Source organism: Podarcis pityusensis (genome assembly GCF_964106645.2).
Source record: "Podarcis pityusensis genome assembly, chromosome: 10".
Classification (NCBI taxonomy): Eukaryota; Metazoa; Chordata; class Lepidosauria; order Squamata; family Lacertidae; genus Podarcis; species Podarcis pityusensis.
Window position 1 is genome coordinate 46,407,871 of NC_138035.1, and position 67,393 is coordinate 46,475,263.

The following is a 67,393-nucleotide window of genomic DNA, read 5'->3' on the forward strand; positions in this document are numbered from 1 at the left end:
AACGAACAACTTACACAAAGTCAATAAATAGCCCTTTAGGGGAAAAAGAAAAGCAATAAGGGACCTGTCAGGACAGTGGCAATTGTACATCAATGAATATGCAAATGACACACATTGCAAAGCAATTTACGTATACATTCTCATACAATATGCAAAACATTGTAGAGAACTTAGCTGAAAATCAATAACAGCAAGAGTCCATGTGACGATTGGGGTTGAATGGGTGTACTGAAAGAAATCTAGCTGAATATCCATTTTGAGAAGATTCCTCCAACATCCCTTAACTACACAACAAAATATGTCCCCCTCTCCTGCCCCTAACACTGACAACAACCCAATGCCACTGAGCATGCTCAGTTCTCATTGGGTTTTTTGGGGGGAGGGGTCCTCCCAGCTTTGCTTCTTCTTCTCCTTTTCAAGGTTTGCTTCTGCAAACCTTGATTCTGGTACTTCCCTTTTGGGGGTGGATAGTGGCATTTTGCCTACCTTAGCAGAGTAGAGGACCTACATTTTTTTAGGCTTGAACTGTTATGTGGGCCCCTTTGGAACCAACAATGAGGTCTGGGCACCCAGGGTTATCGGGGCTTTTTTTCAGCTGGTACTCGCCAGAACTCAGTTGTGGCATCTCTCAGGTGGGTGCCACTGCCTTGCCAAGAGAACAAGGGAAGTGTTCATGGTGAGTTCCAGAAACTCTTTTTCTAGAAAAAAAATAGCACTGATTATAGTTGTATTAAATTTTTTGGGTATTGTATAGACATTAAGCTATGTATGGATGTATACTGCTGACTATGTTCTGTGTCATAAACTGCCCTGTGGTCTTGCAGTAAAGCGGACTATATAAACTGTTTAAAACATTCCGGGCACCGTTGGCATTCTAAGAGAATGATGTGGGAATGTGGAGAACTGAATTTAAGATTGGAAAAATGTGTTAGCAGTCTAGTGCACACTCGCTACTCACTGGACTTCTTCAGAATTTATTTATTTTTTGCAGGTGTAAGGTGTACATATGGTGCTCAATCCCAGACACATTAATAGATTTCTCCATTGATTTTTATAAACAGCCTTGACTTTTTCCCCCCTGGGAACATTAAAAATAGCTCCTCCGTGTGAATCAGGAAATGAACTATCCAGACAAAGGGATTGTTTTTCTCTCAACCTTTCCCCCCATTCAATCCTTCCTCCTACCTGGTTTTTAGCCCCTGCCCCAAGCAGTCATTCAACATCCTGTAAACACAAAGCACTCTCGGTCCTAGCTGGGTTGTTTTGTGCCTGGGTTGTGGTGTTTTGGCTACATGGGCGATGGCAATTGAAATATACTCAGAGTCGCAAAGTGATTTCATGCTCTTTATTCAGCTCATAGTGGTGAGGAGGAATGAATAAATGTCCCCTCACAGTATCTGCTTTATATACATTATTTACACAATGGGCTGCACATGATTGGCTAATTCTGGAATTCTACTGTAAGCCAATCAGGTTGTGGATTCACTTCTATCTGGAGCAGGATTGGGTGGTTCCTGCCAACCAATCATACTGCTGCATTGTTCTAGGACCAATCAGACTGCTGCATTCTGAATCCTATTGTTCTAGGACCAATCAGACTGCTGCCTTTTGGATCCTATTGTTCTAGGACCAATCAGACTGCTACAGTTTGGATCCTATTCAACTCAGTACATAACACCCCTCCCCTCTAAGTTCCAGTCCTGCCCGGGAGGTCGCATTCATAGTCCTCAAGGTATGCCGGCGGCCTACGTGTGCGTTGTGGCCTGGGGTGTTCCCTGGTCCGGGCTCCGGGTTCTGGCTCGTGTTCCAAGGATGCTGGCTGTGATGCGGCTGTTTGGTCTGGTGCAACCGGCTCGCTCAGTCGTGGTTCTGGTTCCGGTGTCCTTTCGGCCTCACGGGTCCTCTCTGTATTTACTGATTCTGCCTCTCCTGCTGGCCCCTCCTGCTCTATGGGCCTCACTGCCCCGCTGTTCCCTTGGGACTCCTCTGACCTGTCCTCCTCCTGGTTTTCTCCCGGGAATCGTCGCCGTATCTGGTCGCAGTGGCGGCGCCAGCATTGCCCCCCATCCGTTAGCACCTCGTACGACACGGGGCCAGTGACCCTGGTGATTGTGGCGGGTACCCATGCTGGGCCTGCCCCAAAATTCTTTGCGTACACTGGGTCCTGGGCCTCGAAGGTCCGGGGGTTCCTGCCTTCCCCCACCACTACCTCATCCTGAGCTCTATCGGGGTGAAGGCGGTCCAATCTGATTGCAAGGCGCCGACCCATTAGTAGTTCAGCGGGGCTCCGGCCAGTCGTTGAGCTGGGGGTGCTGTGCTGTGCTAGAAGGAATGTGGCAAGGCGGTACTCCCAGTCCCCTTGCGTCATGCGGCGAAGGGTGTCCTTGGTGGTCCGCACCATGCGTTCTGCTTGGCCATTGGTGGCAGGGTGGAACGGCGCCGAACGGATGTGGCGGATGGCGTTCTGCGCTGTGAAGGTTTGGAATTCTCCTGACGTAAATGCAGTCCCGTTGTCTGAGACGAGAGTGTCAGGGAGCCCGTGGGTTGCAAACAGCCTGCGTAGTACCCGGATGGCTGCGGACGTGGAAGTGGACGGTACCAGTGCGACTTCCAGCCATTTGGTGTAGGAGTCCACCACTATGCAGAATGTTTTCCCCTGAAAGGGGCCAGCGAAATCCACATGCAGGCGTGACCATGGTGCTCGGGCGGACTCCCAGGACTGGACTGGGGCCCTTGGGGGATCTGGGCGGGATTCTTGGCAGGCCTGGCAGTGTTTGACCCAGGCCTCTATCTCTCCATCGATCCCCGGCCACCACACATAACTCCTGGCAAGGGCCTTCATTCTTACTACCCCTGGATGTGTCTCGTGTAGGGCTGTGAGGACCCTTTTGCAGAGGGGCTGGGGAACAACGACTCTGCTTCCCCATAACAGGCACCCCTTGTGGGCTGACAGTTCATGTTTGCGGGTTGTGTAGCCGGCGAATTCTGGCCCGGGGCTGCTGCTGGGCCATCCCCTCCACACCCAGTCCAGGACCCGGGAGATGACCCTATCTTTCTTGGAATGGTGTGCAACTTCTTGTGCCTGAATGGGGCGGTCGGGAAGCAGCTCCAGGCTCATAACCTCTTGTGCAGGTGCTGGGTCAGGGCCTGTTTCCGGTAGTGGTAGCCTGCTGAGGGCGTCCGCATGGCCCATCGCCTTCCCAGGTCGGTGAATCAGTGCATACTGGTAGCTGGCAAGGAAAATTGACCACCTGAGGACGCGAGGAGACAGCACTTGGGGGGTCTGCTTTTCGGGGGCAAACAAGCCAAGCAACGGCTTGTGGTCAGTCACCACGGTGAAGGGCCGCCCGTACAAGAAATCATGGAATTTTTTTACTCCCTTTACGATTGCCAGACCCTCCTTGTCGATTTGCGAGTAGTTCCGCTCGGTTGTGTTGAGTGTCTGGGAAAAGTACGCCACCGGTACCTCTCTTCCATCCGGGAGTTGGTGCCCCAGGACAGCTCCAATGCCATAGGGTGAGGCGTCGCATGCTAGCACCACCGGCAGCCTCTCGTCGAAGTGTGCCAAGACCGAGTTTGAGACAAGCAAGTCCTTGACTGCCTGGAATGCGGCCTCCTGGCGCTGGCCCCACACCCAAGGGGCCCGCTTGTCCAGGAGTCTGTGTAGGGGCTCCGCTACCGCCGCCTTGTGGGGAAGGAAGGAATGGTAAAAGTTCAATAGTCCCAAGAAGGCCTGAAGTTCAGTCTTGCTCTTGGGCGCTGGGGCATCACAAATGGCCCGTACCTTGTCCCCAGTCGGGTGGACCCCTTCTGCGTCCACCATAAATCCCAGAAAGTCCACCTGAGGCACTCCTAGTAGACATTTTTCCCGCTTCACCTTGAGACCCGCCGTCTGGAAACGGTGCAGAACGGTGCGGAGGCGGTCCTCAAACTCCTCTGGTGTGGGGCCGGCAATCAACACATCATCGAAGAAGGGGGTGACGCCAGGAATCCCTTTAAGGAGAGAGTCCATTATATTCTGGAATATGCCTGGTGCCACGCTGACACCGAATTGCAGCCGCTTTACCCTGAACGCTCCTCTGTGCGTCACAATCGTCTGTGCCTCTGCTGTGGCCTCATCTACTGGCAGCTGTTGATATGCTTGGGCCAAGTCCAGCTTGCCAAAAATTTTCGACCCAGCCAGGGTGGCAAGGACATGGCTGACCACTGGCACTGGGTATGCGTGGGCCGTGAGGGCCTTGTTTATGGTACATTTGTAGTCTGCGCAGATGCGGACCGAACCATTAGGCTTGACGGGTGTGACGATTGGGGTTTCCCAGGGAGCATTAGGCACCGGCTCCAGCACTCCTTGCTCTACGAGTCGGTCCAATTCCTCGTCTATACGGGGTTTCAAGGCGAACGGGACCCGGCGGGCCTTGAGCCTGACCGGTCGTACTGCGGGGTCAAGCTGTAGCGCAATGGGGGGGCCCGTATACTGTCCCAATTTCCCATCGAAAACCCCTGGAAATTCCTTGCATATGGCGTCCACGTCCACTTGTAAGCTAGTGTGGTTCACCCCGGTGACAGCTAGCCCCAGTGGTCCAAACCATGCCAATCCCAGTAAGCTAATGTAGGGGCCCTTGACCACAAGCAAGTCCAGTTGCCGCGTCCGCCCTCGGTATTGCACCCTGAAGGTCCCCACCCCCATTGTGGGGACCTTACGTTTCTGGAAGTCCCGGAGGGTGAATGGGGCCGGCCTGAGTTTGGGACCCCCAGTGGGACACAGTTTCCTTAAGGTCCTTGCCGAGATTATGGATAGAGTTGAACCCGTGTCAAGCTCCATGCGGCATGGGGCCCCCTCTATCTGTACCTCTACATAAATTTTCTCTACGTTGGGGTGGGGCAACTGGTATACCTGGAAGTCCGTGAGCTCCGTCGAGTTGCCTTGGTGCGTTGGGCCCCGGGACCTGGGGCTCTTGGATTGGTCATCTGATGCCTGGTGTCGGGTGGGCCGAGCCCGACACACCCGGGCGATGTGTCCCGATTTTCTGCACTGCCTGCACTCTGCGTTGCGGAAACGGCAGGTCCTCCTCTCGTGACTCTCCCCGCAGCTTGCGCAGTTCCCTCCTTCTCGTCGAGGCAGCTGTGGTCTGTGCGCTGCTTGAGTGCGCTGCTGTACTCGGTGCACCTCCTCCCTGTCGGATCCTGAGTCGTCGGTGAGGTCTTCATGGTGGACCCTCGGTTGGGATGGCAGGCTCGGCCGTGCCTCTTGGGTCGACCTCTCGGCAGCTTCTGTTGCCAGGGCCTCCTCCAGAGCGACCTGGAACGTTAGGTCCTTCTTAGCGTAGAGGCGCCGTTGCAGCTTCTCATCCTTCAGGCCACCGACGAGGCGGTCACGAAGCATGTTCTCCAGCTCTGAGAAGTTGCAGAACCGGGCGGCTTGGCGGAGAGAGGTCACAAACCCAGTTATGGTTTCCCCAGGGGCTTGCCGCTTTGCGTAGAAGGCATTTCGACGAGCCACCACTGAGGGCTGCGGCGAAAAGTGCCCCTTCAGCTGTTCCATTATTGTTTTGTATGGAACAGTAGCGACGTCTTCAGGCGCAAGGAGAGCCCGGGCGATTTCAAACGTCTCCTCTCCGCAGACGCTGAAGAATATCGCCCTCTTCTTGGCGTCTTCTTCGTCGGTGACCCCTTTGGCTTCTAGGAGGAAGGTGAAACGGGAGGCGTACGCTTCCCAGTCTCCAGATGCTGGGTTGAATGGCGAGAAGCTGCTGTTGGCTGCCATTCTGAGTTCCTTGTGCCCCGGAGCTGAAGCCTGGATACACGGTGCGAGGCAGCGGTGCGGCAGTTGGCGGTGCTGCGGTGCTGTGTGTGGCAGTCAGCTCAGCGGGATCCCATCCTCGTCGCCAGTGAAATATACTCAGAGTCGCAAAGTGATTTCATGCTCTTTATTCAGCTCATAGTGGTGAGGAGGAATGAATAAATGTCCCCTCACAGTATCTGCTTTATATACATTATTTACACAATGGGCTGCACATGATTGGCTAATTCTGGAATTCTACTGTAAGCCAATCAGGTTGTGGATTCACTTCTATCTGGAGCAGGATTGGGTGGTTCCTGCCAACCAATCATACTGCTGCATTGTTCTAGGACCAATCAGACTGCTGCATTCTGAATCCTATTGTTCTAGGACCAATCAGACTGCTGCCTTTTGGATCCTATTGTTCTAGGACCAATCAGACTGCTACAGTTTGGATCCTATTCAACTCAGTACATAACAGCAATCATCTCTGAATAACAGGAAAAGAGGGAATGATACCCTCCACCAGTGGATCTGAACTTCAAATGAGGCCTTTAGTTCCAAAAAGTGGAATCTAACTGAGAACATCGCAGGTGCCTTTTATGACTTTGAGCAATGAGTTGAGTCAAGCTACCATCTTCCTGGAAGGGGCAAGCCATATCCCTAACTACCCTGTAACTCTATCTTGGACTGTGGCACTTCCAGAAATATTTTAGCAACTGGCAAATCTAAATTGCTGGCACCGAATCCCTTTCTGATAATGTTACATTCTGGAAGCTGTAAAAAGAAAGAAAGAAAAAAAGAAGTTTTGATATTTTGAAGAGGCCACAAACAGAAAACCAAATAGCACTTAAAATATTAACTCTACAAATGTCTCTAACTTGGCTTCATTTCATCTCTTTCTTATTTAGTTTTCATCTGACTATGCTGTCTCTCCTCCACTCCCTCTCACCTTGCTTTCCATCTAATTGAATTGAGTGAAGCTATGGAATTAATGCTGCGTAGGGGAAATATCCCATGTTGTGATTTTTGCTTTGTCTACACAATCTAGGAAACATGAGACATGGTCCAGATGCTGCTGAACTTCTTCAGCTCCCATCTGCCCCAGTCAGCATGGTCAATGGTCAGGAATAACGGGAGCTGACATCCAAAACATCTGGAGGACACCAGCCTGAGAAAGGGTGGCACACTAACCTTGTGATGTGCTGAGTCCTCGTGTGATTTCCTCCCCTCATTTCCAAAACATATCATGTGCAGGTGGCATGTTAAGTATCCTGCTTTCCACCTCAGGAGGACACAGGAAATTGCTCAGTCAAAGCTTTGGTCCATCTTCTAACTCAATATTGTGTTTATTGACTAGATCTCCAGGATTTCAGAGAGAGGTCATCCCAAGCTCTCATGGAGATATCAGGGATTGAACCTGGAAATGGTCTATGACAGATGCTAAGCTATGGCTCTTCCATTAGTTATCCAACCCAAGAATGACTTGGTGTGCTCTCCTAATTGAGTGGTAAGTTCAAATTCACACTCAGCCGTAAAGCTCACTGCCTGACTTTGGGCCTATAACTTTCTCTCAGCCTAAGGTACGCTGGGAGCAATACATGTACAATTGGAGTTCCGTGTGTGTGTGTGTGTGTGTGTGTGTTGTCTCTCTGTTTTAATGGGCTTGGAGGGTGGGAGAGCATGTCACACGTGCCAGCAGTCTTGGAAACACTGCTTTGCTCAAACTTGATAGAAGGCGCATTTTCAGAGTCTCCATCTGTCTCTTCGGTTGAGCTGGAAGGACTGCAAAATAAATGGGCCTCAGTTGAACATACCTTTTAAAAGAAGATGGGTGTGGTGAAGGGGCAACCCAGGGCTGATGCTCTTTCCTGACACAGTGCAAACACAAGTACCTTGAGCATCTCTGCGATTGCTCTCACCTGCAATGCAGATTGCAAGGCAAGTGCCCACTGGACCTGCTGCAGCTGGCACAAAATGGGTTGCCTATCCAATATGCAATCGGACTTTGGGTTGGTGCACTTAATTCAGCTTTGAGTTATCCAGACAAGTGACCTGACTGGAACAGAGGGGAAGAAATGCATGCAGCAGGAAGCAAGCGATGATGCCACGCAGCAATAAAATTACAGTCTCAGCTAATAACCTTCTTGCTGCAGACTGTTTGAATTGTTCCAGCCCACTCTTTGCTAGTCATTGTTCATGACTTGGGGTCATTCTGTCTGCCTTTGCTCTCTGCTTGAATGGCAGCTGCTTCAAACAGGAAGGCTGTGCATCAAAAGCATCACGTTACCTGCACGATATCAGTGAAAAGATTTTTTATGGTTGCACATTTGTTGTTAAAAAGGCCCTAGCTCCCCTTTCCCAAAACCTTGCTATCGAGGGAAGTAATGGCCCAACTCAGCGTTTTTATTTACAGAACTGTTAGCTGCATAGAGTCTTTCACCATTCTGCCAGCTGTCATCTAATTATTTTTTATTTTAGTACAATGTCATATTCTAAAAATGGTTCACATGTTTCGTGGCTGATATCCAGCTATTCCTTATGAGGGGGACTTACCATTTTGTCAAGCAACAGGCAACAGTACAGGAATTAAAACTGTGGATCTTAAGCTAGTATTTGGTTTCCACCTTAACATTCACACAAGAGTATTCACTACAGCTAATTTTCTTTTATTGCTTTGAACTCATGCAGCAGCAGAGCAGAAAGAGAACAGGCTGTCGATTCCTGGATGTCATATGTCTGCGGAACTATTATGCATGACCTATTATTTCCAGCAGAGTGGCAGAAGAAGGCAACCATACAGAGTCTCCCAAGGCCACATGAGGGTCACTGTTTCACTGCACCCAGGCAGCTAAATAGTCAGATAAAAGCTCCATGGCCTAGTTAAGGTACAAGTGTTCCCAATCCAGCTGTATAATTTATTATGGCCAAGTGCATCTCTGTGGTGCAGTAACAGCACTCAATGTCTGAGCAAGTATGCTCACATTTATGGAGAAACTCCTACTCCAGTTCTCTCTATTTTCCAGGGACATTCACAGATTTACAGAAAGAAGTTGTCCTGGTTTCTGATTTGATCCTGATATGTCCCGCTTTTCCTCAGAACGTTGCTATTTTCATTGGATAAATTTTGGAGGATGTGGAGTTATGCAACCCCCAAGTCAAGGAGATAAGTAACTATACAACCTTTAGAAGACATCTGAAGGCAATCCTGTACAATTTTATTATGTTTTTATATACGTTGGAAGCCGCCCAGAGTGGCTGGGGCAACCCAGCCAGATGGGCGGGATATTCTTATTCTTAGTCTTATTCTTATTCTTATTCTTATTCTTATTCTTATTCTTGCCATCCCTATTTTTGTCACATTAATGTTGGAGGATAAAAAGGGACCCCTGACCATTAGGTCAGACCGTGATCGAGACTGGGGTTGCGGCACTCATCTCGCTCTATAGGCCGTGGAGCCGGCGTACAGCTTCTGGGTCATGTGGCCAGCATGACTAAGCCGCTTCTGGCGAACCAGAGCAGTGCATGGAAATGTTGTTTACCTTCCTGCCGGAGCGGTACCTATTTATCTACTTGCACTTGACATGCTTTCGAACTGCTAGGTTGGCAGGAGCAGGGACCGAGCAACGGGAGTTCACCCCATCACAGGGATTCGAACCACCGACCTTCTGATCGGCAAGCCCTAGGCTCTGTGGTTTAGACCACAGCACCACCCATGTCCCTAATGTTGAAGGATATGCTATTGCAAAAAGTCAGTTTTATTTTTTAAAGAAAATGATTCAAACTAGTTTTCTGCACAGCCATGATTAAGAAACAGAACAATACATTGAAATGCGTAAATGCCTAATTATACCTTGATGGCATATGTTCTCTTTTTTTAAATGCAGCGATAGCTAGTATTCAGTTTTGTGGTGAGATGTAATAATTCCTACTCTTTCTGCCCCCTTAAAAGTTGGAGCCATATATACACTTATCTGGGGATTAACTCCAAAGAACTCAGTAGGACCTGTTTCTGAATCATGCAAGGTACATAGGAAGCTGCCTCACACCACTGGTCCATTTGGCTCAGTCTTGTCTATGCTAATTGGTTGCAACTCCCCAGGGTTTCAGACAGGGGTATCTCTCAGCCCTCCCTGGAAATGCCAGGGATTAATGATGGGACCACCTGCATGTGTTCTCCATTGAGCTATGGACCTTTCCTAAGTATTGGGTGGGCCACGCATGTGTCAAAACCTCTAGCCATTGAGATGTGTGTGTGTGTGTGTGTGTGTGTGTGTGTGTGTGTGTCTGTTCTGTCTGCAGAAATATGTAGAATCAGGCATGCAATGCTTGCAACTTGACCTCTGAGCAAACTCCTTGGCAAAGTGCCTGGAAGCTTTATATAGTTACCAAAGATTGCTTGTTAAAATGTGATATTTTGGGACTCATCCTTTCCTGAAGGCAAGGCTGAAATTAACCACTTCCCCACATAGTCACTTTCAGCTTCCATGCCTTTGGCCGTGTTGCCCTTTTGCCTTCTCGCTGCTTGCAACAGCAAACTTGTCTCTGAGCACTGCTTTCTCAGGAATACACACGCAAACACAGATATATACAGACTAGTTAGCTGACTCAAAATGACAGGAGATTAAATTAAAATCCTGTTGATGATGAAACATTACTTACAGTCCAAGCTCCATTTTATTATATATTCGTTATGCCCTGCCAATTTGCAACAAATGCAAACTTGAAGTCATTTTGACATATTATTTGTTTATTCCTGACATTTCTAACCTGCTCCATCAGTCACACAGCTCCCGCTGCGGCTTATGAGAGATAAAATAATATAAAACAGGAAAAACCCCAGAATGAAACAACATCGGGGGGGGGGGGGAAGGTAGGCTGGAGACTGTACTGATATTAGCAACTCCCAACACCAGCAACTCTTTGATAAAACAAAAATGCTTTTAATTACACTGGGCAACAATTTTTTACTTTTTGAATGTTGTCTAGATTTCTACAACCGATTTAGGGTATTTTTGCACTGCTGAATCAGGAAATGGCACCCGTTTTTCTCCATCAGTTCAGGTTTATTGTAAACTGAATGGTGGGCATTGATAAAGGTAAGTACACGTAAATTGCATGTTGCTTCACCATTTTTCAAACTTCAGGGCTTGAACTTCTGTTTCTTGGAACTCCTGGAATGCTTAGCGGCAGGGAGGTCTCTCTTCAGAGTCCAACAGTAGTCAGCCATCATGGCTGCATCCCAGCGACCCTGATACCTGGTCTCCATCTCTTTCATGTCCTGATGGAATCTCTCCCCCTGCTCGTCACTCATTGAACCTAGTTTCTCAGGAAACTGGTCCATATGTGAAAATAGGTAGTGCATCTTGACGCTCATGTTGCAGCCCAGGTTTCTGAAAGCAGTCAGCATGTTGTTGACAAGTTCTGCGTAGTTTCTGGCCTTATTGTTGCCAAGAAAGTTCTTCACTACCAGAACAAATGCCTTCCATGCTTCCAGTTCCACTTCGTTCATTGAGTTTCCAAACTCTGGATCTCTGATGAGCTGACGGATCTGAGGACCGTCAAAGATGCCAGCTTTCAACTTCTCCATGGTCAATCCTGGAAAAACCTGGCACAAGTAAGTGAAGCAGTCACCATCCTTGTCCAGAGCCTTGGTGAACTGCTTGATTAAGCCGAGCTTGATGTGCAGCGGTGGGAAGAGTATTCTGTCTCTGTCCACCAGAGGGTCGTTGATGATGTTCCTTTTTTTTGCAAGGCACCAATTTATCCCGCACAGGCCAGTCCTTCTTCGTGTAATGCTGAGCACGGTCCCTACTATCCCACATGCACAGAAAACATGGGTACTTGGTGAAGCCAGACTGTTGTCCCAACAAAAAGTTCACCATCTTCAGGTCAACGCAAATAAACCACTTATGCTGATCATAACCAATTTTCTCCAGCACATACTTCACCGCTTCATAGTTCTCCTTCAGTGTACTCGAATGAGCCAGAGGTATAGAGGCAAACTGGTTGCCGTTGTGTAGCAGAACACATTTCAGTGATCGCTTGCTGCTGTCAATGAACAGTCTCCAATCTTTGGGTCCGTACTGTGGCACTCCAAGCTTGAGCAGAAGCTGCGCAATATCTGCACAGTACACCAAGTCCTTCTCTTCCGAGAAAAAACGGAGGTTTTATGACTTCAAACTGATCCCTTTCCGACATAATCACCCAGAACTATCGGACCTGAATACTTCTTGTCATTAAAATAATCATTTCCAATCAAAACAATTATTCGACATGGCATTTTATCCCCACCAACTTCTTCTAAAATGCTCCACACAAGCGTACATGTGAACATAAACGTAAAAAAAGACATGTGGCCATAGCTCAAAAACTTGACCTGACTGAGCAAAACTAATGTGATTTTTGGATTCAGTGCATCAGATTCGTCCTAAATCAACTGAGAAAACGCAGACAACAAATTTGTTGTTGACCAGTGTAATCATTCATAGAAATCAACTGAATGACCTGTTTAAAAAAGAAAAAAGAAATCCAGCATTTGTGACAGATCTGGAATGGATCCTCAAAATTTCCATTTGTGTGAAAACTATTTGAGCATCAATCCCCTTCTCTGTGGAAGGTTTTTAATCATGTTTTCTGTCAGGCACGACAGAAGACTGAGAAACCGCTGTCTCATTCTCAGTCATGCATACAGATGCTGATATTCTGCCAACATATTGCCCATGACAGTGATCATTAGCTGCAGATAAATTTTAATCACAATAACCAGGTTCATCACAGCTCAGGCAGACACAAGTAGCCCCTTCCTTCCATTCTCCTAATCTGCAGGGGTAGAATTCCAGAAATGCAATGGGGTCTTGGAATGAGCCCATTTACTGGTTAGCAGCAGTGGCGGACCTTGGGGTCTCAAATTTCAGTGGCTTCCTGTGCGACACCAAGATTTGGTGGCCCCCGCCTCTCCCCTTCCATTCTACAGCATAGTTATGGCACCCTGAGGCTTCAAGCCCAGTTCAACTGAACCGGTCATCTGCAGAGTATACCAATGGAACTATTCTCCCACTGGGCGCATCCAGTCATTGGTGTGGATGGGGAAAAGCACACTTATTCTCCCATGTACAGTTGATTGAAGGTGTGGATAGTAAGCTCCAAATTTGCTCCAAAAAAGCAAAAAGAAAAGAACTATTTAGATAAGTGAAGAAATTGCAACAAACACTTCATCTGGTCCAAACTGGAGCAGCCATATACAGACCCTCCAATTCTCCCTATTTTCCAGGGAGAGCCCTGGATTTACAGAAGCTGTCTCAGCTTTTGATCCTGGAATGTCCCGCTTTTTCTTAGGATGTCCCTATTTTCATCAGAGAAATGCTGGAAGGTATGGAGTCATTCAAGAGGGACACGGGTGGCACTGTGGTCTAAACCACTGAACCTAGGGCTTGCCAATCGGAAGGTTGGCGGTTCGAATCCCTGCGACAGGGTGAGCTCCCGTTGCTCAGTCCCAGCTCCTGCCCACCTAGCAGTTCGAAAACACGTCAAAGTGCAAGTCGATAAATAGGTACTGCTCAGGCGGGAAGGTAAACAGTGTTTCTGTGTGCTGCAGAGTTGTCCGCGACTGGACTTAATGGTCAGGGGTCCATTTACCTTTATGGAATCATTCAACCCCTGAGCCATCTGAAGGCAGCTCTGTATGGGGATGTTTTTTTAATGTTTTAGTATGCTTGTATATATGTTGGAAGCCACCCAGAGTGGCTGGGGCAACCCAGTCAGATGGGCTAGATATAAATATAAAAATTATTATTATGAATATTATAATGGAATAGGGCATCCCTATTTTTATCGGAGAAATGTTGGTGCATATGCATATATATGACTGGTTGAGGTTCATAAAATCCCTGTTTTAAAACAACTGTGCAGGTTTCGAGTTGGTTTCCAGGTTCAATTCAAGGTGCTCATGTTAGTGTCTCCACCCCTCCTGATGTTCTCAGGTATTAAGATTAGCAAAGGGTGCTCTCTTGCCACAGCCCTCAGAAGTGCAGGGAATGGTGACCTAGGAAATAGCTTTTTACCCTTTACCCTGGTCATTGACAGTTAAGTATTTTGTTTTGTGGGACCCACCTCTCTGCTGAATTTGCACTTTTCTAGCTGCAAGGATTTTACTTCTTTTTGTAATTCTAACTGGTTTATCTGTTTTGGGGCACTATATTGTTGTAAGCTGCCCTAGAACCTTAAACTGAAGGGCAGGTAAGAAATCTTATGAACAAACAAACGCAGGAAACTGTCTTATACAGAGTCCATCAAATTTAGACCATCTAATTCAGTATCGACTACACCAGGGTTTCCCAAATTTGGGTCTCCAGCTGTTTTTAGACTACAACTCCCATCATCCCTAGCTAGCAGAACCAGTGGCCAGGGATGATGGGAAGTGTAGTCTCAAAACAGGTGGAGGGTCTTCACTGACTGTTAAGATTTGGACAGGGGTGTCTCCCAGCCTGACCCAAAGATGCTGGAATCTGAACATGGAACCTTCTGTTTGCAAAGCAGCTGATCTGCCACTGAGCTACAGCCCTGTGTCTGAACTGAGCAGGTCACATAGGAGCAGGAGGCGATTTCATGGAAATGTTCACATTGCCATAAGGATCCCAAAGTATCTCATGGAAGCCATGAAGAGTTGTACACTTCAAGCATTTTTCTGCCCCTGATGCCTCAATCTCTGTTTATATTATTGATGAGTTTTGGTCTCCCTTGTGTATTCGTATATGCAAAAGTATATCCAGCACATCCTAGTCTAATCCATCATCTCCGTTCATGCTGCAGTCAAAACAATAAAAATTAAACGCTACGTTGCTGCAGTGAAATAAAATCCTAAAAAATTGGCTGCAATTTCCCCCCCTCCCTGACTGGCCTTCCTTTGCTGAGCTCATGGCAAACAAATGAATCAACGCCACCCCACTCCTCAGATCACTTAAAAATTAACGACACATGTAACTTATCACGTGTACCTTCTGTCTTATGAAACGTATGGGGTTTTATTTTATTTTTTAGTAGTTTCTGTTGCTTGTATTTTTCCTTCCAAAAGCAGGCATCCAGGTTTCTATCTGCTGCTCACCCTCCTCTGCACTTCTCCAATCCTATTAATATATAAGTGGCAAAGCTTTGATGAGTTATTTTCAGTGCTTAGAACATCTTAAGGCTTTTAAAGTGTCCTCCTGGTCTTCCATCTTATCGGCATGCAGTAGATTCCTGTGTGGAGGAGCAGTAAGCACATTTGCAGGCCTAATGTCATTTAGCTAAAGAAAGGAGAGTGGCAGGATGTGTTTTGGGAAATTTCACAGATGCAGGAAGAGACCGTCTGCACAAAATAATCCCATCTAAGAGCAGAAGTAAAGAGAATGTTTAAGGAGCAAAGGGATAGACAGAGAAGCATTTAGTTTGCATTAAAAATACAACACAAAAGCTGCGCCAAGTCAATCAGTATTCTGCACAAATAAATAAATAAAGGATTCTGCTGTGAAAATAAATTATACAAGTTTAACACAAATTTCTTCCTCATTTTGCATAATTCATTACATCACGTAGAATTATGAAGCCCCACCCAATGAACCCAAGAAATACTGTTCAGCTGCCACTGGAAGCTGAAACATCAGTTTAAGTGGGTTGATGGGACTGTGTAACTGGGAACTAAAGGGAAAAGATGCAACTTGGTTGTGTTCAACAATAAAACAGTTGCAAGCACATCACCAGAGTGAGAGGTGGGCAAATCTCTCAGCGTCTCATTTCCCCCCATATTAATTTAATTTATCAATTTCATAAAATTTGTATACTGCTTAGAAGTAAAAAAAACCTCGAACAAACCTTAGATCAGTTTAAAAAAAGAATAAAACAATATCATTACCAGTAAAAGCAGTTAAAAGCACTATTTAATACATTCAAAAATAATTAAAACCAATGATAGACTAAAAGCGGATTAAAACACAACACAATCTTAAATTCTGTTCTCTGCATTTCCACATCAGTTTGTGATTTTTTTTTAAAAAAAGAAAGTCCTCATGAAAATTCAATAGCAATTTCTCCTAATTTACCATTTTCACAAAACATTTTTGCAAAACCATTTCCCCTAATGTGATGCATTTTTGTATGTTATTGTCACTAATATGTGCATTTTTATGCATGCTTTATCCCAGTGTATGCATTTGCTTGCACATGACTTGGTTGGACAACTGCATTGCAAAATTCGTAGAAGTGTGAATGTCAAAGGATGGCTGCGTTTAGGTTTGCCTATTGTTTCAAAAAGTTTTATTTACATAGTTTTGCACTTAGATGTGACCTGAATCAAACTTCTCCTGCATCGCTAACTCAGGAGGTTTTATATGACAATAAATCTCTCCCCAAGTCCACCAACTTAAATACATGTATCTACAAGGCTCCATCAGCAACACGAGTTACAAAACAACAACAACACATTCTTAGGGATGGCCAAAGTCCCTCCATTTGTTAGGTGGAAAATAAGCTGGGACTTTTTCTAGTAGGCCCAGGTAAGACTTCACCAATGGGAGAGGCAGGCCATACTTGAACCAACTGAGGAGGGTCTTAGGTGGTCCTTTTGGAAAGCCTAAATGTCACCTGGAAGCAGCCATTCCATGAAGCTGCACCAGAGGAAGAGATGGGAAGCAGGGCCATTTTGTTGGTTCAGCTGAGAAACCAGCTCCACACAGGTCTTCCCTCAGTTGCCATGTGGCAGCAGCCATTCCACGAGACTGCAGCAAAGGAGTTGAGAAGGTAAGCAGAACCATTGCACTGGCTTAGTGGAGAGACCAGCCCAATTTGTCTCCTCCTCCTCGCCTTAGTTTTTCCCTCTCCTTCCTCCCACAGTCCAATTTCCTTCTGAATCTTGTGGACTGTAAACCTGAGGTAAACAAAGCCCTGTTATTGATCTCTGGGAGCTGCTCTGGGAGCTTTTTTGGCTGAACAATGGGCCAAAAATGGGTCAAATAGATAAATAAGCCCAGTGCCAACTTCCATTTAATGAAACAACAATTGAGTAAGTAAATCAGCACTGCTGAAACATTTCGTAGTTCGTTTCGTTAGTCGCTCATCTCTAAATCCTGAAGGAGTCTGAATAATGTAATATTTAGCTGGGGGTCTTAGTTTCATCTACTAGATTGACTGGGATCCAAAGTAGTCCTCAAATTGTTCCATATGTCCAAAGAGGCTCTAGGCTTCCATTTCTCTAGCAGCTGCTCCCCCTCTCCTCCCAACGCTACCACATGGCAAACCACTTTTGAACCTGATGAGACTTTCAGAAGCAGTTTGTGATATGGCATTGGATCCTCTGTTTAAAGAAAGAGAAGTCCAAAAATACCGCAGATCATGCTCAGCCCTAGCGTGCGCCAAAGTCACTCTTTGGAGTCTAGCCAGGAACTATGGATGCAAAAGTCTCTTGAACTCAAGCACATCACGAGCTCTGATAAACTCAGTCCACTGTGCAGTTTAACAGATCCGCCAAAATAAGTGGTTTGAAACTCTCGTGGTGGCAGCAGAGCCCTCAGCAAGACTCGTCATAGCTGCCAGGCAATCAACTGTCAGAGAAGCCATAATGTAAAGCCAAGTATTTTCTCAAAATGAACATCAAAGCTACACCGGGAAGATTATTTGCAAGGCAAGAAAGGCTTGTTCTGTGACAGAGGCCTGTTAACACCGGTCCCTGCTAAGGCTGTGCCATGTGATTTATGATGCAGCTGTTCTCATCTCAACTGACAGGTCTCTATTCCAGCGGACAGGCAATACTTGCAGCACACAGGAGGACAGGCTTAAAACATGGGCTGCTTGGCTACATTTTGGATTCGGTTAATGGCTCTTGTCAAATGTCTTGTACGATCTGGAAAATGTTGATGTTTTAAAAACGTGTGTGAGAAAGAAATGGCAGCAATTAGAAATTACAGCTGCTGACATCATTTTTACTTGCCTCGTTTGATTTGTTTGTAAGCGTATTATTTCCCAGTTACTGCAAGTTCTGGGGCATAAAAATTATCCAGAATGTGTCTAATCCCGCCTATGGGAGCATGGCTGCTTGATAACAAATTGCATAGAAACTTCTGTTACATAGAAACAGCACATATAAACTTTGAGCAATAGCTCTTCTGAAGACACTATACTCAGCATTACCACTAAAAACTTAGGACAGCTTTTGCCAGCTTCCACATGCTGGCTGGGGCTGATGGGAGTTGGATTCCAAAACACCTGGAGTTAGGCACCAGTTAGGGATAGCTGGGATAGCATGCCAAAGCCCGGGGGATAGCACTTTGGGGACAAACTAGACAACGCCTGTGCCCTTTGAGGCAGGGTTGCTGTTTTTCAAAACAACAACAATCCAAATTGCTAGCATGGGGTGGCCTGATCTTGATTGTGTCCCTAGCATGAGGAGCAGAGGGCTTCAGTCCTTTCTCCCCTGCTATGATCTTGATTTGGATTGGGAGGAGGGCATGACAACAACAGGGATTGCAATGCAAGTGAGTGTTCCCATCCCTATGCAAATGTCAGTATCAGGGAGGAATCCCTATAAAAATTGAGACCATACTGAGTGCAAAGGGTTAATGCCCCTCTACTTCCCTGAGTCAGACCCTCTGCGCTCAGGACCAGCAAAGTGAGACAACCACCTTGGGCAGCAGATGCTGGGGGTCAGCAATGACAGCTAGGTCTCCTGAGTGCTCCCTTCTGTTAGAGGATGAAGTGCTCTTATGTGCTTATGTACCACGTGACCTGTCCTGGACTCCCACAACTAGCCGGCTACCCTCAGGTGCATGGAGGACACAAACACATTGCCAGTGTTGACATAAGATTCAACTGCCGGTCCAACAGGTTTCTGTGTCTGGAATGCAGGTGGGGGCACCATCTAGACCTTCAGCTCAGGCAGAAAAATTGCCTTGGGCCAGCCCCATCCACACTGACAATTTGAGTTAAAAAAAACCTGTGCTTAAGGGTACAGATATATTACCATCTAGCTTGGCCCTCAGTCTCCCAGAATATTCTGTAGCAGACCTTAAAGGCACACAAGGCACCAACAGAGAAGTGTCAAAGGAAGACTCCAGGGTGAAGTCACTGGATTGGGATTAATTAGCAAATTTGACCCTGTGGAATTTGGCCTCTACGAATGACTAGCTGGCTGCAGAACCTAATTGCTCCTCTCTATACTATTTATCTGGCTACATCTATTTATCACCAGTAGTGGGGAATGGGTTGCTCCTAAGCAGACTGGACAATGCATCCATTTGATTGGTCTCTGAATTCACTTTTGTGCTTGGCGTAGTCCTGCGTACTGGTGCCTTTTTGCATTGCTTGACCTTTCAGCCTCACTTTGTGAATCAGATGAAGTGGGCTCCCTTGCCTACAAAAGCAAAGCTTAAATGCAGACCAAAATATGTTTGTCTTTAAAATGCCACAAGATCCTTTGTCGATGCAGAGTGCGCTACATTTGGCTCTGCAGCACATCATCACAGTGCGCAAGATATAATGGTAACCCTGAAGCTGCTTGTGAAATTTTTAAATCTCTGGTATATTTACCGAAGTGAAAGCGTTTATTAAACTCAGAGCAGCAATTACACCACAAGTCTCTGGCACATGTACACACACACAGAGAGAGAGAGAGAGAGAGAGAGAGAGAGAGAGAGAGAGAGAGTCTAGGAAGGGCTACTTGAGGAATATTATTTCAAGATCTGATCCTTTCTGAATGGCTGCTATTGCCTTGGGATGCCCCAGGTGCATGGCTTACGTGAGTTGGTTCAGTAATTTCAAATCATCTTTTGGCATCTAAGGCTGCTCACAGGAGGAATCACTGTTCACTGGAACTCTGCCAAAAAGAAAGTTAATAGTTCTTTTTATTGAATAAATAGTAGGGCGTAAAAGGGAGGTATGGACTGCTGCTGTGTGATCTCCATTAATTCCAACATAGGATATTCAGTGAAGCTATATAACTCCCTTCTCAATGAATAGGGTCAAACGGCACCAGTGATTTGCAGGTTGCACCAAAGGTTTGATCTAATGAACCATGGATAATAATACAATAATAAAGGTAAAGGGACCCCTGACCATTAGGTCCAGTCGTGTCCGACTCTGGGGTTGCGGCGCTCATCTCGCTTTATTGGCCGAGGGAGCCGGCGTACAGCTTCCGGGTCATGTGGCCAGCAGGACTAAGCCGCTTCTGGCGAACCAGAGCAGCGCACAGAAACGCCGTTTACCTTCCTGCTGGAGCGGTACCTATTTATCTACTTGCACTTTGACGTGCTTTCAAACTTCTAGGTTGGCAGGAGCAGGGACCGAGCAACAGGAGCTCACCCCGTTGTGGGGATTCAAACCGCCAACCTTCTGATCGGCAAGTCCTAGGCTCTGTGGTTCAATCCACAGAGCCACCCACGTCCAATACAATAATAGGGCATGTCATTTTCGGGAGTGAAACTTATTTTTTGACAGTTTATTCAGTGAGGGGTCTTAAAAATATGTTTTTGGGTGTGGGGAATTCAAAATCTGCTATTATTCCTGTTATTAGACAACATTTGGCCTGATAAGTCTATGTTTAATGAATAAACACATAAACTGCTTTCAGAAAATCCAAGAATTTTAATTTTATCTTCTGAAAATGTCAGGTAATGCTTAATAATAATAATAATACATAACTACAAGTACTTAGCAATCATTTTAAATGATTTCTATGCATTTTTACACAAATTTTACTTACCAAGGAAAACTAAATTATATTCATTTAACCAAAATATATTTTGAATTCCCAAGTCATGTTACAAATTTTTAGCACCCATCCTTTTTGGAATTTGAAAGTTGAAAAATTCAGCATGTCCTAATATAAACATTACTCCCCACTCTACACACAGTCAAGGTAGGAGACAGGATTAGAAATGTAACCATTACAGTTAATGACTACAGTCATGTCCTCAATTAAGCACAGTTGAAGGGAACACACAATTAATTGTACAGATGCACAGTTATAATGGCCTGGTTTGATAAGCTTATTTTGGGTCCTTATTTTTTCATGACTGAAGAGATTTGTATCTCTAAATATTGCTATTACTCACATGAAACCTGATTGGCTCACAAAGCTCTTGAACAGAGCTCAGCTTGAGTGCAAGCTCAATTACTGCAAAATTCAACACCATCCCTAGTGCCCAGGAATGTAAGGGAAGGAGAGGCAGTTTTCACCAGTTCCCCTTTCCCCTGCATCCCCTGAAAATCAGTTCCAGAAGACTGGAGGAACCTCCAGAAAAGTAAGGAGCATGGCACTAGGGGGCTGCCGAGGAGATAAAGGTAAAGGTAAAGGGACCGCTGACCATTAGGTCCAGTCGTGGCCGACTCTGGGGTTGCAGCGCTCATCTCGCTTTATTGGCCGAGAGAGCCGGCGTACAGCTTCTGGGTCATGTGGCCAGCATGACTAAGCCGCTTCTGGCGAACCAGAGCAGCACACGGAAACGGCGTCTACCTTCCCGCGGGAGCGGTACCTATTTATCTACTTGAACTTTGATGTGCTTTTGAACTGCTAGGTTGGCAGGAGCAGGGACCAAGCAACGGGAGCTCACCCCGTCGCAGGGATTCGAACTGCCGACCTTCTGATCGGCAAGTCCTAGACTCTGTGGTTTAACCCACAGCGCCACCCGTGCCGAGGAGATAGAGGATAATAATTAAAAAACCCTTCATTTCTCTAACATTAGCATATGCTTCTGATGAATCAAATGCCATTCTGCAGACAGAATTTCACCCAGTCTTTGCAATGATTTTTTATTGCAGCAGAAAGCATAAAATTAGAAACTAGGTTTGCTAATGAGTTCAATTAAGCTGTCTTCAAGCTATTCAGTGGAAATAAACCAAAGGATACCTGCCTATCATGCATCTCAGTTTGAAAAAGAGAGGTCTTACGATCAAATCTCTTACTAGGATATGTTGGGCATTCAAAGACTGCATGTGAATTTAAATTTTTGCCTGATCGACTATGTGAGCAAATTCCCTCATTAAAGTATCTGAAAGTGGAGATGATTTTCCACTACACTGAGAGTAGTTAATCTCCAGACACATTTAAATGAAGAGTCAATTTTAAACACATGTTCGGTGCTGATATATTTTTCTCTGTAGGCATCTTTTACATTGCTTTATAGCATACAGTCGTGACAGCTAGTTCCCAAAAGGCAAATCAGTTACCAGATTTCCTTTCTCATGTAGAATATTTGCAAGTCCTTTGCTTTCCAATACATAGGAATTCTGCCAACCTGCTTCTCTAATATGCCCTGTTTTAGAAACTTATTCCAGAGCCTTCCCAGAACCTGGAATTTGTGCTAAAATCTAAATAAACAAATAAATCTCTGTGTGAGTGCAAGGTTTTGCATCTGGGCTTATACTTTGAATATTTTTTATTAATTCATATATACACATGTGTTTATATCTATAAGATTTTGCAGACTTTGGCTGTGAACTGGGGCTCTACAAAAAAAAAAAAAATTCAAGTTGCACCCCACTGCTTCAAATGGGCCCCCACTGGCCAGCCCTGAGTCTCATAGTTGCTGGGCCTGAGTTACCCTGCCCTTGCATGAAGTCTTGGGTTTACAATTTTGGGAGAGGGGAGACTGCGGCACTGGGGAGTGGGCAGGCTGGTGAGACCACCTAGATTTAGAGGCCCAACTTGTCCTGCCCTCACAGCAAATGCAACTGGAAATGGGCACTGCTTCCCCTCACCTTGAGAATTAAATACATCAGTCCTCCTGTTGTGTACTCTCGCCCTTCTTTGGTTGCATGCATGGTTTACAAAGCCTGCCCATCACGTCTGAGCAAAGGCAAACAGCAGCACAAAAGTGATAATGCACGTACACCCTGAGAAGCAACATCTCTTGCAAATCCCACTCAATTCTCTTGAAAGCAATTGACTGACTACCTAACAAGAGGCAGAGTCCCACATAAGTCAGCTGCAGCCATTAAGTGGGAGTGTCAGAACTGAGGGTCACATCAGAAATATATTTGTGCTGGCGGAGGAGCCCTGCTTAGATTGACGGAGCCATTTCCAAAGTCTGGCACTTACAGAATTTGCAAGACTTGTTATCTTTCGGGGACTTATAAACAAAGCACTTGTTGCCTAGCAACTGACGGCAGCCCAACAGTCAGTTTAAATATATTTTAACATCTTTGTGTGGGCCTGACGTGTGGGTCACAGCAGTAATACTTGCCATCTCTGATATTTGGGAGAAGGATAATAGTTTAGTGGTGAAGCATCTGCTGTGCGTTAGAAGATTCCAGGTTCCACCTGCAGTTTTTCCAGGTGGGGGCGGGCAGGTCCCATACCTGAAACTGTAGAGAGCCACAGCCAGTCAGCATCAGAGAGCTTGCTACATTCCTACAATGGGCAAAAATTGGTTTATTTATTGGAAACTTCAGAACGACACTACCACTGTATCACCTCCACGGATGGCCAAATCTGTTAATTCTGGCTTCTGTTTCTCATTTCTCTCTTTCTCTTTCCCTTTTCATATCAATTTGTGTGTTTTTTTCCTCAAGCAAAGTCATCAACATTTTAGTGCAAACTTTTTCCTAATGTAAACGTATTTCCCCTAATATTTCTACTTTCCTCAATATAATGCACTCTTTTATGTAATTTTTAACATTATAAGCATTTTTCGTACCCTTTGCCTTCATATATGCATTTTTTTGTAGCCATTACTTGCTAAGAATATTACATACAGTGTGGGGTGACGGAACTACATCATTGCAATATTTACCGGAGGTGGGGGAGTGTGTGTCAGTAAGCTAGCCAGCTACACTGATTCATAAATATATGGGGAAATGCTCATTACAATATTATGAGCTCAGCATATATGCTGATTTTTTTACAAAGGTAGCAGAAGATAGCAGCCATACATTCACTTTAAAGCGATGCTAGCAAGGAGAGGGTTATCAAAGGATCCTGAATTATAAAACAAAGAAGGGGAACCAGTTATTCTTAGTTTACCCTCCAGCTTTCAAAAGTAGAAGATGAAAGCACCTTGCATTAAAAGGAATCTGCTGAATGTGTACAATCCCGCTACATTCATGGGTTTTATAAATCTGTTTTAAGTCATCCCTGTAGGCTTAAGGAACAAGAAGATGCCAATCTGTGGTGGCTTTTATTATTTCACACAAATTTAAAATAGTTTTGCAAGGCAGTTCCTAAAATAACTTACAGTATATAACATGGGTACAGATTATATACTAGGAATCCCAGCTCCTGCTCCCTCCAAGTTCTGCACATTAGGGCTGAGCCCAGGGGTACTTCCCCCTGGGCTAAACTATCCTTTCCAGGCTCCACCCCATTCCCGAAGGGCAAAGAGCCCCCTAACAGTTTGAGGCAGGTCCTGGCTGACTGGCTGCAGCTAAGGCTCTGTGTCTGGTCCTGGAATATCTGTGTCCTGTGATGCTTGTCTTCCTGATCTCCCTGGTTCTATCCCTCTGTACTAGAGTCCTGGCTACTGCTCAGGTAATAATATAATGCCCCCACTCTGAATTGGCTCCATGTATCCGGAGCAAATGTTGTCACATGCCCAAGTCTGATTGGTAACATAGATTCATGACATCATCTAGTTCATTCTGGGATCCCTGGTTAGCTGGGATTGTCCATGTAATGATTCCCAGGAAGAAGAAGACCCGATAATTCTACAGTGGTGGTTGGGAGCTATGCCAAGCCAACAGCAAACCAGAGAAAAGATGCAAGTGAATAATTTATTGGGACTGCATAATTCATAGGGGTTACACACACACACATTCGAAGCACTACAATCTTCATTCAAACCAAAGAAAACACATGAAGAATCAGAGACTGAGGAGTTAGGTATCTTAAACACATTGCAATCTCAGTTTGATTTAGCAGGCCATGCTGACTCCTCTGGAAAGTGCAGAAATAGCAAGCCCCACCAAACACAGGAAATCAGGAAAGGAACAGGAGTATATGACTATCTAGCAGTTCATGGTAAGAAGTGTTGAAAAAAGTGCTCCTTTTCCATTGCAGGCAATAGTTTGAAAAGCGATTGAGCAAAAACCAACTCCCTCTGCACAGCACAACCAAATAAAGCCTTCATCCAATAGGAAATCTACAGGCATATTTCCTATTTCCACTATGAATGTTTGCCTGGTGTAAGGGCCTTCCTAAGAGCTGATCCAAGCAAGGGCTGCGAACCTAAGTATTCAAGTTAAGTTTCACTTTCACAGCATTCCTGGGAGGCAGGGCATTTATTTCACAGCGCCAGCTAACCCTGTGAATTCCAAGGCATCTTTAGCAGCAGTTCCCATCACTGATGTCTGCAGACACCTGCTGGGCAGATATTTAGCAGTGCACTATTTAGCAGCACACTATTAACCTTTAGATGTTTTTGGTTTAGTAGAACAGGCATGGAGAGCTTCCACCAAACAGAACATCCAAGCTCAACAAAGCTGTTCTTTTAGGCTGGGTTTTTCTTTTGCAACTTGATATAGCACTTTCGCAGATAATCGTTTATCACATATTGGGCACACTTCAGTTTATTCCAAGGTAAATAAAATGGACTACAGTTGCATTACAGATCTTCCTTTAATGGACAGCAGCATGTATCCTATTGACACAATTTGCTGGCATTCGTTCCTAAGCTGATTTCTTTGAAGGTAAGCCCAATTCATTTCTGTTGAGCGTTTTTCCAAGACCACAGCCAAAGTAAAAATACAAAATGTAACCTACGGCAGTGATGGACAGTTCTCATCAACCCAGACAATGCTGGCTGAGCCTGATGGAAGTCGGAGTCCATCAACCCAGAGGGACACAGTTTGCCAACCCCTGACCTATAGTATAAAAGGGTGCCATGGATTTCACCAACAGACTGAGTATAAATAATATGGGTGCAATTGAATGTTCTGCTATTAGAATCATTATACAGTGGTACCTCGGGTTACATACACTTCAGGTTACATACGCTTCAGGTTACACACTCCGCTAACCTAGAAATAGTGCTTCAGGTTAAGAACTTTGCTTCGGGATAAGAACAGAAATTGGGCTCCAGCGACGTGGCGGCAGCAGGAGGCCCCATTAGCTAAAGTGGTGCTTCAGGTTAAGAATGTCAGTGTTTGTAAAAAGCAAAAAAGGAGGAAAGGGTTCTGACCTCCCTTTGTCTCCTCAGCCTGGTCCTCGGACCCTTGTCGGCATAAAAGAGTCCACGAGAATATCCTTGCAGAGTTTTATTCTTAAAAGTCTTTGTGCAAAAGCGACTGACTAACTATACATACATCACCACTACCAGCTTTCACTAACCAACCAACCCCAGCACCAGCACCAAACTAACATTTCTCACTCTATATATCCAACCTGGTGCAGGCTGCTGACTCATGCTGACCCAGCTTTATTTCCATTAAAGAAACAGTGGCCATTTTAGCTGTGACAAAGAACAGTTTCAGGTTAAGTACGGACCTCTGGAACGAATTAAGTACTTAACCTGAGGTACCACTGAGGCACAAGCATTTTAGCTTTCCAGAGAGAATGATCCTTCCTCTCCCCACTGCAGGCTGTTCGGGGAGGGGGGAATCTCCTGATCCCACAGACATGTGGGGGGACATGGTGAGCTCACAGGGGAAGGAAGTAGGGGAAAGTCCAGTCGTACTAGCAGAACACATTGCAGTAGTAGGAGCTATTTAGCTGAATCTGGCCCTATAAATTTGGATGAGTACTTTGGGTCTTGCTTTAGATTTGCTTTTAATGCTTTTTCTTATCTCTATTTTTTTAATACATAAGTTGCTTTGAGACAACTGGCGTAAAAAGCAACAAATAAGAGAGATATGAGCCACGCAACTGTGCAAAAAAGTGCGCTTAATTATCAAAGTGTTTCTACAGATAAATCACCACCTTTTAACTTCGCTTATAAACATCACCAATATCCTCCCAGTTCCTTCTAGGAATCTAAAGAAGCTGCCATATAAATATGTCTCCTAGCAGGAGCATTCAAGAAAATGCTGAGCCCAACGGAAGCCGCAATTAATGATTTACGCACACCCTAGCCAGGCATCTCTCAGGCTCAGCAAGGGAAGAAAGATTCATTGATCGCTGCTCCCTGGAGCACAAACCAGCTGTCAGAAGCCAATTTATCTCTCTCTTTCCCTGCCTCTTTTTTCTGAAATGCATGATACCAGGTGGAAAGGGGGAAGAAGCTGCTGGACATGGAGATGACTGGGTGCTCTGCAGAAGTGGGCCTGAAGCAGGGGTGGGGAAGCTGTGACCCTACATGTGTTGCTAGACTACATCTCCCATCAGCCCTGACAATGACTTGGTTGGATAGGGCAAAGGCTGATGGGAGTTGGAGTCCAGCAACATCTGGAGGACCACAACTTCCCCATCCCTGGCCTTTGTCCTTTCGAAAGACTCTGACGACTAACTGTACTTCAAGTTATAGCTCTAAACATGCTAAGAAGAGTTGCACTTTCTTCTGCTCCTTCTTCACTGAGGAAAAAGGGAATTCCAAACAATTATGTCATGGAAATATACTTTCACCATTTAACATCTGGTTTCCTAGAAGAGGCTATGCATTAACTCCAAATTCTTATGTATTCTGTATGTATGCCAGTCATAGGAGCCAAGTGCTAGAGGCTGAGGTCCTTTCACCCCACCAATAAAATATTTGAGGGAGCTGTCCCCCACAAAGTTGATGGGCATTGCGATTCAGCTGGTGTTGTGATCGATTATGCAGGGCGGGGCTTACCTCCCCCCCCCCCCAATATTTTTTCAAGTTGGCTCCCCTGCCAGTTCTATAATGGGAAGGTATGGCCACAGAAACTCTCACAATGTCACTGGAAAGCATTATAAAATACTATAATGCATGGACTCAATGCATTTAGATTCAGGCTGCAATCGTTTACCGTGGGAATAAGCCTAACTGAAGTCAATGACATTTACTTCTAAGTAGACATGCTTAGAGAATGTGTTCTTTCTGTCTAGTGAATCTTTAGATTAATTCATCTTAATTCCTAATTATTATTTCAGGAGTTCCATACCTCTTAGCCCTCAGCATGGGAAAATGTTACATTGCTTTTGTTTCTTGGAAAGTGTTTTTTTGTTTTTTTTTAGAGGAGGAGTTTCCTCAGACAAAATTGCTGAAAATAAATAAACTGGGCTGAACTTTTCCAAGATGGTATATTCTGTTTGACTTGCAGAAATGTTTTTCCTTTGAACTTACTATAGACATTAGAAAGATGAAATGCATTTTAGAGAATTCTCTGTTAAGGCTAAACAAAGCCGTAAGGCAAAGAATGAAAACGACACTTACTAACAATAAGAAAATGCCATATATTCTAACCCTTCACTGACAAAATGGGAATGGCTATTGAGACAGACCACAACTTTTCTCACAATAACTACTTGAACCATTCTTAACAGATCAGCAACACTTTCATGCTTTTGAATAGGTGGTATATAACAGCATTTGAAATATTGATATAGCTCAGTACAGAATGCCTTGTTAGAAAGGGGCGATTTTGTGTAAATAAGCTTTGCCTGGTTCTTCCTGCTCAGTACAAGGAAGAGGAGTGCAAGCGAGGCTGCCCCTTCCATTGAAGACTTGTAGTGCGTAGTGCACCCCAAACCCCATGCTTGTAAAGGATCACAAGAGGAAGCAGCAGTAATCTTTATCTCATCTTTATCTTATGTAAGCACATAAGATGTAGAAGCTTATTTGTTTAGATTGGTGGTTCCCAATTAGGGGTCCGGGGACCCCTGGGGGTCTGCAGAATGCACCCAGGGGTCCACGGTCCCATCCCCTCTCCCTCCCAACTATTTTTTTTTTGGTCATTTTTGCATGGTAATATCACAAGTTTTATGGTCTGTTTTAGCACTGTGCCTCAGAAAGTAGCCCTGATATGCCTGTCACAACCATGCAGGGTTATTGGGGCTCGCTGAGCTGGAGGGCAAGGGTCTTCCCTCACCCCCGCTGAGCAGCAGGCCAGGGCCAGCTGCATTGGCCCCAGCCTATGAGGCGCTGGGTTGAAAGTGCATCAGCTCATGGGCTGGAGCCAATGCAGCTTATTTCAACATTGTGGTATACCGCCAAACCGTAATGTTTGGCTGGTGATACACCGTGATGTTGAAAACCTGACATCGCCCAGACCTAATCCCCACACCTGATCTGCACGAACCCCACCCATCTGTTCCTTCCCTCATCTGCACGAACCCCACTCCATGACTGTTCCTTCCCTCATCCCCATGCATGATCTTCAGTTTCAGACATTGTGATATATCAGAATATTGTGATGTTTAGCTACTGATACATCACAGTGTTGAAAACCAGATATCACTCAGTGCTAGTCTGTGGTTTGGTGGGTTTTTTTTTATAGTATACCTAACATCCTTTGCAAATTAGGGGCTACCCCACATTTTGTTCAAAAAATGTCTTTGCAGAGGTAACTACCATAGAGTTATCAAAATTATCAAAAGTTGGAATTCTGTGGCTTGGCTTTTGAAAGATAGGGGGTCCTCAGTAATTAGCTAATTGGGAATTGGTTTAGATCAATGGTTGCAAAAGAGTTATGAAGTTTGCAAATAAAATGCAGAAATGTTGCAGAGAAGCGTCCTCTAATTTTACAGCTCCATTTACAGGTTCCAAAATTAAGTGGGAGCTATTTTCATGTGTGGGATTGTACAGTTTTCATGGGCTGACTCACTGGAACTCGTCAGAATATTATCCTCCCCAGATTGCTTCTTGTCATCCCAGCCTCAGAGATGGGCAAGGGTGGTCACCAGCTAAACAGATCACACGCAGTCCTACTTCAAAAATTCAAGAGGGGAGGCAGTTTCCTCTTGCCTTTATCCTCCCCCATACCTTCCCTACCAAATACAAGTCAAATTTGCAACGGTTTGAAAATTCAGCTCCTGCCCTATCATGTATCATCAAACTAATCCTCCATGTCAGACATTTCCTCAATACATTTTTGAGGCCTGAACTTTCTCCTCAGCCCATGTATATTTGTCCAATTCTTTTTGCCAGCAAATTTGTCTAATTCTTTTTGCCAGCATAAATTTTTTTTTGGGGGGGTGTTGGCTTGACCAGTGAACAAGGTTAGAGAGAAGCTGCTCCAAATTCATGTCTTCTTCCTCTTCATAAACAGGGTCATTGAGCAAAGCTGTAAAGTACACCTTCAATTATATCCTCCTCTTATCTTATGAAGAGGGCACAACACACAAGAGGCAAATGGCCAGGGTCTTTCCTCTCCTTAATATTCTGTTTATTATTATTTATTTCTATATCAGTCCAAAGATCTCTGCCCTTCCTTTCCATCATAATCCTCAAGGTAGCATTTTTTATAATGTAAACAGAGAGTATTGAAATTCAGCAGAACTCAGTCACAATGCTCACATTTAAAAAAAAATGAATAAAAATTGATAACAGAAGAACGTACAAAATAGGCCAGAGTTCTGTGAATTGATGATGCAATCCTATCCATGAAAACTTGCTTTGGAGTACCGTAAGTTCCATTGGATACAGTGGAACTTCATTCTGAGTGCATACAATTCCATATCATTTTGGGTTGACTTTGAAATATTGCCTTAAAAATAGATGCTTGTAGTTTCACATGACCATGCATGATATCGTGTTGTTGTTAGTCTATGTGTTTTTGTGGGTGCGAAGAGAAAGGAATCGGGGGAGAGAGAAGGACTGAAAGCTGTTGAATGCAATGCAATTTATTCTAGCAGGGTGTTTTCAAAATCACAGCCGGAGATGGTAAGGTGATATCTTTTACTGGACTAACTTCTGTTCAGCTTTCATAGACTTTGCCTTGAATTTAGTCTGCTAAATTGAATCTGAGTTTACATACAAACAACCAAGGCTAAATTAGAGTATGACAGCATATAATCAATTCAGGTAATAGGATCTTTCATTACGAGCTTCCAATAGATCAAACAGCTGTGACTTGATAGGAGGTTTAGCAAACAGTTGTTCGATACCACTGTTGGCCCCCGAAAATAAAGAGCATAGAATTGGTAAGGTGATATTTTTTTATTGCACCAGCAGCTGTTAGTATGACAGCTTGCAAGCTCATTTCAGTTCTGAGTTACGCAGAACTCTGGACTGCTTCATACTTGGTTCTTACTTGAGTGTGTACCCATATTGAATGTGATGCAAAATGCCATATATTTACAGGCATATATTTACAGGCATATATGTACAGCAGGATATCTTTGGAAGAAGAAAAGGCTAAGGCGTGAACCCTACGCAAATCTGGTGTGGGTTCCCTAAGACAATCATGGTGCCTTGTTTGCTTCCTTCTGGCAACTCCTGCAGCCAAGCTGGATTCCTCTGCTTTCCTTTGGACCGCAAAGGCCAAGGGTGGGGTCTTGTCGCCTGGACATCCCAGGACCTCCATACACACTGCCCAGGCTTGTGCTCTGGGGAGATCACTTCAGCACTGCCAAGTGCAGTGGCTTGACTTCACCCCTGGAGGCACACTCCATTGTCTCTCAAGACAGATGGATGTCAACAATATAAACAAGCACAGGGACATGCTGCCAGGGCCGGATTTAGATGAAGAAAGACCCTACTCCACTTGTGAGGCCCCTCCCCACCCCCACCCTCACAACTAGAAGAAAATGGAAGAGTGTTATAAACAAATTTGAGTGAAGCCCAAGCTTGCTTCAAATTGGGCCCCACTGGCTAGCCCCGAGTCTCATAGTCGCGGGGCCTGAGTTGACCTGCCCTTGCATGAAGTCTTGGGTTTACAATTTTGGGAGAGGGGAGACTGCGGCACTGGGGAGCAGGCCGGCTGGTGAGGCCCTCTAGATTTAGAGGCCTGAGTTGACCTGCCCTCACATGAAGTCTTGGGTTTGCAATTTTGGGAGAGGGGAGACTGCCCACTGGGGAGTGGGAGGCCTGGCAAGGCCCCCTAGATTTAGAGGCCCTAGGCTTCAGCCTTCTTAGCCTATACATAAATCCAGCACTGACTATAGAGGGAGCCATGTAGGGAAAAATGAATTATTCTTTAAAACAATAATATGCTCAAATCATCTGCTTGTTACTGCCTATAATCAGTAAGACAATCCAACAAAGCACTTGAGTTGCAGAATCAAAATCAATAACAAACCACAACTCTTCCTTGCCTACTCTACCTCCCCTGCTACTTCTGGAAAGCACCCTTTGCAGAATAAGCAAAGGTAGACAATAGCATTCCAGCTTCTCATTAATATTGCTAGACATTTGTAGCAATATTGCATTCAGGGACTAATCCATTCTGGGGACTGACCTTTTCGTGAGAATACCAGCTACTCAAGGTCCTGACCCCAGACTGAAATATATGTAATAATTTCAATAAGAGCTTCTTGAAGCACATCTAACGGTGCCCTTGGTTCTTTTATAGTATCTGGAAGAAGTTTAAGCTTTAAAAATAGCATTCAGGCCTTGAACCACTCCCTGTTTCCTGGTACTGTACTGCTCTAATATAGCCTACCCAAGGAAGGAGAAGGGCTACGGACAGTTTGAAAGAGCTCTGGTTTCCGACTTATTAATTGCAGCTCACAGGAATAGCAAAGGAGATCTGCGGTGGAGGTCAGAAATACTTGTAAAGTGTGTGGCCACTTCAACATGCTGAGAGGGTTTAGGAGAAAACCACATATGGGTTACTACATGGAGGGTACCAAGCATCTTTATTAGCAAGGGATGCAGATAGTGCTGTGGTCTAAACCACTGAGCTTCTTGGGCTTGCCAATCAGAAGGTCGGCGGTTCAAATCCCCAAGATGGGGCAAGCTCCCGTTGCTCTGTCCCAGCTCCTGCCAACCTAGCAGTTTGAAAGCATACCAGTGCAAGTAGATAAATAGGTACCATGAAGGTAAACAGCGTTTCCGTGCGCTCTGGCTTCTGTCACGGTGGTCTGTTGTGCCAGAAGTGGTTAATCATGCTAGCCACATGACCTGGAAAGCTGTCTGTGGACAAACGTCGGCTCCCTCGACCTGAAAGCGAGATGAGCGCAGCAACCCCATAGTCGCCTTTGACTGGACTTAACTGTCCAGGGGTCCTTTACCTTTTACCTTTATTAGCAAGGGGCATTTCAGTAATATACAGAAGGGTTCCATCCTGTGTTTGCCAAAATCCAAAATCCTCCTTTCCATCCACTAACTCTGACAAAGAACTTTTAGTGCTATAGGTGATTAAAGTGAGTGGTGGCGCAAAGCATCATGAGCATGAAAGCTGAGTGAAATGGTTGTAGAAAAACAACAGAGTCTTGTGGCACCTTAAAATGTTGGATCTGGGCTTAGTTGTTGAACACAGTTCCCACAGAAATCCATGACACCTAAGTCACTGGGCTCTAACTTCGGCTAACCAGCAGTGGCAGGTGAGAGAGGGTGGAGCAGAAATGGCTTCCTCTTGGTGGTAGGACTGTGTTTGCCAGCGTGGAGGTTGGGCGAGGTGAGGTTGGGGAAGCTCTGCCAAAAAGAAGCTCCCACAACATGCCTTACAGTTTGGATGGCACCACCCCCCTCCCTCGTGCGCCTCCTATGCAGATTTGTTGTTGCACAAGCTTTTGTGAACTAGAGTCCACTTCAAGCCTACTTTGGACTGTAGCTTATGGAAGCTTACAGTACAAGAAGCCTTTAAACTGCCATTAAAAGACCCTGGCTGGATCTAGACATATAAAAAAAACGACTCAGTTAAACGCGTTGTAAACTTCATAAATGGAAATCCAGTTGGCGAAAGACGGGACTCCGCAGCGCCATCTGGTGTTACAGTGTTACAATGCATATAAAGCATTTTCTTTACCTATGTAGCCAAGTCCCCTGAATCTATTGTGCCATAACTTCCATCAGTCCAAGCTAACATGGCCCAATGGTAAGGAATTATAGAAACTGTAGGACAAAGCCCAGCAATGTCCTCGTCCCAGTCTTAGAGTTTCCCCTTCTACTTCCTTTTTGCTGCTGTTCCAATAATTATATGTTTCAGGGCAATGGCCACATAATAATTAGGTTACTCTGTGTTTACATCACAGGCTCCCCCCCTGTTCTGTTCATCAGCAATGCAGAGAAATGGATCCTGCTTCACATTCTACAACAAGTCTTGGGTCTTCAACAGTCTTGCAAGTTCAGAATGAATCAGAAGCCATGAAACAAACTAAATTAACAATAACTAAATAACTGATATCACTAAATAACCCTTTAGACAAAATATCAAGTACAAGAGGTCCCTGAAATCCACTGGGAACTCCCAAATTCATTTTCTGTTTGTAAACAAAGGCACATGAATTCTATAAATATGGATTACTCTGTTACACTCAACATTATTTCAATCACAATATTTGTTATTTGAAAACAATTGGAGAAGGAAAAACAAAAAATGAACTAGGATCAGCTTAGGTGGCAGGAACCTATTCAATGAACAGAAATTCCAGTTTGGTGATCATAAGAAACCTTAGGACTCTTTATGTTTTTCAGGGATGTGAGTTTCAATAGATCCAAAGAGAACATTTTGGAGGAAAACAGCATGCTTAATTGTTCGTTAAAAAGTTTTCTAAGCTACAGCGGCTGCGAGAGTGGTGTATTAAAACTGATATGTATTAGTGTTACCAAGTAATATCCTAATAAGGGGCAACTTACCTCCATATCCCAAAAGGTAAGTGTTGCTTCTTCCTTACCCCCAGTATAAAAGCCAACTTTTACCCATCAGCTGGCCAGGATGGGGAAGAAGCAACTTAGCATACAATTCCTATGCCTGTCAACTCAAAAGTAAGTCCCACCGAATGCAATGGCGCTTTCTGCCAGGTAAGTGGGTGTAGGGTTGCAACCTAAATATATTTGCAACATGTGCTGCAGTGCAAAGAGGCAATTAAAATGTATAGGGTATCAAGTCTAATCTTGTATCTCATTATACACTGTCTGGGACCCAGAAAAGTTTTTTGGCCCTAGCATTCTGCATCTAAATCAATGTGGCTCTCAGATGGTACAAGTGAAGGCCAGTTCTGTTTTTGGAAATGGAGAAAGGCGCATTCAGCCCATCCACAGATTTGTCTACAGCTGTCACTTACTTGCGCAGAGCGGTGGGGAAACGCAAGCTGCATCAAGCAACAGACATATTCCGGATGGCTTCAGTGCTGACAACAGCTGGCCACTCTTGTTCGTAGTCAATAGACTGTCAGAATTGATCTATATTTGGCAGCACCTTTGACCTGGATCAAATTTAAACACTGCTGCCCAGACCTCAGCACTCAATATAACCTTGATCTGTCTATCTGTCCGTCTATCTATCTCTGAGGGAGATTTAAATGGGAAAACTAAGAAGGAAACAAAAAGGCTGGCCTGCAGAAAAACAACAAGTTTCCCAGTGCCGGACCTACTGTTAGGCAGAGTGAGGCAGCTGCCTCAGTCAGGGGTTTTTTCCTTGTCACAAAAGGGCAGCAAATAGTTATTTAAATTGCCATTGTTGTATTTTCACTGTTGGCAGGGGGAGAAACTTGTGGGATTTTCTGCCTCTGGTGCCAAAATAATTTGGCTGGCCTTGGGTACCATCCACCTTGACTTGTGGTGAGGGCCTCTATTTGCTGCTTTGCCTCAGGCAGCAAAGGGTCTTGAGCCAGCCTTGCCCACCTCTGAGTCATCTGGGACCCTCCAGATGTTGTTGGACCCTACAGGCCACATCCCTCTCTCCCCAGACCACACCTCTTGCTGGCCCTGCCCCACATGCTAATTGAGGATTATTTCGCCTGGCTGGAATATCTTCTTGAACTGTGATAATGTCTCTTCCTTGCCTGGATAGAGGTGTGTGTGTGTGTGTGTGTAAACCTCTAGCTTTTGTGTGCCTGGAATGTAGCTCACAGTACAAAGGCAAGAGTCTTTTCTGTTGGTTCCCCCATTTTGTCTCTGGCTTGGGTTCCCAGAATGTTGTCTCTGAGGAAATGGGGTCCTTGGGCTCAAAAATCTTCCTGAAGACTTGACCAAAGCGCTCCCCATCTCTAACACAGTGCCTCCTCAGAGCCATGTAAAGTTGGGAGAAAACACAAAAGCAAATGGAAATATCCACATGTGCCCCCAGACCATGAATGCGTTTATGAAACAATACCGACCTGCCCCCCCCCAAAGGTGGCTAGCTCAACTCATGCTGATCACGTGTTGGACAGGAGTGTCAGTCCTTAGATGATTCACCAAAGGACAGCCAGCTTTAAACATCCAGTGAGGCCCTACCTTCCCATTGCCCAGACAGCATGAGGCGTTTGTTGGCTACAGAGCCAACGGCTAGTGTCTGCCCTTCTAGAGTTGCATGCAGCCACCCCCTCACAAGGGAGGTGAAAGCCAGAGAACCAGATGCCTTATTCATTATATGCAGGTCCTCTGATGGGGCACTTTATGGTAGTTCTGTGCATTCCTGAGTTCAGCTGGCCAGCACCAGGAACAGGTCATTAATGTGGCAGGCCCAGCCCTGAGGAACTCTTCACCAGCAGATGTTCAGTAAGAGCCATCTCTCACTTCAATCAGATGACTCATACCTTCCAACATTTCTCTGATGAAAATAGGGACATCCTATATAATAATAAATGGGACGCGGGTGGTGCTGTGGGTAAAAGCCTCAGCGCCTAGGGCTTGCCAATCGAAAGGTTGGCGGTTCGAATCCCCGCGGCAGGGTGCGCTCCCGCTGCTCGGTCCCAGCGCCTGCCAACCTAGCAGTTCGAAAGCACCCCCGGGTGCAAGTAGATAAATAGGGACCGCTTACTGGCGGGAAGGTAAACAGCGTTTCCGTGTGCTGCGCTGGTGCTGGCTCACCAGATGCGGCTTTGTCACGCTGGCCATGTGACCCGGAAGTGTCTCCGGACAGCGCTGGCCCCCGGCCTCTTGAGTAAGATGGGCGCACAACCCTAGAGTCTGTCAAGACTGGCCCGTACGGGCAGGGGTACCTTTACCTTTACCTATATAATAATAATAATACTTTTATTATTTATACCCCACCCATCTCACTGGGTTGCCCCAGCGACTCTGGGTGGCTTCCAGCATATATAAAAACATAATAAAACATTGAACTTTAAAAAACTTCCCTATACAGGGCTGCCTTCAGGTGTCTTCTAAAGATTGTATCTCCTTGGTTCAGGGGTCACATAACTCCAAAGCCTCCAACATTTCTCAGATGAAAAGAAGGACATCCTAAGGAGTAGCAGGGCATTCCAGGATCAAATCAGAAACTGGGACAGCTTCTGTAAATCCGGGACTGTCCCTGGAAAATAGGGACACTTGGAGGGTCTGACGTCTTCTGAAAATTATACTGCTTAGACAGGACTTTTTAACCAACCAATATTTATTGATGTTTTAAATGTTGCTTTTGTGCTGATTTTATTTTCCTGTGTTGTACTTCACATTGGATTTCTTTTAAAATAAAAGTGTGGGTTTTAAATACACAAATAAACAAATTTGAGCAGTTGAAAATGCTACCATTGCAGAATCAAAGCCAGTGCGAACATTAATGCTAGAGGGGGAAGTTGCTTCCAGTACTCCAAAAGAGAGAGCATTTTCTGTACAAGCCCCAAGCTTTGAATCTCTATTCTGAGTGGTATTCAGAGCCCATAAAAATAGTCTAATAGGCCACGTCCCATGAACCAGACCAAAATGCTTTCAGGCATCCTCTCGTTTGGTGTTGCTAAGGGAACACAGGGAAATGTGCTATAATTGAACCAATGAAGAGTGTGACAGACAGCGAGGGAGAGCATGTGTATGATACTTCTTGTAACACTGATTGCCTGATGGAAAAAATGTTTTTATTTAGGTAATTGCCTCCTTCCAAGCTACATGAAACACAACAGCTTTTAGGAGATTATTAACTCCAACATGATTGTCCATTAACCAAATATGAATATCTGTTAACACAAAGAATTTCCCCTGCAAAATCCAGGAAACAAAAAAACCAGCAACACAACAGAATCATCAGATGTCAAGAGAACATCTCAAGAGGCAAATGATACATGAATTAAAAGGCAACTAGACTCCCAAGGCCACAATTATAGCCTGCCTATGGGTTAGACATCTAAAGCAGCGGTGGGGAATCTTTCTTTTTTAGACCAAGGACTACATTAACTTCTGGGCAACCTTCAAGGTGCCACATGTCAGCGGTGGATGGGGTCAGAGGCAACAGTGAGCTGAGCAATCAGTGTAACTTTCCCCTATGTACAGTGAGCTAGCGTCTATGCACACTCTCATATCCCTCTCTGTTTTCCATCCAGGCAAGCAAGATGCATTAACAGAGTTCAAGCCAGGCACATTCCAGCCAGGCAAAAACACTCAAGGAGGCTGCAAGGTAGGGCTGGTGAGGAGGTGTGGCCAGGAAGGGATCTGAGGACTACATAAAGGCCAGGAGGGCTGCATCTGGCCCCTGGGTTGAAGTTCTCCAACCCTGCTCTAAAGAAAGTAGAGTAGGTCCCAGAGAGGCTTGGGTTGCTCTTAACCTCACCAAGCACCATCAGCCACTGTTCTGCCTTTCCAATGACAGTTGCCACCATCTGGGTAGGAAGGTGCCCAAGCAACCCCCAGAACCACAGCCTCTCCTATTCCTAGGCTCTCTATGAGGTTTTAGCTCAGCCTTGCTGTTACCTTGGTCACTCCTTTCTTTAACTCCTCACCTCCACCAACCTGTTTTGTCCTGGCTATGAAGCACCCAACCCCCTCTTTCTTACGGAACCCATTCAGTGGTAGAGATGGATGAGCTGCTGAACAGGCAAGTTGGTTATAAATTCCTAAGTGGCCCTTGAGACTTTAAGAGATGCCTCTAATTCTTTCCTGCATGCAGATATAGCACAGTACGACAACAGCCTAAATGACAATAGCTCTGACCCAGCATGAGAAAGTCATGCAAGCTTCTGCACTTGAATTCTGTGATTGGGCTGGGTTCCATGTTCACAGCAGGGTCTCCACTCTTTCCCACTGAAATCAATAGTATCTAAATATGCTGGAGAACCATACTTTCAGTTTCCACATTCATGTCCATTTATTTCAACTGACTAAAAATAGCCACTTTAATCTGTAGTGTATTGTGGTGCAGAAGACTTTTGCATAAGAGGAGACACGGTTTCAACCACCCTTTGTTGCCCCAAATTTTGAAACCTTTGGGGAACCTAATAATGTCAGCTATATTTTGACTGCATCTGTCTTGAAATACATACATGTGTGCCCTTATGTGACAACTGCATAGACAAATCGGGAGCTGGCTATTTATATACTGTAGCTCAAAGGCCTGAATGGGCAGATTCACCATTTCTACTTGGGAGCAGCAGCGTGGAGCAGCATGGTTGGGGCTTTTAGCGTTGGGGCTGCATTGCCGCCCTGGCTTCCCTGTGAAGGTTCAAATGGCAAGCAACGTTGCACTGATTTCTGTTGGATGGGTTAATAATAAAGATGTAAAGTATCCAAGTTTAAGGCTGTATAGACGAGAACAAGCACCTTAAACTGTGCTCAGAAAATGCACAGCAATCCAGTGCAGACCCTATAACTCTGGAGTAACATGCTCTAAATATTTGGTTCCAGGTAGAAATCCTGCATTTCGCAGCAGCTGAAGATTCCAAATGCTTTTCAGGGAACTTGCTATACTATGCCATTGCCAATCCTTTTTCTTGGTTACACTTGCGGCATCTCACAAAAAGAGTTCATGTGGATGCAGATAGTATGCATTCATTTCAAGGGAGAAACCAGTCTCTACACCTCTCACACCACGCCTGGAATATTCTTTGGCCTTGTCCCAATGGGATGCTTTGAACAACAACAACGCTTTAGAAAAAATGTCTCATCTCAAGTCTATCCACCTGGATGTAAAAGATCAGAGGGAATCATTTTCACAGCAGCTTATGTGGTTTGTGGTTGTGAATGAGTAGAAGACAAGGGAATCCCAGATGCTATTTGTAGCTGACCTTGGAACAATCTTTTAACCTACAAAGCAGACTAGCTGGGGGGGGGGGGATGGGTGAAACACACACACACAAGCTCCACTAGAATCCCTGTGCAGCATGTGTGTACCTATGGGTTGTGTACAGACATCTTTGCATATTCTTTGACCTTTTGGCATCAATATAAGGAAATGTAGAATGCTTGAATATAAGACTGTGTCATCTAAAATTTATTGCTGTTTCATTTTGGCAATACTTCTTTCTAGTGCTTGTACGTGAAGAGAAATGTATTAACAGTTATGTGTAAACAGAGCTTTCCCCCAAGAAAAATAGTTGCTGGAATTCACCATGAAGTTGTTACAGTAAGTTGCCACGTGACTCGGGGCAGCCCTGAACAAATGCCAGTTTGACAACAGCCACATTCACTGCCCATGGAGGTGCTAAAAACTAGGGCTAGCTGTCTTCCTAGCTGGTTTGGTGGTTTCTCCTGGTTCTGGTGCAGGTCAAATAAATGCACCCCACCTCCCTTTTTCTCTTAGATTCAGGCGGGTGGCTAGGGCAGCTCGGAAGAGCCCTCACACAAATGCACCCACGCACAATGGTAGAAGCCTGACTGGAAAGCTTAAATCCTGGCATCGCTGCAAGGGAAACTGACTGAAGGAAAGGGAATATGAATTGGTTCCGCCCCGTAGCTTGACCCAACTGCCACTAGGATTACACCTCACAGAACTACAGTTCCCGACACTCTTAACAAACTACAGCTCCCAGGATTTGGACAGGGTCTGTGTTATGTGCTTTAAATATTGTGTATACTTTGTGTCCATGGAGTGGGTGCAAGACTGTGTGAGCTAGCCTTGCCTTGTCTACCTCAGCTTTTCTGCATTGACCAGGAAGGCCACAAATGGGGTTGGTTCCATGTGGCTGGATGTACTTACAATCAGGAATTCTGATTGTGCAGGATTGCTGGTCTTGGGGGTGATTGCAAACGTGTTCAATTGAACATGTTTTCAATGGCCCCCTTCAGACCTTCCCATTCCATGCAGGAGGGTCCGAGTGGGGTGATGAGTGAGTCTGTCTTGCACGACCCAGTTCCTCTGTCCTAGATACAATGCCTGAAATGGATAGGAAGCTTTGTTGACAGAAAAAAATGCTCCAAACAATTAATAATGATGATACCAACAATAATAATAATGGAAAGGGTATTTCCTTTCCCGAGTCTAAAGTGATTAGATGGAAAAGCATCATAAGCTTCTATATCCTTGAGAAATCCACATGGAAAACTTCGCCAAAGTGCTTATAATCAGCACTCTCTATTTCAAAAGCATCTTTCATTCTTTCTTGCTTGTTATCGAATCTGAAAGATATTCTGTGTTATATGTAATGAAAATGAATCTGTACACAAAAACCCTTGGGAAGAATTTGCCGTAAACGATACAAATGTATTGCGTTTCTGGCTTGCATTATCTCACGTCTGGGATATTTTCATGCATTTCTTGCTTCCTGGCCAGCCCTGCCCACATTATAACTGCTATTCCCTGTGTGTTGTTGCTAAATATAGATCAGATTGGCAGGAGAGTTGCTGCTGCCTGGACTGGGCTCCTAATCTATGCTTCGCACACTCCTAATATGGTAGAGAGCGGCAGCCAATCAGGTGCCGGGTGATTACCCTAGCAGGCGAAGGGGGTTTGCTGCTCTGTATCACCCCTTCCCCCCCAGCTTCCAGATTAACCACTCCACAGGAAGCACAGCAGCAGCTGTAACAAAAGGCTCTCAGCCTCTGCGGCTGCATTAACCTGATTTTGTTGGGCCACCAGCTCATCTTCCTGCAGGAAGCTGCATTTTCTCACAAACGTATGAACTGGTTGAACTGTGGAAGCCCCAGATGGCTGCAATTCCAGCTGAGTCGAGTCCACGGGTCAGCTGCAGATCTGATGTTGTATGGTGATCTGCAATTAGGGTTGCCATATTTCAAACAGCGAAAATCCGGACAGAAAAGATTCCCCTCCCTGATTTCTGCCCAGACACTGCTGCTGACTGCAATATTCCAGATATGTCTGGGGAAATCTGGGCATATGGCAACCCTGTGTGCAATCAGCATGCAGTGAGCACAGTTCTGGTAGCACATTGTACACAGATGAGACCCACACAGTTTGCACCTTAGAAGGACCCAGTTTCCTCTGTGATTGTAGCATGGGTTAGCATCCAGATTGGCTCCAAGTACGTTTCCGGGCACAATTCAAAGTGTTGGTGCTGACCTTTAAAGCACCTAAATGACTTTGGCGTCCCCATTCCCATCAGGGGTGCCAGGTAAGCCCAGCCCTGCATAATCAATCACATGTCGCAATGCACACAGACCATTTGAATGGGAATGCCCATCAACTTTGTGGGCGCCTGGCCCCCTCAAATATTTTATTGTGGGAGCCAAAGCTCCCACGGCCCCTAGGAGTTGGCTCCTATGATTCCATTCATTCAGCCCGGAAACTGAGGTCCAGCTCTGAGGGCCTTCTGGCGGTTCCCTCACTGCGAGAAGTGAGATTACAGGGAACCAGGCAGGAGGCCTTCTCAGTAGTGGTGCCCACCCTGTGGAACACCCTCCCACCAGATATCAAAGACATAAACAACTATCTGGCTTTTAGAAGACATCTGAAGGCAGCCCTGTTCAGCGAAGCTTTTAATGTTTGATGGTGTATCGTGTTTTAATTTGTTGCAAGCTGCTCAGAGTGGCTGGGGAAACCCAATCAGATGAGCGGCATATAAAATCATCATCATCATCATCATCATCATCATCATCATCATTACCAGGTTGTCTCTGGGTTGTCTCACCCTGCAACATGTACATTATACAAGCATAAACAGGAGGGAGGGCATTGACAAGTGCTGAATTTCTAACTTATGGCCCAGGTGAAATGGAATAAGGGCTGGACAAGCGCATGAGGGTGAGCCCTTTACCAGTTCTGAGGTGCCAGCCTGGAGTCTCTTGATGGAACATCTGGGTGACATGTTCTGTTGGTGATTCAATGCAAAACAAGACACACAGGAAGCTTTGCAAAAAGTAGGCTTAACATTGCTGGGAAGAAAGCAAAGCGACTCAGCATTGCACCTTGGGTGGTATCACCCCATGCTGGTTTCAGCTGCGACTTCCCTTCTGTAATGTCAACACACAGGGAACCATTGTGGGATGATGTCAATGTGCCAACGACTTCGCACGGGTCAGGAGCAATGATCAAATGCCCCCCTCCCCGCCCAACCCTTCACATCTTTCTGAGACAGCAAGAGAAATCTGTAAGGAAAATTGCTTTTGAGGGGAATTTGCTTGTATCTGTTTGACTTTTACAGCAATGATCCCACACACCTCTCCCCTACTGACATCTTTTCTCTGCTTCTGCTGTCTCCCCCGCTTTTGAAGTCTATGAAAGGAGCACGGCGGGAAGCCATTACAACCCATTAAAGTAGTATTTCCATTTGCTTTTGAACAAGGAAAGAAGGAAGCATTTCATTTCATACAGAATGGGATGTGCATGGGCTCTGCTTGAACATATAGATTCCTGATTTGAGTCACTTCCTACACAGAAACAAATTTCACTCGATAAACTCTAATCCTTAGTGAAAGCTGTTCCATAACATCTAATTCTATATGGCTCCAAACTATTCCTGGAAAGTGAAAAGCCATTTTATAAATAACCTGAGGGGTATTTCTTTCACCCTAGCAGCTCACAGATATTTCCTTTACCTCTGAATTGAAGCTTTGGCCTGCCATATCTTGCTGAACTACACTGCCTATTAGCTTCACCAAGCATGGCCAATGCTGTAGTTTAGCAACATCTAAGTAATCATATCTTCCAACAAGCCACAGAGGAAAATTGGGATGCGCATCTTTCAGGGCTGCACTCTCGCGGGAGCCAAAACAGGACATCCCCAGATCCAGTCAGAGGCTTGGATGACTTCTGTAATTCCCTGGGGTGTCCTATTTAAAGTGGGACAGTTGAGGGGTATGAATAATATGAACAAAGTTTAGATGTTTATGTTGTTTCACATTTCAGTTCAAAAACATGGGCGTGAAACATAATATTGTACTTAGTTTTGTTGAGTATTAGGCATGGTTATGTACTATTTAAAATATTTCCCAATTTCACAGGTGGATAGCTTTTTAAGAATGTCCTCATTTTCACATAGACCAAGGGTTGGGCAGGGATGAGATGCCCTAGACCTCAGCATAATTAAATGTGGGTGAAGAAGGGGAGAAACTGGGGAGAGTGATGAGGCAGCAGAGAGAGAGAGAAAGCAGGGGAATGGCAGAAAGAGACATGAAAAGGAGGATCAGAGAGAGAGAGAGAGAGAGAGAGAAGTTGGTGGTTCCACACACCATTGGATCTAATCTCCCTCACTACCAATATCATGGTCTCCACAAGTTTCCCCTTGAGGGAATCTCCCTATACAGAAAAAAAATGTTGCCCACCCCCGTCATCGATATTCAGGCTGTCCATGAACATCGTGCTCCTCCAACTGATTCACAGATGCATATTAAGGCTGCAACCACACATCTTTCTACCTTGCACTTTACGTGGCACAAGCCTATAAACACAACATCTGAAATGTACACACTATGTATCATTACTATTGCACTAGGCTATTTATTTATTATTATCACTATGCTTTGTCCCCTCTCAAGTGTTTTATTTTTAACTGAATTTCAGCCTCTGTATTTTTCTGTCTTCATTCTTGATTGTTCCCTCAGTGGTCATGTGTGTTGTGAAAGCAAGAGGTTGACACATAATGGCGTCAGCATGGGTCCAATATATATAGTCGCAGGAGAGAGAGTTGAGGTTAGTTTGGGCAGCAACTAGACCTAAGTAGTTTGATAGGAACAAATTACTGTGGCCATAAGTGGTAACGCTTAGTAATTTACCTTTCTAATTATCACCGCAAGACAGCTTACTCACACAGATTGCGTCTCAGTGCCTCCCTCTAGGTATGCCATCTGTTGGCCAAATAATTATTTACAAATCCAAAAATTGTGCCTACAGTTTACCAGAGGACATCTGAGTGAAAGCAAGTTCCTGATTATTCATCTATTTGGAGCAGATCTTTTTTTAATTTTTTAAAAAAATCCACATGCAGTTGATGGTCTTTTGAACAAATTATTCATCCTGTGGAAAAGCCATCTTAGAAGATTGAAAATGTATCAGTGAACAGGATAGGCATAACTGTTGTGCACCATCTTGAACATAACTGCTAACAACTGGCCAAGCTGGGGCTATAATTAATATTTTTTAGACTGCTGACAAAGGCAGTTTACTTCAAACAGACAGAGAAATTCAGGGTTTAATCTGTTTCCCTTCAAGCAACTTGCTCATAAATGGCTTAGTCAATGCGTAAGTTAACAGATAGCTGTTTCCTGGCCAAAAGAAACGTTTACCTTTGTTTTAATTTTTAAATGCACAAAATTTATCCCCCTTTAATAAGAAATGGAAGATGAAACCTAAAGTAACAACTGTTTTATCCCTTTGGTCTTCCTTAGGGTGGGAAAGTATTATATATGCTTGGAATCGGACATGAAACAAAGGGGGGGGGGAGGCCAGTGCAGGTTTATTAATGGCGGAGCCTCAGTTGAATTAGATGAAAATTACTAGTTTCCACTCCTTGATGGACACAGGGTGTAATCCCCCTTCCATTGAAGTCAATGTGATTGATTTTAATGAGCAAGATTACAGCCTCCATTCTTTAGCTGTTCTGCATAACTGGCTGTCAGTGTGTATTACTCTATTTATCAGTCCAGTCTCGGTTTTTGGTATCTGTGCTTATTTTCTTTCCAGTAAATATAATGCTCCTGTGTGTTCTGTGCTTATACAACCCAAGAAATTAGCCATATACTTGAAACAACAACAAAATCTGCTAGAAGACTTTCATTTTAAAATAAGCTTTAACTGATTTTTATTTTCATTGTTTGGAGTTACTTGTACACTGCTTAGGGAAGATTGTAATTGAGCTGTGCGCACACACATGTGAATAAACAAACAAACAAACAAACAATACATCCTTTGGGAATGTTTTGAACAATGTATTTAAAAATATGAATATTTTCAAATGAGGTTTCTTTCAGAAGTTATTACAGGACTACTCGCATCAATGCCACAGAAGCAACTTTAGTCAGGAATGTTAAGAAATTCAAACAGTGGTTCCTAAGTCAGTATCTGGGAAGGACAATGTTTGTTTTGGCTTGGCAACAGCTATTCATTAACTTATGCACTGAATGTGGGACCAAGGGGAAGAATGACCCTTGTTATAAGACAGCTTGATGAGTTTACAGTGTCTCCATACATTTTACTCTGGGATTTAATAAAAGCATCAGGCAATATTGCCTATACACAGAACATAAGGAAAGCTGCCATATACCACATCAGACCATTTCCCCATTTACCTCAGTACTGTGCAACTGGAGTAGTAATGATTTTCAGAATCTCACACAGGTCTTAAAAAGAAAACTATTTATAATTCATAATTGCGTGCGTGCGCACATTTACATCTGAAGCCCATCTGCATTATAAATTTAAAGCATCATCATGCTACTTTAAACAGTCACAGCTTTCACCAAAGAATCCTGGGAACTGTCTGTAAAGGGAGCTGAGAGTTGTTAGGAGACCCCTGTTCCATACCCCCAACTGCCCCCAAAATACTAGGATTGCAATGAAAACTCTAAAGCCATCAGAGTTTCTCACATCATGCAAAGTCCTGAATTCCCAAGGGCCTTCCTTTCAATACAGCATTTCAACATGTTGCAGGAAGTTCAGATCCGTGAACGCCTTTCTTACATCTATTGCCCCCCACCCTTAAAGGTAAAGGTAAAGGGACCCCTGACCATTAGGTCCAGTCGTGGCCGACTCTGGGGTTGCGGCGCTTCTCTCGCTTTATTGGCCGAGGGAGCTGGCGTACAGCTTCCGGGTCATGTGGCCAGCATGACTAAGCCGCTTCTGGCGAACCAGAGCAGAGCACGGAAACACCATTTACCTTCCCACCGGAGTGGTACCTATTTATCTACTTGATTTTGACCTGCTTTCGAACTGCTAGGTTTACAGGAGTAGGGACCGAGCAATGGGAGCTCACCCTGTTGCGGGGATTCGAACTGCCGACCTTCTGATCGGCAAGTCCTAGGCTCTGTGGTTTATCCCACAGCGCCACCCGCGTCCCTCTCCCCCCACCCTTACCCCCCTTCAACACGCTATCACTTTTATTAAAACAAGAGCCAGGTCACTTGAATGCCCCTAAGAAAGTTTCTCGCCTTTTCCCAGCTCTTTAGTCAGACATGTTTAGGACTTCCCTCTCATGAAGTCTCCAATAATGAAAGTGGTGAGTGGGGGAGTGAAGGGGGTGGGGCCTATCCACAAAGGTTGGGCTGGTGCGGTGGGTTTTGTTCACCTGCTGCTCCCAGCCCCTGGTCCCGCCTGGTGTGCGTGAGCCCTGGGCGCCAACAAAGGGCGCAATGCTACCGTTGCCCTCTACTGAAGAATGGTGAACATTCTGTGAGCCAAGAAGCTCATTATTTGCATCATAATATATGCTCCTGCAAGAGGTCATTGATGTGGGATGTATGCCTGTATTGTATATCTGTATACAGAGGAGCCAGTCCAGCTAAAGTTACCCATGATTATTGCCCATTGAAAGCAATAGGACTTAAGTTGGTCTCAACTAATGTTAGAAGTATTGTGGCATCTATCATCTATCATCTATCTATCTATCTATGTCTGTCTATCTATCTATCTATCTATCTATCTATCTATCATCATCTACAGTGGTACCTTGGGTTAAGTACTTAATTCGTTCTGGAGGTCCATTCTTAACCTGAAACTGTTCTTAACCTGAAGCACCACTTTAGCTAATGGGGGCCTCCCGCTGCTGCCGCGCCGCCAGAGCCTGATTTCTGTTCTCATCCTGAAGCAAAGTTCTTAACCTGAGGTAATATTTCTGGGTTAGCAGAGTCTGTAACCTGAAGCGTATGTAACCTGAACCATATGTAACCCGAGGTACCACTCTATCTATCTATCTATCTATCATCTATCTATCTATCTTCTTGGCACTAGTGCTTCTCCTAGAAACTCCACGTTCCTATGTATATTTGCATGGAGATTCTTAATTTACTGAATTGTAGTTGTATTTTAATTTTCATCATTGCATAGCACTGAGGTTACGCAGAGTGGGAAAATCAGAGCGGGAAAATCAAAAGTCGAAACACAACAAATAAAAACATCCGGCAAATTGAACGCAGGCTGTTTGTCATAACACGCCGTATGCTATGGTGTGCAAAGCTCCATAATGTCACATTGTTGAGTGCTTACCCTTGGGGGTGTTATTGTCAGATTGGGAGCTTTGAAGATGGGTGTTTGTCTTAAATATGACATCCAGGGACATTAAAGCACCTACCAATTCTGCAAGACAGCTGTTAAAATGATTAGAAAGGACCAGCAACCCTGAAGAGCCAAGCTAATCAGCCTTAGCTTCAGCATTTCAAAGCTGAGTGCCTCCCCAGTGACATCTTTTTATACATCACTCTGCTGCCAGATCTAGCGAAAGGTGGTGGTGGTTGTGAACAATGTAGATAGGGAGTTTCTGAAGATGCTCTCTGCAAATGAAAGCAGGCAATTTGTTGATGGCTGGTCCAGAAAATGACAGGAAGATTAGAAAGACGATTTCAGCTGTAAGGCATCATCTAAGCTACAACAAAATGAAGCTTAAGTGAAAGCAAGAGCCAATTATTTGGTAGTCAGAGTCAAGGATAAAAGAATAAAAATACTGAGAGGGGCAGTAATCTTTTCCTCTCTCTTTGGGAGCAGTAAATTGTCAAGATAAGTGAAGGTGTCAAAAATGCTGGATTGTACATCAGGGATTCAGAACTCTGAGAAGCAGCTGAATGTGGTATTTATGAAAATACCTTTGTTAATGAAAATGAAATATACATTCCTTTCTTTTTCTTTCTTTTTTAAAAAGCATCTGGGTGGTCGTGTGTGGCAGGCACACCTGGCACTGTGTCAGAACATTACAAAATTATACCATCAAATTAGCACCATTATGCTCCATTGCACTGTTAAACAGCTTGCAATGGACCTAGAAGAGAACCCATAAGAGAAAGAAACCTATTGTCCCTAAGGCATTGTATCCATTCAGATTAGATTCATCTTTTCCACAGCTTGATTTTAACAAATGACACTGAGGCCATGAAATACTGCAGCTATTTATAACCTGATCCCAGTTGCTGAATGACTGCTTGTGTTGTTTCCAAGATACATGTAAACTCTATGGTCCATCATTTTTCCTTGTCTTGCCTGTGGCCCTCCAGATGTTGTTGGACTCCAAGTTGTATCATCCCTGACCATTCTGGCAGAGGCTGATGGGGACTGGAGTTCAACAACAGCTGCACAGTTCACCTTTTCATGGAAATCAGGTAGATATAAATATAAATAAAGCCATAAGAAAAATCAAAGTGGTTTACAACACAATATATATATTCAACAAAAACCATGTGAAAAATTCACATGAACATGGCAGCTGAAAACAACAACAACAACAACAACAACAACAACAACAACAATAATTTTATTATTTGTACCCTACCCATCTGACTGGATTGCGCCAGCCATTCTGGGCAGCTTACGCTGGAGTCATGATGATTGCCTGTCTTTCTGGAGGCCACAGGTCAGAGTAACATCTGTCTGGCTGAGACTTTATGCTTCAAATTATTATCTAAACCTCTTGGATGCGGAAGGCTATGAATTTAAATTAAAGACTTAATTACTTACTCTCTGTAAAACCCAGGCACCAATCAGGACTAACAAGGGGACTGATTCTCAAGTCCTTTGAATTTTCTGACCCTACTGTGAATTGTGTGATAATCTCCTGAGTCAACATAAAGTTAACCTCATGCAACCCTCCTTATCCCAAATGCTTTCCAAGGTGCACAATCAAGCCTAGGTAAGCAAACTGTCCTGAACAGCACAAAGAGTGGCATAAAGATGCTCAGTGCCCTAGCTGTGGGAGAGAGGGGGCTAGTCGGGTTTTTTTTGCCCCAGATAAAGCCTCCAGAGGGGTGCCATTGAGGCTCCCAGCCTGTGTGTGTCTACGCAAATTGGGAGCGGTGTGGTGCCAAACTGGATCTTTGACCTGGGTGAAATAAAGCCTAGTTTCGCCCCTGGGGGTGTTGCTTTACCTGGAAGTGTACACACACACACGCCTCTTTTCATTTCACAAGAGGTGGTTTCCTGTGTTTTTCCATTACACCCTGAAGGTACATCTTGTTAACCAGCTAAGGCAGGGGAATCTACAGCAGAGCCAACCTGCCAGAGGTAAGGTTAAATATTAAATCACTGGACTGCTGATGTCTTCCTTTGAGATGAACATGTCAGCTTCAGTTCTGCAGTCTTAAAAATAAGGTGGTTCCTGCCTACTGGCATTAGCAAGTCTGAAAGCCGGAGAACTCATTGCCTACCTTTCACCCCTCCTGGAATCAAATTATCTGACTAGGACCAACAGTCCCCAGGCTTCTTGACAGGTATTCCCAAAAGCCAATGCTCAACAGAAGATTCGTGGTCCAGTTTTTATGTGTCTCACTCATAATGGTGCAAGGCACAACAGCCTCAACCAGCAGCATCTAAAAATTGCTCATTGTTCATATTTTCCTGCTGACATTTCATATTTGCTTCCACTGTGGGTGACTGGATTTCTAGGACTGTTTATCTAGCTGCAGATCCTCCCCCATCATGGAACTGCGAGCTGTGTTCTCCACACAGCTGCTGTCAAATCTGTTCAGTTTTTGCTTGAGGCGATGGCTCTCACTAGTAAACACAATGCTGGAAAAAAAATATTACACACACACACACACACACACAACTAGAAGTGTTGGCAAATCTCAGGAAGGAAACAAGGCTAAAATAAGAGCTATTTCACACATTACACTGCAACAGACATACATGTACAACCAGCAGGAAGCCACAGCCAGACCAGCCCTCTATTTAATACTTCCCCCAAACATATTTTTTCTGGTAAACCCCCCACCTCCACCCCCAAGGTGCTTTTTCTTTGCAGGAGAAAGCAGCTGGGATTGATCTTGTGTACAAAACAGTCACTGGATAAAAGCTTAAGCACCAGTTGCCTGTATTCAGTTGTCTGTATTTCCGTATCTGTTAGAAGTCCTCATAAGAATTCATCAAATTTCTCCTCATATACATGCTTGCATACATTTTGCACTATATAATATAATGCATGTTAATGGGTTTTTTTTGGATTTTTTTATTAATACATGCGTTTGATGCATACTGTATATGTACTGTATATGTATCTTTGTGCACGTTATTTGGCTGGAGACCTGCACTGCGAAGTTTAGTCAGGTGTGAATTTTGAAGGGTGGCTGTATTATTATTTTAAAAAGTTCACCTTCACATGCAAATTGAATCAAACTTCTCCCCTGGACTTAGGCTGGAAATCAGCTACCTAAGATAACTACCAAACCCTCCAGCCCCATGATACGTCATAAAGTTAGGAGATCATTCCTTGTGTTGTGACGTCCTGCCATCATGAAGTGCACAGTTCTTTTTGCTAAGCTCCTATACTAATGGTTGTGGTGGATACCTTGACATGGACATGCAGTCTCTGCCTATCATCTACAGCAATCCATTTTAGACTGTAACAACGATATACACCTAATGTAATGTGTGAAGTGGCCCTTGCTCAGAAACCATACAGTGCTGTGCAGTGCTATTTTTTCTAGAAAAATAGGTGCTGGAACTCACCATGTACGCCTCCCTTGTACTTTTATAATGGCAATGGCACCAACCTGAGAGGCACCAGAACTGAGTTCCAGCTGAAAAACAGCCCTGGTGTTGTGACTTGGGTGCAGGATTTGATTAAGAAGAAGAAGAAGAAGAAGAGTTTGGATTTGATATCCCGCCTTTCACTCCCCTTCAGGAGTCTCAAAGCGGCTAACAATCTCCTTTTCCCTTCCTCCCCCACAACAAACACTCTGTGAGGTGAGTGGGGCTGAGAGACTTCAAAGAAGTGTGACTGGCCCAAGGTCACCCAGCAGCTGCATGTGGAGGAGCGGAGACGCGAACCCGGTTCCCCAGATTACGAGACTACCGCTCTTAACCACTACATTAAGGATTAAGGGAGACTCCAATTAAGATCTTTGTTCAGTCATGAAGCTTCATGCTTAGCAATGGTCATGTCACTATCGATTCACCTACTTGAACTTCCTTAGAAGTTTAGGCAAGCCGCAAATAGATCATAATGAATCAGTTACTGTATTTTCCAGCATTGGTATTTTCTATTTGAAATCAGTTTCTATCTGTAATCGGTTCCTATCTTTCCAAAACAGTACTCAGATTTTGGTACTAAGTGATGAATTGAAGAGCAAGCGCTGTCTAGGCAATCAGGGTGACCAGCTGGAAACTACAAAAGGCCAGTCACTGTACATGCACTAAATCACTGAAGTCACTCATTTTTCTATGTGCGCTTTGGGTGCGCAGATGAAAATACTGGGTTTGCCCAAGACAATGCATTTTATTCTTAAGCTGATTGGATGCTTGGTTTGCAATCTGTTCTTGTGGATCCTTTACTCAGCTGACAGCAGGTCTGTGAATGCAAACTTTTGCTTTAAATAACATCTGAAAACCACAGACTAGCCCTGCTGCTGGCAGTTCCACTCAGTAGTCTCAGACCTCATTTGATTGCATACAATCTGTGCCCTCATCTGACCTCTAGTCAGCAACAGCCATCCTTGTGTGCAATCAATAAACAATACAAGATAATGAAGGCTTATAGTCACGTTCCTTCATTTACTAAAGATCAGGCTTTATATTGTTCCTTAAGTCAAGAGCTTATTCATGCTTTTTTCCAATTTGAGTTTATGTCCTTTGTCCATTTTTTACCAAAAGAGGTTTCCAGCCTTAGGAATTGTTTATATGACACATGGGCACATGATGGCTACTTTTCTTCCAGATCAGAAAGGAGTAGCTGCACTGAGCAATTCTCATTTTCCCTGTGATTTATAAAGAACTTGGAAAGACTATTGCTAGATGGAACATTATTTATCCCTTCCAAGAGTGATGAACAGAATCCTTAACACCAGCCTGTTAAAGATGAAATTGTAGCTCTGCCTTCAGACAGATCAATAAATGGAATGACTTTAGAAAATTAGTATTATTATGTGTTAAATTTCTATACCACCTGTCATTTGAGGGTTGCAAGGTGGTTTACAAAATGAAAACACAAAAATGTATGGGCAGGCAGGAGTCCTGCTAGCAGTATCCCCACCATGGAGCTGAGTGGAAAATCCAAAACAGGACATTCTGAGGGTGAGGAGTAGGTGCACTAAGCCAACCCAGAATCTGCTGGATCCCGAGCTGGTCTGACAACCATTGCTGGTCGCTCTTGGGGCTGATCTGGACCTGATTGCTGTGCCAGCCTGGAGCTGGTACAGGAACCAGGTTTGATCATCTTACCATCCCAAATGCCACCACTCAACAAAGCCCTGCCGGCTTGTGGTGGTGGGGTTAGAATTGCAGCATTAATCTAGCATCCCAAACACATTTCCTTGTGTTTTCTCGGGATACGTCTCCATTAGCTAATTTTAGCATGAAAATAGCACAAGCAGCCCATTCCTCATTCAATATCCTGCACAGGATCACAGCAGATGCACCATACTGAAGGACCTACCAGCCAGAGGCTGAATAATACAAAAAGGGTCGTTCAGATAGGGCAAGCAGAAAGTTGGCATCAGGTTTGTTTGGTTTTTAACTTAGTAGATTTTGCGTGAAAAGGGTAGCTTCTGGTTAAACGGGGGAAATACAAACTAGCATTTGGATGCTGACAGCATCAGTTAGATCCTAAGAAAGAAAGAAAGAAAGAAAGAAAGAAAGAAAGAAAGAAAGAAAGAAAGAAAGCCTGTATAGCATCAATTCCACAAGAAATATGTATCTGGAAGCATCCAGAGTGCAACATATGCAGTTGATAACATATGAAGAAAACATAGTGGCTGGTTTGCCTTCCATATAGGAAAATGGGCAGAGATTGCCCTATCTTACAATTCTTTTTATGAGCAGCTACCTCAGATTCAGAACCATGTGTGCCAATCAATCATTCATTCATGCACAGTCTGTTATGTGTTCAGCTACATGTTAGTACAGCATTTCAGTGCCCTCTCAACATATTTTGCACCTATCTTGACAATGAAATATAAGTCATCCGTCTTAATGGTCAGGACTAGTCTAATAGGATGGGGGAGAATGTGAACATATTTCAGAAAAGGGAAGATTGGAATGTGCAGGTAACAGGTGCAAGACAATCTCATTAGTTCTTCACAAGTTCAGTGTCAGGTCAGCTTATGCTGCGTTATTTCTCAAGGAAGCTCAAAATCCTTCCCTCTAAAATTCGCTTCTGCCGATGTCCCATTAATGCTTGCATAGGCAAACTCTCCACATTGTCTTTCATATTGCTTTGCCTCTTTCACTATCAGAGCTTTTTGTTGCAGGTCCCACGTGTCTTCTAAAAATATATATAATAATGGTCGGCATATTGTAATGTTCATGCACCCCAAGCTTTCACCCTCATGCAAACTCATCTCAAAATTACTATGACATGTGTGTGCGCATGCACAGGTGCGAGTGTGGCAAAGGGTGGTGGTTTAGGGTAAGTAAGCTCCATCTGTCACGGGCAGATATTTCTGGAGGGATGGTGTCAGGCTTCTGGGACATGGCTTCCTCCCCACCCCTGCCCCCTTTGGCCGTAGATAAGCGGAACAACACAAAAAGAGGCTCTTACCAGTTAAAGATTTTAATGATCATGGCGAAAGAACAAATAATCCAGTTCTAGGAATGAAGGTGCTCCCAATTAAGGGTTCCACCCACTTCCCCCTGAGTTACTTCCGCATCTTGCAACCTGATCTTGCAACCACTGAGCTTTCGGTGCAGCCACCTTATCTGCCCTCCTTGACCTTGGGCTGAGTGGATGGACACTTTTCAGTGAAAGGGAGTCTGTTAAGTCTCTCTCTCCCAGTTCTTCTTCTCCTAGCTGTTCACCACCCAGTTCTTCCCAACTTTTGTCTTCTGAACTATGTCCCTCTGTGAACCACTGTTCCAAATCTATACTGTCCCACTGCTCCTGGGAAGATTTAGTATCCTGATCAGGAGCAGTGGGAGGCAGAGACTTCCACCATTCCTAATCAATGCAGCCTTCCTCAGCACGGTCCCTGACAGATGATCTCATGGGTTTGGTTCCAGTGGTGGTGGACACCCCGAATGTGAGCATCAGAAAATTAATAGTGATGGCTTTACTTTCGTTGAGGGTTCATTTTTGACAGGCATTCTTTGGTGTGACCTGGTCTCGTGTGATGTCTAATTAAACAACAGAACTTAAAGGCAACTATAGTGAAATGCAGGGTATAAAAGAGTTTTGTGAGATCATTTGTCTGATAGTTGAGTGAAGAATCCAAACCCAAGGATTAATTCCAACACAGAAATAGAAAATCGTGAAAATTTAGTGTGACCCTAGAGCTTATTATCAAGCGTTAATGAAAGCCTACATAATGGCTTTAGATAATGGCTTTAGATTCCGATTTTTACCACAGAACTCTAGTGTACATTTTACAAAAATGCTACAATAATTAAGGGGAATTACTACAATTTATGCTGCAGGAGTATATTTTTAAATCAAAGCTCCCCCTTCTATTTAATGTATTGAATTTAATAAGAAGTTAACCTTTCAGAGACTGACTCAAAGGCTTATTACACAAAACGAAGCTGCATTAATTTTAGGAGTTCGTTACAGTTATAAGAATGAGTAATACCCAAGTGCAGTCAACTGTAATATGCCAAAATTCAATAAAAATATTAGGCTAACCATAACTATACAGCACTGTACATTTTAATAACACAGACAGAGAAAGGAAGCATTTTAGCACCATGAGAATAATAATTTAGGGAACTCATCCTCTAATCAAAGAAAGGGGGCAGGGGATATAATATGAATTCTGAACCTGCTGAGTGCTCCTTGGATAATATAATAAAATAATGGAGGGGAGTCCCCCCCCCCCCATTTGCCATCTAACAAAAGTGCAATATGTCATGTCAGCACATTGCCAATACAAAAATGACACGGTAAAAGTATGTCAAAAGGAAGTCAGCAGGCAATTTCACACAGTCAGAACCGGGGCTTGCCATATTTAGATTCAAGAAAGCATGCTGCAACTCTGCTCCAAAGTCTTGCCTCGGTGATGAGAGGATGTGGAGTCTGGAGCGATTTACCACATCCATCACCATATCTGCATATTGCAACATCTGTGCATCACAAGTGAAAGAATATTAATTAAGGGATGCCAACATCAACCATGGCAGGCCACCTAGGGTCAGCAAGCAATAGGATTTGCTTGACCATGCTGTGTTGGGGTACCAGGCCTGACAATGGGGCATGTTGCTTGCCAGCATTTTATACACATCATGTATTATGAGGGAGTCAATGCTGATTCTAATGACTTTCTAATTTGCTTTTAAGGGTTCAGTGAAAAGAGGTAAGAGAGGTGGCTTCTGGGGAAACGTGCATGAGGGGCAGAGTTACCATTTTACTGTGTCTTCCTAGTAAGCTCCCTCTCTGCTTCTGGGTGTGTGCTTTAGAAAGCCCTCTTAATTTCATCAAGCATTTAAGGATCTGTTTCTCCAACTTTTTTGCTGTCTTCCTTTGTTTTAATCCTGCTATGTTTTTTATTAGAATTATCATTATTCTTAAATATTATTATTTTTACCCTTCAAGGGCAGCTGACGACTACTAAAAAGAATAGTACCAGAAAACAGTTAAAACAGATTGCAAGAGTTCTAAAATATATACCTCAGGTGTAAAAGGCCAGGATAAAGAGGTGTACAGTGGTACCTTGGGTTAAGTACTTAATTTGTTCTGGAGGTCCGTTCTTAACCTGAAACTGTTCTTAACCTGAAGCACCACTTTAGCTAATGGGGCCTCCTGCTGCCACTGCGCCACCGGAGCACGATTTCTGTTCTCATCCTGAAGCAAAGTTCTTAACCCGAGGTACTATTTCTGGGTTAGCGGAGTCTGTAACCTGAAGCGTATGTAACCCGAGGTACCACTGTATCTTCAGCATACAACAAAAAATATGTACCTTTGTGGGGAGGGAATTCCACAGAGAACACCCTCTGCCAATCTTAACACCCAAGAGGGTCTGTAGGGAAGGAGATATTCTTTCAGATGGTATAGGCCCAAGTTGCTGCATATAGTTCAGCTCTAGCTACCAAAAAGAGCACCTTTAATTGGACCCGGAAACTGACTGACAACCTGTTTTATGTGATATATTTTTATTGTCTTTTTTACAATTTGTTTTTGTATTTTTAAAAGTGGAACATTTCCTCCTCCTCCTCTTCTGACTACAAAATAATCTGGAGACTTTTACATCTTCATTTGCACCTTCTCCAATTGCCCCGAAAATGCCGAGACTGTCACAAAAACCCCTAAGCCATCACTGCTTCTTACTTTGTCATGCAGAATCCCAAATGCCCAAATGCAAGCCTTCCCCCCACCCCACCCCCAAAAAGAAACTCAAATCTTTCCCCACCTTTTCATTCATTGCTCCTTCCATCTTCTGGCCAGGGAAAGAGAGAAGAAGCAATCTACTTTGGGTTCTCATTTGCTTGCTCTTCCAAGCTGCTCAACAACAACACGCACAATGGGAAGGATCTGCTCTGCATCCAAACCTCTTAGGTCCCTGCCCAGCGTGGTGTAGTGGTTAAGAGCGATGGACTCGTAATCTGGTGAACCGGGTTCGCTTCCCCGCTCCTCCACATGCAGCTGCTGGGTGACCTTGGGCTAGTCACACTTCTCTGAAGTCTCTCAGCCTCACTCACCTCACAGAGTGTTTGTTGTGGGGAAGGAAGGGGAAGGAGAATGTTAGCCGCTTTGAGACTCCTTAAGGGGAGTGAAAGGCGGGGTATCAAGTCCAAACTCCTCCTCCTCCTCCTCTTCTTCTTCTTCTTTTTCCTCTTCTTTGTGACAGCCTGGGATTTGGACTCGGATGCTGAACCTGAGGAATCCCAGCCTGCACAGGAGTCCCCACCTCCTGAGCCGGGGCTGGGGCTTGAGCCTGAAGGGTCCTCACCTGTGCTGGATCCTCAGGTGCAGGCACCAGCTGAGTCTGCTCTGGCTCCTGAGATGATGGAGGACCCATTGCCTGCAGGTGCTCCACTCTCAGCCCCGTCAGGGGAAGCTGAGGTTGCCTCTGGGTCCAGTAATCCTCCAGCCTCTCCTGAGCTGCAGAGGCTAAGGGCAGGGAGGCAGAGGGAACTAAGTTCTCGCAGGAGGAGTGCTCACCTCCAGGCCAGGAGAGGTGAGTCACCTGTGGACCGGGGCCGCCCTATGCCTCGGAGCAGATAAAAGCCAGCCAGCCCCAGTCCCAAGTTGCAGGAGCAACTTTGTAGGTTGCCAGTTCCTGCCTGAACCCTGTCCTGTGCTCCGGCCTGCGCTCCTGACCTCACCTGACTCCCTGCCCTGCACCCAGCTTCACCTTTTCTGGACTGCCTTCATATTGCAGCTTTGACCCTTTGACTCGGACCTCGCCTCTCGGTTGACCCACGGGACCAGCACATTCTTCTTCTTTGCATTGCTGCCTCACCTTTCATTGCCAGTTTCATTTGAGAACCTGAAATGTCACTGAGTCATCACTGCCTGTGTATGGCGGTCATTTCCACTTTGGCTCCTGCTTTGAGGGAGAGGCAGACTTGGCTCCCTCTATGACTAAAATGAAAGACTAGATTCCTAGAGGAAGGAGATTTGGGGAGGGGTCCTTTAGAGCAAAAACGCCACCCTCCAAAGCCACTTCCTGCCTTTTTTCTTATGTGGGCAGGAAAAGGGCATCACTCTCTCCCCTGAGCTGAATCACAGGCAACTTTTAAAATCGGATTAGTCTCCCCATTTTGTGCATTTGGGTGAAGGGGAGTCCCAGTGCAGCTGGGAAAGGGGATGCCTGGGGCAGAGGTGTCTGTGCAGCTGATAATGTCCCTGTTTTCATCTGAGGAATGTTGGAGGGTATGTTTCTGCCACCTTAATATCTACATTGAAATGCCCAAACTCACTTAATAGAGGTCAAACCCGAGTCAAAAAGCCAGATGAGAAACTGAAAAGTCAGATAAGATTAATTATGCTGTCGACCCACATCTATTCTTAGAGCAGGGAGTGCTGGAGAGAGGGGACATCAATAATTTCCAATTATTCATGACTTCAGCTCAGTCCTTGAGTCTAGCCATCCATATTCCTCATCACCCCCATTTTCATGAGCTATCACATAGTCCTGCATTTAGTGATTGCATACATCATGAAACTAGACAACCCTTCTTTAGACTAATCTAGAACCCATTTTGGATGTGGGCATCTCTTGAAATGTGTGACTTTGATATTTTTAACGTTGGTGGAGCAGCTGAATCATTAAGAACACTTTCTCTGCAGGCTTTCAGATTTGCAGCTGTGCCTGCTCTTGATGAACAAAAATAATTCCTACAGGCTATATGGAGCCCGACTTTCCCATGTCACTGCTGTTTCTGCACCAAGCAACAGAACTCTGTTGAGGAAAGTACCCTCTCTGCCAACTCTGGAATCATTGTTGTGTATGGGCTGTTTTCTTAAAACTAAAATAATGATTCAGTCTTGGTACCGAATACATTGCCTCAGAGAGATCTGTATTCAAACATTTTGCGAAGGGGAAATATGTATAAAACTGACCTATTCATAGCTTTCAGAATTCTGATATAAGCCTTAAGCCAGTGCTTAAATTGTCATTCTGAGAACATGTTTGACTTGCATCCTCAGTTCATGTTGTTTTCTTCCTCTCTACAGAGGGACTGTAGCTGAGAAAGTACATATATGTGTATTCTTTAGTGTGTTCCCCCTTCTCACATTTTCTCTCTTTATTATTCTATTTTGGAAATTGCTTTGAGGTGTTTTTAATCAAGCGGTGTAGAAATTGTATGAATTAATACATGATAAATAAATAAATAAATAATACATAAGGAGCTAGATCCTACCAGTTCGCAGAGACGACTCTCAGTAAACTTGGCACTGATGGCTAGGCTGCAAAATTGCATATTGCTGGATTACCAGAAAGATGCCAGCCATGTCCAGAATCTATAATCAGCTATTTAAACCAGTAAAGGTAAAGGTAAAGGGACCCCTGACCATTAGGTCCAGTCGTGACTGACTCTGGGGTTGTGGTGCTCCTCTCGCTTTATTGGCTGAGGGAGCCGGCGTGAAGCTTCCGGGTCATGTGGCCAGCATGACTAAGCCACTTCTGGCGAACCAGAGCAGTGCACGGAAACACAGTTTACCTTCCCGACAGAGCGGTACCTATTTATCTACTTGCACTTTGACATGCTTTTGAACTGCTAGGTTGGCAGGAGCAGGGACCGAGCAACGGGAGCTCACCCCGTCACGGCAAGTCCTAGGCTCTGTGGTTTAGCCCACAGCGCCACCCACGTCCATTTAAACCAGTAACTAAATATAAAAAATATGATTATAATTATCATCATTATTAATTGTTTTGGGTATCTAAAATACAGTACATCATTTGAAATAAACATGCATAAGAAAGAGAGAAGCTGTCCTATATTAATGAGCTATTTCAGAAATGGCAGATGCCTTGCAAGAGAGTTGCACAGAGGCACATCATGGCTGAACTTGCAGTTTCCCAGATAATTTTCCTATTATTCCAATTTTCCTTGACAGTTAAAACAGCACTGCATTTACATCCCCCATGAAGGCGAAGGGTTCATTTAACAAGGGACTTTTTGGTTTAGTGAAATTATTACAAAGGAAAGGCTAGCTATTTAGCATTGATCTCTCAAACAGCACACACATTTAATGGGATCAATTTGAGAACCTTTGTAAATTAAACCATTCATTACAACTTGAGCAAGTGAGAAAGGCTTCAAACTGAAGTTGGTTCTCATTATCTATACGGGCAGAAAGATGTGAGAGATCACAGTTTAAAGACAAGAACCATTGTAGTCTTTTAAAATCCCTTACTTTCATTAAGCTAAAGTAATCCCATTTCAGTTTGAGTCTTAGGAGCAGTGGTTTTTTTTCTGGGGGGACGCAGGGGTATGCATGCCCCTAAATATTTTGTGAATATTTGTACTTTTGTCCATTTACTGTGTTTATTTTTGCCGATTTGAACTATAAAATGGTGATTTTCTTGAGTCAAAATGAGAGTACCCTTAAACATTTTTTTAGGGGGGGGAAGAGCACGGAATCCCAGCGCAGAGCTCAGCTTTCAGATGGGGTGGTGAACTTGTGGCACTTCAGATGGTGCTGAACTACAACTTCCATCTTCCCTGGCCCCTGGTTGTCGTTGTGGATAGTTGTAGTCCAATAACATCTGAGAGGCCACAGCTTAGGCACTAGTGCTACAGAGGGATTGTAGCTGAGAAAGTACAAATATCTGTATTCTTATGTGGCACTAGGTCAATTTTCAAATTCATAGATAGTGGAATGTATAAGAGAAGCCAAGCAGTAGTTATATGGAAGATGCTGATATAAAAATGATCAAATCATTGACAGTCATGACTGTTGCACATGGAAATCTAAATTAATATTTTATCTTGACTTTATCGAAAAACCCGTATTGTATGGATGATCTGAACCTTGCATAATGTGCAAAGCAAAATGAACTGCATGTGTTAAAAGGATTTATCAGCTTTCCGCTGAACTACATTCTCGGTGAAATATTTTCAGTAGACAGCCAGGGAGATTATTTTTGGAAGCTCTGGCCCCTATGAGATAAGTGCTTTATCTGGCCTCCAGACCAAAGTGCTTACTTCAGATCTCTTTCATTCCAGCAATATACATTTCTTTATAGAAACAGAAATGTGCTGCCTGTCTTGCTTCCTGTGCAGGAAACTGAAAGACATTGTTTGTATATATCATACATGAAGATGAGGCATTAGAAGTAGAGCTGGGTTTTTTGAAGTTTTAATTAAAGGATCAGATAGTGGCGGCTATAGTTAATTTCTTCCATGTGCTTCCACCTTCAATAAGTGAGGAAAATAAACTTGTCAAGATATGGTTAACCATGTTTTGCATAAGGGAAAAAAATCCCACTGTAAAAAAAAACCCCGAGTCTTATCAGGGTGAATCTACACATTTTCAATTGACATGAGGCCATGGCCAAAAAGGGGTCCCCTGTGTTGAATACTGCTTCCCCCACCAACAAAACAAACAAAAACAAACTTGTAACCCCTATAACTTATCCCATATCATGACACCATCACATTGGTCATCACTTGTAGAAGGTGTCTTAAAAAGCAAGAAAGACAGGACACATTATAAAGGAGGGGGGGGAAGGGTTTCACATATTGACCAGCCCATTGTCATGTCCATTCTTAAAAGATTATTTTAACGTAGTTTTTCAACCTAGACCTTCTTCATTTCCTTTGCCCAGTTAGAAGTTTATTTCTTTAAAGGCAAAAGTATCATTTACTCAACTTGTATATTTTAGAATACGCATTGATGCTGTGTCAATGCAGCCGTGAAAAATCAGTGTTACCTCTCAGAGTTCTTTTGTTTCTGATCCATCAAATACAATGGATTCAAATGTATGTATTCATCACCCTGGGGATTTGCTACTTGTATTTCCTATAGTTTCTATTGCTCACGGATTATTACTGAGTTTCACCAGCAGCACAGCTGCTGACAGGATTTAATACACATCTCTTTGGTAACTTACTTGCTTTGAAACATCCAACAATTTTATCCCCCTGTCTTTATATCCCACCCATCTTCTGTCATGGAACGCAAGGCGATGGTCACACAGTGACCAAGCAGCCACCCACCGAGGCGTTGACTAGACCCAGATTTGCTCAGCTTCAGCCTTGTGTGCCTTCAGACCACACTCAAAGAAGTACTGTATGCACATCCAGCATTTTATGTGATCAAGCAGATCTGTAAGCTTCTCCCTGATGTCAAATTTGAAAATATGTTGTTGCCTCCTGCAAATATAGCCTTAAAGATTTTTAAAAATAGACACTTTGTCATCTAGAGAGGCAAATACCAATGTCAAAACCAAGCTCAATGGTCCAGTTCATATGCAGTGGGGCTGTTCCCACAAACCATGGTTTATTTGAGCACAGTTGAGTGACAAGCTCAAGTGGTCCTTCTCCCACATCCATTTCCTTCCTCTAGTGGAGACTTCCTGATTTCTTCAGCTGGTTGCTTGTCAAGTCCAAAACTGGTTTAACATCTCTCTACAAACCAAACTGAAACAAAACAGTCACTTGTTTTAATTAAGGACTGTGCCAAAGCACCATGGTTGCTTATTAAATTTCCTAAAAGTATCTCATTCTTCCCATTTATTTATTTTTTAAAGCAATTCCATAATTTTAGTCCAGGAGATATCAGGATATTGAGGACTCTGGCAGGAAGCAGGCATTTTGGAGACTTTGAGCATTGAGCTTTGATGCCCTCGGATAGCCACAATTAATCCCTATGACAGTAATTTAATAGAATATGTTTATGTTGTAGGAGTCAGGCTGCACGTTTTATAGCAGAGATGTGAAGAAGGTGGTCCTGCCTGGAATGTGCAGATCAAGTCATCAGACTTGATAGCCCTTCAATGGAAGATGATGACATGGCCGTCAATCCCCAAGTATCTCCCCACCGCCACACACAAAAAGCCTAATCAGGAGGTCTCAATTCATATTTGGCCTTATGAGAGAGGTTTGTTAGACTTCTGAGAGACACAAAACACCCAGAATGACCACTATATAGTTTTCAAGTTTTTCGTGTAAATGTAGCTGTCATGCTCTTTGGACCTTTTGGGCACATAGCCTCAGTGCCTCACATCAACTGGTACTTAACTTCTTCAGAACACCCTGGAAGGAATCAGGTGACTAATGGCTCTAGATCAGGGATGCTCAAACTGTGGCACACGGGCTTCATTCAGGTAATCCACAGAATGTCTATATTAAATATTCACAATTATCTTTAATTGTAAAATTTTAATTGCGTCTTTTTAAATTCTATTACCAATCTGAATTCTATAGATATAAATGCAATTAAAAATCATACAGCATCTAGCACAGTGCATAACAATTGCTGCAACAGGCAGAAAAATAATTAAGTGGTCCACCTCAGTGATTTTCAAGAGGTCTGTGAGGAAATCGTGGGAACCACTGCTCTAGATATTGGACTTAAAAGCTGGATCTGAACGCAAACTATTTCCAGAGGTTTTTTTTGGGGGGGGGGGTTAATACAAAAGTACTTCCAAGATAAGGAACATAGTAGTTCCTTCCTGAAACTGTATTTTGAGGCACATGCAACAATTACAACCAGATAAACATACTCAAAATAACAACTGAATTGCCTTAGTTACCGTATTTTTCGTCCTATAGGATGCACTTTTCCCCCTCCAAAAATGAAGGGGAAATGTGTGTGCGTCCTATGGGGCGAATGCAGGCTTTCGCTGAAGCCTGGAGAGCCCCACTGCCAGCCCCACAAGCTCGGGGGACAGCGGGGAGGCGCAGCGCGCCATCCCGCTGTCTCCCGACGTGGTTTGGAGGCTGGCGGAGGGCTTCCCCCTCCCCCAGCCGCAAGCTCCCAGAGCAATGCCGAAGCTGCGCTCAGCTTTGGCATCACTTTGGCTCCCGTTCTGGGGGCTGGGGTCAGGGGAAGCTCGGGCTTCCTCCGCCCCAGCCCCGCGCCTGGGGGAAAATTTTTCCCCCCTTTATTCCCCCCCCCAAAAAAATTTAGGTGCGTCCTATGGGCCGGTGCGTCCTATAGGGCGAAAAATACGGTAATTCTGCAGTGTTACACCAAAGATGTCTAATACCCCTCCTTGCACTTGATAAACAGCCCCCATTAATTTTTACTGTTTAAAAAGACTGTCACATTGATTTTGCTTAAAACTGAAATATTTGGGAATTGAAATGTTTATTTATATGCCTTTATTCTGATTTTTGTTGACTTGATCTCTCTCCAGTTTGTGAGCCGTGTTGAGCCTTGTTTTTGGTAGGAATTCTAAACCTAAAAACGGAAATCTAAACCTTAAAAAAAAAACTGTGTTCCCATCACACAGTGTCGATTACACCAATGTAAGTTTCATATTCATCCAGCAGCCTCCTTTAAAGTATTGCATCCAATATGCTAACAGTATAATTTTTTGAAAGACAATTATAATTTAGCAGCAAAATGAGAAATGTACTATAATTCCACCCAACACAGACAAATTTTATAACTACCAACTAATTATTAGCGTGGGCTGTAAAATGACAGTTCACCAATGCTGACAACATTTCTCTACTTGAAACATTTTAGCATTGCAACATTTCAGCCTTTAATCTTCTGTCATTACTTGAGTTTTCAATGAGGTGCCTTTTCTTCATAGTCAACCTGTATCTCACTAAAAGGAGGCAGCAGTAACCCTAAAAGATTTTTTCACTTTCCTTACAAAGAGCGCAATCCTATACATATCTACCACACACCACAATAATCTGCCAAATTCCCACCCTCACCAGTACTATTACCAAAATTAAACCAAATAGAATTCAATGGGATTTACTCCCAGGCAAGATTGCAGCCTTAAATACTTTAAGCCACTGCTTAGAAGTTGGCTCACAATTCCTCAGAGTAAATGCATTACCGCAACTTGGGAAATATTTTGTGGATCAGCAGCGGGTGCAGTGGGTCCGTTGTTTTTCCCTATAAAGGCATACTATTATCAAGCATCTTAGTGTGGCCAACACTCTCCCCATACAGATACATTTCCACCATAAAACTGTTGAATCGTATCCCATCTACAGTGGTACCTCGGGTTAAGAACTTAATTCGTTCTGGAGGTTTGTTCTTTACCTGAAACTGTTCTTAACCTGAAGCACCACTTTAGCTAATGGGGCCTCCTGCTGCTGCCGCGCCGCCGGAGCACGATTTCTGTTCTCATCCTGAAGCAAAGTTCTTAACCCGAGGTACTATTTCTGGGTTAGCGGAGTCTGTAACCTGAAGCGTCTGTAACCTGAGGTACCACTGTATTTAGTACCACAGTATTTAAGTACCACAGTGGATTTAGTGGAGCCAAACAACTCTTGAAAGGTATAAAGGGAACTTGTGAAAAATATTGTATAAACTAATATCACCAGCATATTTAGGCAGATAAGAATGATGGGTTTAGAAGGTAACTTATATTTCAGTTCTCAGCCTCAGTTCACTATTTTTAAATTGGGAATAATAATAGTAATCACTACATTATAGGCATATCAGAGGGATGAAATGCTAACTGTATGTATACAGTATTAATTCTATCAATGTTTAATTTTATTTAATGATAATTTTTTCTAAGTTTTTAGCATTTCTTGTTTTTATCTGTAAGTTGCCTTGAGTCCAGTCAAACAAGAGGCAATGTAATAATAATAATAATATTCTCAGAATATAAAGCACTGCATAGATTTTTGTCTCCCCCCTCAGAAGAGTTCAGGTTGGGTCTCAGTAGAGAAACAGAAAGTATTAACACCTTCCCCAAGGTGATTGTGTGACTTACCTGCTAGTTTGGTATTATTTCTGTAATTCTGTATTGTTGTATCGGTCGATTTTAAAACTACACACACCTCACCCTCTACAAGGGTGCTTATTAAAAGATCCCAACTACTCATTGTTAGTAAGAATCTGGAATCTGCCCCTTCTCTCCCTCCACATTGGCCAAAGCCATGCAAAGCCCTGAGGCAACTTCCAGGCCCATTCTCTCTGGGATACACTGATTATTGTTTTCTTTGCATTGCTGAACATTTGGGCTTTTGCAAAGGGGCAGGAGGAGCCCCTCTTAAAACAACATTCACTACCCCTCCACCATGCACCACACCTAAGAAAACAAAATGTGGGAAATAATTTAGAAAGCATCTTGGCAAGGGTTCTGGTTCAGACAAAAATAACAGCAGGAACGACATTTAATTGTTCTTCCCCCCTCCTCTTCCTGCCTTTTTTGTGTGTGGGGTTGTTGTTCTTGTTTGTATTGAAAATGCTACTTAACACATTCTGATATGTGCTAATGAGGGAGCAGGAGAAGAAAGAGGCAACGGAGTTGTCTGCAGAAAAGAAGGCTGCGCAAGATGCAGAAAATGAACAAAGGGGAACCTGCAAAGGGAAGCCTTAAAAATAAACAAAACACAGCAATATTGGGTTTGGCATCAAAGGATATGAGCTGCTGGCAGAGAAAATGGCAGATTTTCAAGTCTCCTTTTTTTAAAAAGGGCCACACTTTTTAACAACAACAACAAAAGTGGTGCGGGTACTGCCTACCCATGAGAAGCTCCTGGGAAAAAGCACTGCCATTAAACACAAAATGTCTCTTGGACTCCAGTCATTAACACACTTACTTGAGAATAAGCAACATTAAGATCTGTGGCTACTGCAGATTTCACCGCAAAATTCCTTGCGTAAAATGGGCATCCAGTTTCAATGAACTGGAATTATCAGGGGAAGTTACTTCCCCTTTTTTCTTAACCTGTAAATTTACACAGGTAAAAGTTAATAGGTACTCATAATCCCCACTCATTTTCATGGGGAAATTAAATCATCTCACCCATTAATAGCAATGGGATTTAATGGTGCTTCAGTTTGGACAGATTAGATAGAAAAGTTGCCAGCATATTCACACATTTGGCAAAGGTATTAATTGACAAGAAAAGATGTGTTACCTATTGTCAGATACTGACTTTTTGGGGGTCTCTTTTCATTGGCTGCTGCAAGGAGTC

At 44.1% G+C, this 67,393-nt stretch overlaps 1 long non-coding RNA gene across 1 annotated transcript; it reads right to left on the reverse strand.

The window, feature by feature from the left end:
* Nucleotides 1–6,265: 6,265 nt before the first annotated feature.
* LOC308486095 lies at nt 6,266–34,492 on the reverse strand. Its single transcript, XR_013990947.1, has 3 exons — nt 34,375–34,492; nt 14,776–14,904; nt 6,266–6,556 (listed from the first exon to the last, which is right to left on the reverse strand). It is a non-coding gene; the product is annotated as an uncharacterized lncRNA (long non-coding RNA).
* Between the last annotated feature and the right edge of the window lie 32,901 nt (nt 34,493–67,393).